The 72,089-nt window shown below is 37.7% G+C and overlaps 1 long non-coding RNA gene across 1 annotated transcript; it reads right to left on the bottom strand.

Annotated features, from left to right (window-relative positions):
• Positions 1-27,312: 27,312 nt before the first annotated feature.
• On the bottom strand, positions 27,313-45,691 carry LOC117064555. The gene is made up of 3 exons (XR_004429528.1): positions 45,658-45,691; positions 28,958-29,079; positions 27,313-27,515 (listed from the first exon to the last, which is right to left on the bottom strand). It is a non-coding gene; the product is annotated as an uncharacterized LOC117064555 (long non-coding RNA).
• Positions 45,692-72,089: the final 26,398 nt, after the last annotated feature.

Here is a 72,089-nt window from a genome sequence, read left to right as displayed (position 1 = left end):
ATGTCCTTCATATCCCTTGTGAATGGGAGTTCACTCATGATTTGGCTCTCTATTATTGGTGTATAGGAATGCTTGTGATTTTTGCACATTGATTTTGTATCCCGAGACTTTGCTGAAGTTGCTTATGAGCTTAAGGATATTTTGGGTTGAGACGATGGGGTTTTCTAAATATACAATCATGTCATCTGCACACAGAGACAATTTGACTTCCTCTTTTCCTAACTGAAAACGCTTTATTTCTTTCTCTTGCCTGATTGCCCTAGACAGAATTTCCAATACTATGTTGAATAGGAGTGCTGAGAGAGGGCAGCCTTGTCTTGTGCCAGTTTTCAAAGGGAATGCTTCCAGTTTTTGCCCATTCAGTATGATATTTGCTGTGGGTTTGTCATAAATAGCTCTTATTATTTTGAGATATGTTTCATGAATACCTAGTTTATTGAGAGTTTTTAGCATGAAGGGCGGTTGAATTTTGTCAAAGGCCTTTTCTGCATCTATTGAGATCATCATGTGGTTTTTGTCATTGGTTCTGTTTATGTGATGGATTACATTTGTTGATTTGTGGATGCTGAACCAGCCTTGCATCACAGGAATGAAGACAACTTGATCATGGTGGATAAGCTTTTTGATGTGCTGCCGGATTCGGTTTGCCAGTTTTTTATTGACGATTTTCACATTGATGTTCATCAGGGATATTGGCCTAAAATTCTCTTTTTGTGTTGTGTCTCTCCCAGGCTTTGGTATCAGGATGATACTAGCCTCATAAAATGAGTTAGGAAGGAATCCCTCTTTTTGTACTGATTGAAATAGTTTCAGAAGGAGTGGTACCAGCTCCTCTTTGTACCCTGGTAGAATTCAGCTATAAATCCATCCAGTCCTGGACTTTTTTTGGTTGGTAGGCTCTTAATTATTGCCTCCGTTTCAGAACTTGTTATTGGTCTATTCAGAGATTCAACTTCTTCCTGATTTAGTCTTGGGAGGGTGTATGCGTCCAGGAATTTATCCATTTCTTCTAGATTTTCTAGTTTATCTGTGTAGAGGTGTTTATAGTATTCTCTGATGGTAGTTTGTATTTCTGTGGGATCAGTGGTGATATCCCCTTTATCATTTGTTATTGCGTCTATTTGATTCTTCTCTCTTTTCTTCTTTATTAGTCTTGCTAGTGGTTTAACTATTTTGTTGATCTTTTCAAAAAACCAGCTCCTGGATTCATTGATTTTTTTTGAAGGGTTTTTTGTGTTTCCATCTCCTTCAGTTCTGCTATAATCATAGTTATTTCTTGCCTTCTGCTGGCTTTTGAATTTGTTTGCTCTTGCTTCTCTAGTTCTTTTAATTGCAATGTTAGGGTGTCAATTTTAGATCTTTTCTGCTTTCTTTTGTGGGCATTTAGTGCTATAAGTTTCCCTCTACATACTGCTTTAAATGTGTCCCAGAGATTCTGGTACATTTTGTCTTTGTTCTCATTGGTTTCAAAGAACATCCTTCCTTCTGACTTCATTTCATTATGTACCCAGTAGTTATTCAGGAGCAGTTTGTTCAGTTTCCATGTAGTTGTGTGGTTTTTGAGTGAGTTTCTTAATCCTGACTTCTAATTTGATTGCACCATGGTCTGAGAGACAGTTTGTTGTGATTTCTGTTCTTTTACATTTGCTGAGGAGTGTTTTGCTACCAATTATGTGGTCAATTTTAAAATAAATGTGATGTGGTGCTGAGAACAACGTATATTCTGTTGATTTGGGGTGGAGAGTTCTGTGGATGTCTATTAGGTCCACTTGGTGCAGAGCTGAGTTCAAGTCCTGGATATCCTTGTTAACTTTCTGTCTCACTGATCCGTCTAATACTGACAGTGGGGTGTTAAAGTCTCCCATTATTATTGTGTGGGAGTCTAAGTCTCTTTGTAGGTCTCTAGAGACTTGCTTTATGAATCTGAGTGCTCCTGTCGTGGGTGCATATATATTTAGGATAGTTAGCTCTTCTTGGTGAACTGATCCCTTTATCATTATGTAGTGGCCTTCTTTGTCTCTTTTGATCTTTGTTGGTCTATAGTCTGTTTTATCAGAGACTAGGATTATAACCCCTGCTTTTTGTCTTCCCATTTGTTTGGTAGATCTTCCTCCATCCCTTTATTTTGAGTCTGTGTGCATCTCTGCATGTGAGATGGATCTCCTGAATACAGCACACTGATGGGTCTTGACTCTTTATCCAATTTGGCAATCTGTGTCTTTTAACTGGGGCATTTAGCTCATTTATGTTTAAGGTTAATATTATGTTTGAATTTGATCCTGTCATTATGATGTTAGCTGGTTATTTTGCCTGTTAATTGATGCTGTTTCCTCATAGCATTGATAGTCTTTACCATTTAGCATGTTTTTGCCGTGGCTGGTACCAGTTGTTCCTTTCCATGTTTAGTGCTTCCTTCAGGAGCTCTGGTAAGGCTGGCCAAATGGTGACAAAATCTCTCAGCATGGCTTGTCTGTAAAGGAATTTATTTCTCATTCACTTATGAAGCTTAGTTTGGCTGGGTATGAGATTCTGGGGTGAAAATTCTTTTCTTTAAGAATGTTGAATATTGGCCCCCACTCTCTTCTGGCTTGTAGGGTTTCTGCCGAGACAGCTGCTGTTATTCAAATGGGCTTCCTTTTGTGAGTAACCCGACCTTTCTCTCTGGCTGCCCTTAACATTTTTTCCTTCATTTCAACCTTGGTGATATTGACAATTATATGTCTTGGGGTTGCTCTTCTCAAGGAGTATCTTTGTGGTGTTCTCTGTATTTCCTGAATGTTGGCCTGCCTTGCTAGGTTAGGGAAGTTCTCCTGGATAATATTCTGAAGAGCGTTTTCTAACTTGGTTCCATTCTCCGTGTCACTCTCTGGTACAGCAATAAGACATATATTTGGTCTTTTCAAATAATCCCATATTTCTTGGAGACTTTGTTCGTTTCTTTTCACTCTTTTTTTTCTCTAATCTTGTCTTTTTGCTTTATTTAATTAATTTGATCTTCAATCACTGATATCCTTTCTTCCACTTGATCGAATTGGCTATTGAAGCTTATGCGTGTGGCACAAAGTTCTCGTACTGTAGTTTTCAGCTCCATCAGGTTATTTAGGGTCTTATCTACACTGTTAATTCTAGTTAGCCATTCATCTAAACTTTTTTCAGGGTTTTTAGCTTCCTTGTGATGGGCTAGAACATGCTCCTTTAGCTTGGAGAAGTTTGATATTACTGACCTTCTGAAGCCTACTTCTGTCAACTTGTCAAACTCATTCTCTGTCCAGTTTTGTTCCCTTGCTGGTGAGGAGCTGCAATCCTTTGGAGGACAAGGGGTGCTCTGGTTTTTGGAATTTTCAGCTTTTCTGCTCTGGTTTCTCCCCATGTTTGTGGTTTTATTTACCTTTGGTCTTTGATGTTGGTGATGTACAGATGGGATTTTGGTGTGGATGTCCCTTTTGTTGATGTTGATGCTATTGCTTTCTGCTAGTTAGTTTTCCTTTAACAGTGAGGCCCCTCAGCTGCACGTTGTTGGAGTTTGCGGGAGGTCCACTCCAGAACCTGTTTACCTGGGTATCACCAGCAGAGGCTGCAGAACAACAAATATTGCTGCCTGATCCTTCCTCTGGAAGCTTTGTCCCAGAGGGGCACCCACCTATTTGAGGTGTCTGTCAGACCCTATTGGGAGGGGCCAATTAGCTGTGCATGGTGGTATGTGCCTGTAATTCCAGCTCTTCAGGAGGCTGAGGCAGGAAAATTGCCTGAACCCGGGAGGCAGAGGTTGCAGTGAGCCAAGATCACGCCACTGCACTCCAGCCTGGTGACATGCACCACCACGCCCAGCTAATTTTTGTAATTTTAGTAGAGACAGGGTTTCACCATGTTGGTCAGGCTTGTCTCGAACTTCTGACCTCATGATTCTCCTGCCTCCCAAAGTGCTGGGATTACAGGCATGAGCCTCCACACCTGGTTTTTTTTTTTTTTTTTTCCTTGCTTTAAAGTTCTTTCCAATGCCTACCATAAATTATATATTTTATGGCATACTCACTATTTATTAAAATACATAAGAAAATTTCAACCATTTAATTTGTACCTCCTAGGCAATAAATAATTTTTTTGTTTCATAATATTCAAAAGCTTAGCTAATAACTATTAGAAGCAAAACAATATCTCAGTCTGTAATACAAAACCTGTATTTCTGTATTGGCATTAACAGCAGGAAGTCTGCCTCACAGTAAATTGACATCAAGCTACAGAAGAAGAAACACTATGTGTTCTATTCTATAAAATCACTGTAGGATCACAACTGAACATGACTTGTGCATCATTTCAAGTCATCTTTGCCTCACCTCTTAGTTCAGTCACTGTTGACAGCCACTGGCCCTTACGATTTGTGTTAGTTTATTTTTCACACTGCTATAAAGATACTACCAAAGACTGGGTAATTTATAAACAAAAAAGGTTTGATTGATTCACAGTTCTGCACCACCAGGGAGGGCTCAGGAAACTTATAATCATGGTAAAGGATGAAGGGAAAGCAGGAACATTTTTCACAAGACGGCAGGAGAGAGAGAGCACACAGGAGAAACTGCTACATTTAAAACATCAGATCTTGTGAGAACTCCCTCATTAACATGAGAACAGCATGGAGGAAACTGCCCCAATGATCTAATCACCTGCTGCCAGGTTCCTCCCCCAAACCCATGGAGATTATAGGGATTACAATTAGAAATGAGATTTGAATGGGGACACAGAACCAAACCATATCATTCCATCCATGGCCCCTCCCAAATCTCCTGTCTTCATATTTTGAAACACAATTCTGCCTTCCCAACAAGGCCCCAAGGTCTTAGCTCATTCCAGCACTAACCCAAAAGTCTAGGTCAAAAGTCTCATCTGAGACAAGGCAAATCCCTTCCACATATGAGCCTGTAAAATAAAAAGCAAGTTAGTTATTATACTTCCAAGATACAATGGGGTACAGGCATTAGGTAAATGCTTCCATTCCAAATGGCAGAGATTGCCCAAACAAAGGGGCTACAAGCCCCATGCAACTCCAAACCCCAACAGGGCATTCATTGAATCTCATAGTTCCAGAATAATCTCCTTTGGCTCCATGTCTCACATTCAAGGCATGCTGATACAAGGGGTAGGCTCCCAAAGCCTTGAGCAGCTCCACCTCTGTGGCTCTGCTGGGTTCAGCACCCAGGCTGATTTCATGGGCTGGCATTCAGTGACTGTGGCTTTTCCAGGCACATGGTGCTAGCTGTAGATGGATCTACCAGTCTGGAGTCTGGAGGATGCCGGCCTTCTTCTGTTAGCTCCACTAGGCAGTGCCCCAGTGGGAACTCTGTTTGTGGCTCCAATTTCACATTCCCCTTTGCATTGCCCTAGCAGAGGTTCTCCATGAGAACTCTGCCCCTGCAGCAGACTTCTGCCTGGACATCCAAGCATTTTCACACATATTCTGAAATCTAGGCAGAGGCTCCTAAAGCTCAACTCTTGTCTTCTGCACATCCACAGGCCCAAAACCACATGAAAGCCACGAAGACCTGGAGCTTGCACCCTCTGAAGCAACAACCTGAGCTGTACATTGGCTCCTTTTAGCCATGGCTGAAGTTGGAATGGCTGGGACACAGGGTGCCATGTACCAAGACTGTACAGAACAACAGGGCCCTGGGACTGCCCCCCAAAACCATTTTTCCACCCTAGGCCTCCAGGACTATGAAGGGAGGGGCTGCCATGAAGATCTCTGAAATGTCCTGGAGACATTTTCCCCATTGCCTTGGCTACTAACATTTGACTTTTCATTATGTATGCAAATGTCTGCAGCCACCTTGAATTTGTCCCCAGAAAATGATTTTTTTTTTTTTTTCTTTTCTACCACATGGTCAGGCTGCAAATTTTTCAAACTTTTGTGCTCTGCTTCCCTTTTAAACATAAGTTCCAATTTCAGACCATCTCTTTGTTAACACATATGACTAAATGCTTTCAGAATCAGCCAGGTCACCTCTTGAATGCTTTATTGCTTAGAAATTTCTTCTGCTAGATACGCTAAATTATCTCTCTCAAGTTCAAAGTTCCTCAGAACTCTAGGGCAGGGAAAAAATATCACCAATCTCTTTGCTAAAGTATAGCACAAGTGACGTTTGTTCTAGTTCCCAATAAGTTTACCATCCCCATCTGAGACTTCCTCAGTCTGAACTTCATTGTCCCTGTCACTATCAGCATTTTGGTCAAAGGCATTTAACAACTCTGTAGGAAATTTAAACTTTCCCAATCTTCTTGTCTTCTGAAACAGCCATCCAAACTGTTCCAAACTCTAACTTTTATCCAGTTTCAATGTCAATTCCACATATTTAAGTCGTCTTTAAAGCAGTGCCCCACTCCCAGTACAAATTCTCTGTATTAGTTCATTTTCCCACTGCTATAAAAATACTAGCTGAGACTGGGTAATTTATAAACAAAAGAAGTTTAATTGACTCACAGTTCCACATGGCTCAGGAGGCAGAATGTGAAGAGGCAGATACCTTATTCACAAGGTTGCAGGGGAGGGAGAGAGCACAGGAAAAACTTCCACTTTAAAACTATCAGATCCCGGCCGGGCGCGGTGGCTCAAGCCTGTAATCCCAGCACTTTGGGAGGCCGAGACGGGCGGATCACGAGGTCAGGAGATCGAGACCATCCTGGCTAATATGGTGAAACCCCGTCTCTACTAAAAAATACAAAAAAACTAGCCGGGCAAGGTGGCGGGCGCCTGTAGTCCCAGCTACTCGGGAGGCTGAGGCAGGAGAATGGCGTAAACCCGGGAGGCGGAGCTTGCAGTGAGCTGAGATCTGGCCACTGCACTCCAGCCTGGGCGACAGAGCCAGACTCCGTCTCAAAAAAAAAAAAAAAAAAAAAACTATCAGATCCCACGAGAACTTCTTATCATGAGAACAATGTGCGGGAAGCTGCCCCCATGGTCCAATCACCTTTCACCAGGTCTCTCCCTCAACATTCTAGAATTACAATTCAAGATGAGATTTGTGTATGGACACACAGCCAAACCATATCACCTCCAGATTGAACTGGGCCCTCTTACTTCCTGTGCAAGCTTCCCTGATGACACTGGTTACAGTGCCTGCAGAAACTGGTTCTTCCCTAGCAGAAACACAATAAAAAGTGCAGGGGACTTAAGACCTCTTGACTGCTGTGCAGAAATCAAAGCTGAATCAGTTCATTTCATAATAATTTCAAAATATTTACACTCACAATTCCTAATCACACTAAGTTGATAGATGGCTACTGGTATTGCCATCCAGATATCACTAGAAAGTGATCAGTCAACAAGCCATTTGACCATTTCTACAGCTGGTGGATTTTTTTTTCTTTTCCTGAATTCATTGGCTAATAAGATTCTCTGAAAGCAATCCATAACCCAGTGACTCAATTTAGCCTCTAATGCCTTAATTTTACTTTTATATTACTTTTTATTGTAATTGAAATATTTATTGTCATATTAACTTTGGAGGCCAAAAAAAGTTCATCTTTGAGAAATTATTACATACAGACTCTTTGTTACATGAGAAACATGTAAGAGACTAATCTTTCTGTAAAGTCCTGTTATGGTTTGGCTCTGCGTCCCCACCCAAATCTCATCATAAATTGTAATCCCAACATGTTAAGGGAGAGATCTGGAGGGAGGTGATTGGATCATGGAGGCAGTTTCCCCCATGCTGTTTCCGTGATGGTGAGTGAGTCCTCACAAGATCTGGTAGTTTAAAAGTATGTGGCAGTTCCCCTTCCCTCTCCTGCCACCATGTAAGATGTGCCTTCCTTCCTCTTCACCTTCTGCCATGATTATAATTTTCCTGAGGCCTCCCCAGCCATGTGGAACTGTGAGTCAGTTAAACCTCTTTTTTCTTTTTTTTGTTTTTTTATAAACTACCCAGTCTCAGGTAGCTGTTTATAGCAGTGTAAAAATTGACGAATACAGAAAGTTGGTACTGAGAATGAGGCACTGCTATGAAGACACCTGAAAATGTGGAAGTGACTTTGGAACTAGGTAATGGGCATAAGTTGGAACAGTTTAGAGGGCTCAGAAGACAGGGAGATAGGGGAAAGTTTGGAACCTCCTAAAGACTTGTTAAATCGTTTTGACCAAAATGCTGATAGGGATATAGACAATGAAGTCCAGGATGAGGAGGTTTTAGATGAAAATGAGGAATTTATTGGGAACTGGGGTAAAGGTCACTCTTAGTAAGCTTTAGCAAAAAGACTGGTGGCATTTTGCCCCTGATTTTGAGATCTGCATAACTTTGAACTTGAGAGAGATGATTTAGGGTATGTAGCAGAAGATATTTCTAGACAGCAAGGCATTCAAGATATGACTTGGGTGCTCTTAACAGCATACAGTCATATGGGTTCACAAAGAGATAATCTGAAATTGAACCTTACATTTAAAAGTGAAGCAGAGCATAAAAGTTTGGAATTTTTGCAGTTTGACCATGCAGTAGAAAAGGAAAAACAAACAACAACTACAAAAATTATATGGGGACAAATTCAAGCTGGCTGCAGAAATTTGCATAAGTAATCAAAAGCCAAATGTTAAATGTTAATAGCCAAGACAATAGGGAAAATGTCTCCACAGTATTTCAGAGATCTTCATGCCAGACTTTCCCATAACAAGACAAGAGGCAAAGGAGGAAAAAAATGGTTTTGTGGGAGCAGACCCAGGGCCCCACTGCTCTGTGCAGCCTCAGGACATGGCACCCTATGTCCTAGCCACTCCAATTTCAGCTGTGACTAAAAGGGGTCAACGTACAGTTCAGGTTGTTGCTTCAGAGGGTGTAAGTTCCAAACCTTGCTGGTTTCCATGTGGTGTTAGGCTGCCTGTGGGTGCATAGAAGACAAGAGCTGAGCTTTGGGAGCCTCTACCTAGGTTTCAGAGGATGTATGAAAATGCTTGGATGTCCAGGCCGAAGTCTGCTGTAGGGGCAGAGTTCTCATGGAGAACCTCTGCTAGGGCAAAGCAGAGGAGTATATGGAGTGGGAGCCACAGAGTTCCCACTGGGGCACTGCCTAGTGGAGCTGTGAGAAGAAGGCCAATGTCCTCCAGATCCCAGAATGGTAGATTCATTAACAGCTTGTACCATGCACCTCAAAAAGCCGCAGGCACTCAATGCCAACCCGTGAAAGCAGCCACGGGGTCTGCACCCTGCAAAGCCACAGAGGTGGAACTGCCCAAGGCTTTTGGAGCCTGCCCCTTGCATCAGCATGCCCTGGATGTGAGACATGGAGTCAAAGCAGATTATTTTGAAGCTATAAGATTCAGTGACTGCCCTGCTTGATTTCGAACCTACATGGGGTCTGTAGCCCCTTTGTTTTGGCAAATATCTGCCATTTGGAATGGAAGAATTTACCCAATGCCTATACCTCCATCATATCTTGGAAGTAGGTAACTTGCTTTTTATTTTGCAGGATCATAGGTGGAAGGGACTTTCTTCGTCTCATATGAGACTATGAACTTGGACTTTTGGGTTAATCCTGGAATGAGTTAAAATTTTGGGGAACTGTTGGGAAGGCATGATTGTGTTTCAAAATGTGAGAAAGACATGAGATTTGGGAGGGACCCTGGGCAGAATAATATTATTTGGCTCTGTGTCCCCACCCAAATCTCATCTTAAATTGTAATCCTCGCATGTTAAGGAAGGGACCTGGTGGGAAGTGATTGGATCATGGCTATGGTTTCCCTCATGCTATTCTTGTGATGGTTTAAGTGTGTGGCAGTCCCCTCACTCCTGCTTCCATGTAAGATGTGCCTTGCTTCCCCTTCTCCTTCTGCCATGATTGTAAGTTGCCTGAGGCCTCCCCAGTCATGCAGAAATATGAGTCAATTAAACATCTTTTGTTTATAAATTATCCAGTCACAGGTAGTTCTTTACAGCACGGTGAAAATGGACTAATACAGATCCTGACAAGTGAAAACAAAAACAGCACCACTATTGTAGTATAATTTGACCCATTAATGGAGACAACATTTTCTCTTTAGTTACCAGGGTATTTTTCTTTCTCTAATGTTGTTGCATAAAAACTCACACATTCATCATTTTTCTGGCTGTAAAACTATTATAAACATGCATCTTGAATTTTTGCTAGATAATTTCAGGCGTTTATAAATTTACTTGCTCATGCTCTTAAGTGTTAGCGTAAGATTTTATATAACTATTCTCAGTAAACCTCCATCTCCACTAGGAATATCATTCTATTTGATACTTGTGAGAAAATAGTATTGTTTGAAACATGGCCAATTTATGTGATCTTTATGACATTATGATTTTTTTTTCAAAGCTAAATAGGGCCTCCTTTCTTATACTTTTATAGGTTCAAACTGTAGAGGTATAATTCACATAAATGAAAGGGTAATATAGAATATGTAGTAACCTGCCATCCCAGAGATCTTACTTTAGACCAGGCTGTGCTGATCAACAGCCAAGGAATATTGTGAAATGACATTTGTCTCTTCTTGCTCTGCTTAGAAAAAAAAAAAGAAAAAACACTCATTTATCGGAAATAGAAAAAAGTATTTGAACCCTATCTGAGAAATATTCATTTATTGTTTACATCCACTATTTAGTTGAAGAATATTAATTGCAACTTTTTATCTTTTTTTCATACAGGGTCTCACTCTGTCACCCAGGCTGGAGTGCAGTGGCACAATCACAGATCATGGTTCACTGCAGTCTCAATCTCCTAAGAGGCTCAGATGATCCTCCTACCTCAGTCTTCCAAATAGCTGAGACTACAGGTCTGCACCACTATGCCACGATTTTTGTGTATTTTATAGAGACAGGGCTTTGCTATGTTGCCCAGGCTGGTCTCAAAATCCTGAACCCAAGTGATCCGCCCACGTTGACCTCCCAAAGTGTTAGGATTACAGGTGTGACCCACCGTGCCCAGCCTAGCATTATCTTATTTATTATCTACTGTATGCCAGTTTGCTAAGTTCTGTTTTTCATTATTTCATACTGTTGAAATAAATAGTTATCTTTTTGAAATGCTTAGGACCAGAAGTGCTTTGAATTTCACATTGTTTTGGATTTTAGAATATTTTATATACACAATTAGATATCTCAGGAATGGCACCCAGGTCTAAATACAAAATTTGTTTATGTTTTGTATACATCTTATTAGTATAGACTGAAAGAATTTTTTTACAAGATTTTAAAAAACTTTTGTTCATGAAACAAAGTTTTGACTGTGTTTTGACTGTGACTTGTCACGTGAAATCAGATATGGAAATTTTTACTTATGGTGTCAGGTCGGTGCTCAAAAAGTTCAATTTAGAATATGCATTAACTACCTACTCTACTATGTAATAGGCTTTTTAATGAATTAAGGAGCTAGTATAGAAAAAAAAGTAAAAATGACATTTCCTTTCCTTCAAAGATTAGCTTATAAACGAATCTATAATTACTTAAAATAACTAAAATATCACATAAATAAACATAATGTAGTAAGTTTTATGAAGAGAAGATAAAGAGTACATTAGGGGTTTTAAAAAGGAGACATCAGGAAAATATTCCCAGAAAAATATTATTTGAGCAGGCCTAGAGGATGAAATTAAGTTAACTAGCAGAACAAAGGATAGGTGGAAGAAGAGAAACGATTTCACACATTTGGAAAAATATGGACAGTTTTGTGTTTGGAGTGGACATGGAAAGTAGACATGGCTGAAGAAACGTCACTGTAAATGAAGTGAAGCAAGCGAGGAAAAGTCCTTAGCATGTGAGGTCCTGTAGACACCATAAGTAAAAAAAGATTGATCTTTGTCCTGAGAACAGAGGAAAATGATGGAAGATTTTTAAGCAAGAGTATGTTTTTGGTGGAAAGTCTTGGGGTTTTGGTCAAAGCTAGTAAGACATTTTGTTGGTCAGACTGTACTTTCATTTTACTAGGATTTTACTTATCAAGAATCTTAATTCCAAGCAATTGCAAGGAGAAATATTTTTCTATTTTACTAGGTGCGCTGAATAGAATAACTCTTAAGTATCAAAGCACTTATATGCACATAGATATCTCAACTTACATGTATCCATACATGATATATTATGCAAGAATAATCTTATCTTTCACCTTTTTTTTTTTTAAAGACAGAGTTTCACTCTTGTTGCCCAGGCTGGAGTGCAGTAGAACGATATTGACTCAGTGTAACCTCTGCCTCCTGGGTTCAAGTGATTCTCGTGCTTCAGCCTCCCAAGTAGCTGGGATTACAGGCATGCACCACCACACCCAGTTAATTTTTTGTATTTGTTGTAGAGACAGGGATTCACCATGTTGGTCAGGCTGGTCTCAAACTCCTGACCTCAGGTGATCCACCTGCCTCAGCCTCCCAAAGCCTTTCACCTTCTAATTCACTTTTTATTATGACAGCATTGTATTCTCTTAAGGTTTTCAAATTTTTACAATATTACCTACTTCACAGTCTTAGTATGATAAACAAATGAAAGAAAGCATGTATTATTTAAGGCCTAAAATTAAAGCCCAACATTAAGTGGTGCCTTGACACTTGGGAGAAACCAGGGAACCTCAACTGGCCTAATTGCAATTGTCCTTCTCCACCTTGCTTCTGCTCATAAGGTTCCCTAGCCACACAGCCTTCCTTTATCCAGGAGACCAGGAACAGTTCCTGCTCATCCCTGAGTAACAGGTTACAGTTTCTTGCCAGCCCCTGGAATTTTTAAAACAAGTCAATCCCATCCTCACCCAGGAACTAGAGGTAACTCCAGCTTCTTGGTACTGCAAAGCCTGCTTCCCACAGCCCCTGGTTGTTTCCTGTCTTCCTCTGTGCAGCTCTTGTGTAGCCCTGCATGGCACAATGTCTACCTTCCTCTGGCTGCGAATATATGTAACCAATAAACCACTGCTGCCAAGTTCATCTGTTCCATGTTGGATGCCATAGGTTCAGTCATCCTCATAATCCTCAGGCAGAATTCCACTATCACAAATGATGTGTGCTATGGCTTGAATGTGTCCTCCAAAAGTTTGTGTGTTGGAAAGCTAATCTCCAAATTCTTATGTAGATTAGAGTTAGGACCTTTGATAGATAATTAGGATTAAATAAGGTTACCTGGGCCAGTGGGGGCAGGGCACCCATGATGGGACTGGTAGCTTTGTAAGAGAAAGAGAACTGAGCTGACATGCATACCCTTACCTTCTCACTATTTGATGCCCTCCCCCAAGTTGTAATACAGCAAGAAGGCCCTCGCCAGATGCCTGTATCATGACCTTGGGCTTCTCAGCCTCCAAAACTGTGAGTTAAATAAATGTATTTTTAAAACAAATTATGCAGTTGTGGTATTTTGTTGTAGCAACACAGAATGAACTAAGACAACATGAATATAAGATGATTAAAATAGTTTGTGGGGGATAAAAGCAGCCTGTGCCTATAAAAGTATTTGAAGATATTAAGTTCTTTACAAATATAAATATAACCTCTAAATTAATCTAGGTCTCCCTTTTTCTCCTGTTAGAATACTCTGTGCTGTTTCATAGATGAGAAAACTGGGGCTAAATAAATAAAATTGTTTTTCTGAGTTTATACAATTACTGAATGCTAAAACCGAAACTGCAAACTTTTAGCTGTCTAAATCCAAAGCTCATACTATTCCTATTATGGCATATTGCAGTCATTTCTCCCACTTAAAATGTGACTAATAAGCAATGATAAAAATTACTTTTTATAAAAGAACATAAATAACAAAGAAATTGTTTTCTTAAAATAATTTTCATGACTCCCACTACACCCACCCTTGATCACTGGCAAACATCTCATAAAAAAGATCTGAGACATCACTCAAAAACCCATCATCATTTTCCTTTGACACACAGGAATGGAAGAAAGCATTTACTGTGTAAGGCCCAATACACACACACATACACATCAGAACACATTACCAGCACCAACGCTTCTATCACACATCTTTGCAAGTAGTGGCAGCATCTCTAAAAAGAAGAGAATATTTAGCTCTGGTAGATCAATACAATCAAAGAGAATATGCAGTCATAACATTTTAACTGCAAAACAACAGAATATGTTACTACTGTTACAATATTTAAATTTCTACATGACATTATTTATTTGGCACCTTCTAACTTGGCCCAATATCACAGAAAGATATTTGAAGGAGCACAGTATAGTCTAGTTCCTCGAAAAAGAATTAATAAACACACATGATCAGTATTTATGCTCGCCTGGGCTCTGAAATGTGCACAATAAACACAGATGGAGTATCTAGAGCATAGTGCTGTACAAACATCTTAGAGGAATAAAAAAGTGGTAAGTGGTATAGTTCAACAAGTTACAAAGATGATGATTTCACAAAATTAACTTTTTTTTTTTTTTGATATGGAGTCTGGCACTGTCATCCAGGCTGGAGTGCAATGGCGTGATCTTGGCTCAATGTAACCTCCACCTTCCAGATTCAAGCAATTCTCCTGCCTCAGTTTCCCAAGTAGCTAGGACTACCAGCATGCGCTACCACGCCGGACTAATTTTTATATTTTTAGAGACAGGGTTTCACCATGTTGGCCAGGCTGGTCTTGAACCCCTGACCTCAAGTGATTCACCCACCTCTACCTCCCAGAGTGCTGGGATTACAGGTGTGAGCCACCATACCTGGCCCACAAAATTAACTTTTAATAATGACTTAAAAATATAGAAATTAATATACGTGCACTTTACAAACTATTAGGATTTAAAAGCAAATCTGATGGTACTTTATGTCACCTTCAAAATGCAATAAATCTTTTACATGTTTAACATTACCAAATACTCATGTTATTAAGCATTTGCATCTATCTTTGTATTCTATTTATTCTTATATCAGATAAATTGTTTCAATATGAAGTTACTTACTTATGATGAGTCAGAAGTAACATCAAAAATTTCAAAACCAAATCAAACCAGAGAAGCCTTTTATTTTCAAAAGTCAACTGCACCTTTTGTCTCTGAGGGGAAACACACACACACACACACAGTTTAATATATAACCTGGGTGTGCTCTATACATTTTATCATCCCAAATTCAATTCACTCTGCTCATGAAAATTTCAGAGAGGAAAAAGACAGCTGTGGGAAAGGAAGTAGGTACTTCATTTTATTTAAGTCAACAAGTATTCATTGAGTATCTATTCTCTGCCAGAAATCTGTTACATTTTGAAGATAAATTGTAAATCAAAAGCACACAGTTCCTCTCATAGAGTTGATGGTCTGGCAAGAAACACAGATTCTCGTACTACACTCTGGTTTTATCCTGTTTGTTTTGCTTGTAGGACTTACTTTTACTTGTAACTATGTATTTGTCTTTTTTACTTTTTTACAGTTTGACTCCTCCATCAGCAAATCTATCCCTTAGAGAAAAGGCTACTTTGTTCATCACTGTATATTCTGTCCCTAGTAGATACTCCGCATGTTAGACCAGTACTGTCAGGGTTCCCATACCACCCTCAGTTTCACTGATTCACTAGAAGTACTCACAGAAGTCGGTAAAGCTGTTATACTCATGGTTATGACTTATTGCAGCAAAAATGATACAGATTAATATCAGCAAAGAAAAAAAGGCACATGTAGGAGAGTTCAAGAGAGATCTGGCACAAGTTTCCAGTTGTCCTCTCCCTGGGGCGTCATACAGAAAAGCACTTAATTCTCCCAGCAATGATGTGTGACAACATATATTAAGTATTGCCATCCAGAGAAGCACGCCTGGATCCTCTTATCAAGGGTTTTGGTTCGGAGTCAATCACATAGGTATGGGACACCCATGTATCTGACCTTGGTTACTCGATTTTTAGCCCCTTTCAAAGTCAAACTCATCTTGCATTGCCCAAGGCCCACCATAAGTCACAGTGTGAGCATAAAGTACCCGCCATAGCCCAAGGCCTCAGGTACACAAAGATACTTTATCAGGCAGTGTATTTCAAGGGACATTTTGATGTGATCCCTCCAAAGCCAATCAAGGGCTAGTCCTTTCTTTGGAATATGCAGTGTTGGAATCTCACAAGCCTGATGAATCAAGATTTTATTGCACATGGACATTTGCTGAATACTGACTGAATGTAATGTGAGAAGTTTTGTGAAAAGCAATGGACAGATTGCTTTAACAGTAGATAGCAAAAGGTTTAGCTTAATTTATAAAACCAGAGAAAGTCTTTCTGAGGGTACAGGTTTGGACTGTGAGCTGAAAGACAAATGGAAATTACCAAATTAAAAGATGGCGTATGTGAAGAGGGAGTAAAAAAGGAGCTGCCACTGGTAGAAATAGTGTACCAAACAAAGTGAATAAGCATCATTGAAAAACCTGAAGACAGACTTATCATTTTAAAAATACTCTTGAACCACCCATTCTCTGTAAAAAGACACATTGATGTTTATAGAGAAGAGAAAACGCTGCATAAATTTCTTTCAGATGCATCATTTACATTTTATAGCAAGAGATAACAATCCCTTCCTTTGGCTACATAGTTTAGATCCACTCTTTCCTTAGTCTTCCTTGGCAGCTCATTCATACAAAAAATATTTATTGAGATTTACTATGTGCTGAATACTCAAGCAAAGTATTGCCAATAAAGCAGTAAACCTCACTTCTTGTATTTAATGAGGCATGTTTATCTAAAAGAAATCATCACAGTTTTACAAATTGTGAGACTGTAAAAGAAAGAAGAAGTTGTAAATGGGAATAATCTGTGGAATCAAACTTACATCATTTAGATTGGGGAGGCAAGGACATCTTCCTGAAGGAATAACCTTTGCACTAAGATCTAAAAGACATGGAGGAATTAGCTAGATAGATCACAAATGGAATGTGGACTAGGGATTCGGCAGCAGTCCTGGATAAGAGCTCCAGCCCATGGGGAGACCCAGAGTGTGCCACAGAGACAAAAGGAAAGCCAATATTTCTCAGATGTTGTATATAGGAGGAAAACTGGTTCAAGACACTGGTGCACTGGAAAAGATGGAAGTCCTTCTGGGCTATAATAAGAACATGGCTTTAATTCCAAATGTAGGGTTAGAGTAGAGTTCTAGAATTATTCACTGTTTGGAAAAAGTTAGCTAAGGATTATTGCCAGCTGTGAGTCCTCCTCCTGGCCTGGACATGCTGTTGCCCATTCTCCAAAACAACATAACAATATACAACACAGGTTTTGTGCCCTTTAGAGAAAGAGCAGGTTAAGCAACATTTATAGCCCGTGCTAGCTTTGGGACAGAGAGAGGTTTTGAGTTTGCACAGTGATCATTCTTTAAGCCATATTCCCTGGACCAATAGGATCAGATCACCAACAATGCTAAATGTATAGCTTCATTTAAGATGAAGAGTTCTCATGCTGCATTTTCTAACTCCTAGTCCTGCCTCCCTTGTTGTGCTGAGCTATCCAAATTAGGCCCTGAAAAAAAATATTTAATGGGGCCTCAATACCTATCTATGTCTTCGAGAAATATAAAAAATGTAAAAGAAACATTTCCTGTAATAAGTGGCTTGGAACATTATAGGGAAGATAAGATATAGACAGAAGTTATCTCAAGTTTAGCCCCGGAATACAGCAAAAGTCACAGGATGGGATAGGCATCCTTCAGAGGAGGTAAGAACAGAATGAGATCAGACATTGCTTCTTGGAAAAAAAAATAGAGTCAACTCAAATTTAATAGCTTCCACAAGAGTGTGAAGTAGGTAAATGAGGAAAATTAACAGAAGCTCTTAGAAGATATAGATGGCAACGTAGATGGATTGGTTGACTTTAGCCTCTACTAGTGAAGGCTAAACTGCTTCTCTTCACATTTGCTAAGAATAGTTTAAAAGTTCCCCCTTTCTGTCATGGCACACCATCTACAAAATACCTTTTGTCATTAGAGTAGTTTGAGCAATAGCTTTAAAGTAAAGCCAGCCAAGGAAACTAAAACTGTATCGAAAAACCTAAATTATATGCTGCCATAAACAATGGAAATGTTTTACATTAGCAAAGCATTTCAACTATGATTTCAAGAAGTCCAAAGGATAAAAGATGCATGAACCTCATTGCAAGAGGGAAAAAGGCTGACTGAAAGTCCTTTGAAAGAAAAAGTAACCAAAGGTGGTGACTGTAAGGTTCAAACTGCCCACAGGGTAAGTCTCTCTCTGGTGCTGTTTATATTGTGCTATTAAATTTTTCCTAAACAAAACAGGAGACAAGACTTGAGTTCCTTGTACTCAAAATGCAAATTCTTTCAAAATGACACTGTGATGGGTTAAATTCCTTATTCTGTATTTAAATAATTATTACGAGGCCCCTAATAGAGGTGGCAACACTGAAGAAACATTAAAAGTTCAGTTCCTCTCATTTTCATTTGCAGCAAGAGAATTTCTTTGCATCTCCCAGACGTTTTTGTTTCATATCTCCCCACGTTCTCACCCCTCACTAAGTATTTGGTTAAAAAAACAGAGCAGAGGGGCACACATACATTTAACAAATATCTCTTGAGGACTTACTAAGACCGGGGAATTCCATAATGAGCTAACAAGGTCCTGCTCACATGGCACACGTATTTTTCATGGTTCTCACATCCTAGATACTTCATCAAAGTTATCTTGTGAAAAACTTTTTATCACCCCAGTAAAAGTTTGTTTGCCACTAACATTTCACCCTAAAGCACATCAAGAACCTAAACTGCTTTCCCGAAACACACAAGGCTTCTCAGTGCAGGAGGTGCCTGTCCAGTATGGAATAACAGGACTTTCAAAAAGGTAGAAGAGGACAAAATGATGAGGAATTGAAGAAAAGGGAGAACAATCAAAGAAAGAAGGGAATTCTCTGGTGCCTATCCAAGACGGATTCTGAATGAACAAATTACTGAATGGGAAAAATAAAGAATTGGTGTTACTATATGTGGGGAAGATATTGAATTGTATCAACACCACACCACACATGATAAAAATAACCACAGGGTTTATATTTAAGGGACTTTTTTTTTTCCTTCCTCCTGACCCTTTCATGGAGGAATGCCTTTACTCGGGAAGAATAAAGGAGTGTTCAGTATTCAAAGAGAAATTCTGTTGTCCATATAGATGCTCCAACCCAAAGAATCTAAATCCTTCTCAAGTGGTATGCAACATCCTGACTCTTCAGAATAGAGGGTTGTCTCACAGAAAGAACAAAGGAAGAAAGGATGTGAGGGAGCAGAACCCTGCTGCTAAGTAAGCATCATTCTGTTCACTGTGAAGTAGGTATTGCTTAGGGCACTCACAGAGATTCAAACTCAGGCCTTGTCACAGAAGGCTGCCACCTTGAGGGGATGTGGCATATACCATTAGCCTGGTCTACAGGAGAGAGCCATAAGAGAGACACAAGTTATAAAAGAAGATGTTACTTCTGTTCTGCCCTGGGAGACAGCAGGCTTCATGCAAGCAGACTTACATACTTCATGTAAGTTTCATGTAAGCTGGTGTTATCTGAGGTGATAACACCAGCACAAACAAAGGTACAGAAGTGGATGATCTCAGCCTAGACTAAAGAGGGCCCTCCAGCCTCCCTAGGTTACATGATATTGCAGCAGCCTTACCAATGACCATAGTGTTTGAGTTCTGTTTTCCAAAGTAGGACCTGGAGTTCTTTGTCTCACCACCAAGAAAACTAAGGAGTGTGTCCACGAGGGTGAGGTTGGAGCAAAAGTTTAATAAGCAAAAGGAGAAAGCTCTCAGCAATGGAGAGAGGGCCTGAAAGAGGGTTGCCATTCTAAAGTTGAATAATAGTGATTTTATAAACAGGCTAGTAGGCTGGGATATTTCATTTACATAAGGTACAAAGAATTGGTTAGGACTAGGTATTTCATTTGCATAAGGCATGAATTCCCGACAGCTCCTCCCTATCCTTTCAGTGCACATGTGGACTCACCCTAAGTTACTCCATGTTGTTTAATTTCTCTTACTGCATATGTGTAAGGGGGTGGGATTCCCTGTTGCAGATGTTCTGGGTTCTATGCTATTCCTCTTAGACATGCTTCAAATAAGCCCCCCTTCCCCCTCCCCTGCACAAACACCCATATCTGAGTATGTCCAGAAAAAGAAAGGAATGTGCTCACTGAAGCCTACCATGTATATGTGACCCTTACTAGTTAACTTACATAGAAAGCATCTTTATGGTGGACCTTGCCTCCTTATCTATGCTTGCAGCCTGATCTTTCAGGCTGTTCCTTTGTTTGAAAAAAAGGAATTCTACCAAGGACTTGTCCTAGCTATCTGCCTAACTAATTGCTTTCTCTCTCTTCTCTCAATATCAGTAGAATTTTCTGGAAGTGAGGACTAACGATATAACTGGGTTTCAATGTTTGGAAGAGAGTGTAAGAAAAGTAAGCATCTTGAATGCTCAGAGAAGGAGCTGAAACTCATTGCAGCAGGAAATGTGAAATCACCCAATGTTTGTCATTAGAACAATGAGGGCAAGATCAATAATTTCCCCAGAAAGGAGAATTTACTTTTTCTAAACTCATTTATGGTAGGATAGGAAGACTTTAATTAGATAGCCTGTGAAAAACATAACTTTATATGGGTTATCACAGAAAGGGGAAGTTAACATTCATGGCTCAATTACTTCCGTTAGGACTAAATTGGAATATGAGGGAAAATGCTACTGTGATGAGAAGAAAAAGCCTTACAGCAAGTCATTTGTGTTTAATAAGAATCTAATGCTATTTATCTAGAATAAAACATTTTCCAAATTAGATAATATAAAATATAGCAGATCTTTAGCTCCACCATTATTAGATAATTCCAAATGGCATAAGGAATCCCTAATTCTAATCCCAGCAGGGCTCTGAACGTCCCCCTTGAAACTACGTATAAAGCTCACTAAGAACAGTCTTTGGAGTAGGACACCTCTACAGCTGTGTTACTGTAGGCAAACTACTTAATCTCTGAATGCCATGCAGTTAGAAAGTCAGGTTAATTATCACCTTTGGATCGGGCATCAGGCAAGCACTGAAGAATAACAGGGAAACAGGCAGATAAAATCCCTGACTTCACATTGTTTACATTATAGTGGAGATTTTTTTTTTAAAGGGAGTGAACAAACAATGCCAGTTTTATAAAAATGCTGATTTTACAAATTCTATGTTGTGCATACATTATAGGTTGTTGTGAAGATGACATAAAATCATGTAGATAATCCCTTTACCTGCATAGTTACATATGTTGTGTATCTTAATTATCACTCATATTATTAGTGAAAATGTGAGCATCAGAAAGGTATTTTTATAGAAGCCATATGGAAATATAACTTTTGTTCAAGTCTAAAAAAGCCAAGGAAAAAATAATTTCAAAGTAAAAGGAATTATAGTTTCTAACAAAGATGCCATAAGCACAATGGAACTGTCACAGTGTAAAGAAAAATGTATTTTATTATTTTTAAATGACACCTACATGGAAGACATTATTCCTTTTACCTAAGAAAGTGCTTTTGCCATTTAATCACAAAATCAAGATCTAGTTTAATGGTAACTAGCTACTTTGGACAAAAGATAAGACAAGAGGCAGGTTAATTACATTTCATGGGGATTGGAACAGTAAAACAACCTAAGGAGCAATTTACCCTCTGGACAAAGATTTAGGGGATAATAACCATTTCACTAAATAATAAAGACATCCATGGGAATGAGGCCGTGTTAAAGAAAATACTGCAGTTCACAAAGACTCCTTCTTTGAAAGTTTGGAATGTAAAGAAGACAATATTAAGGAAAATAAAGTGGGCAAATTAAAACAAACAAAAAAACCTGTGAGCTTTATAACAATCGAAAAAGTAGGCTGGAAAGATTTAAAAATCAAAGCCTTTACTAAATCGTGGCCTCCTCTAGTCCTCTAGGACTTCTAAGTCAAGAACTAGAATTTTCTCTGTATTCCCTGGTTCATTCTGCACACAGTGGGCCTTCAGGAAACACTTAATTGGGTAAACTGAACTTTCTGGCATTTGCAAACTCTACTATATATGTTAATAATTCAATAGCATAAACTGAAAAGACTGCTTAGTCATTCATTATGTAAAGGCCTTACATGATACACCACAGTTTTATGAATAAGCCAAGCATTTCAGCTTTAATTTCATCTGACATGAAACTGGAATAAATTTGTGCTGTTTCCTCATACTTTTTCCTGTTCCCTTCTAACAGTTTTCCATTTTCAGCTGTTAAGAAGTGACCCACCACAGAACTCAGTCTGAGCCTCCACTGCAGCTCACTATATTTCATCTTCAAATAATATTTTAAATAATTTGGTTTGATTTACTGATGTTGTTAGTATCACGTGTGGAGTTGGGGGCAGTGGTGCTGTCTGAAAGAGGAAGACTACAGAATGAATAGTCAGTTTGCTGAGGCATGGGCTAAACAGTGTTGTCCCCAAAGGAATTCAACATGTAATTAATTGCTAGAAGTTTCCATAGAACTCAATATAATAGTTATTTTCTATATTTCATGTATTTTCTTTTTAGAGACATGATCACACTCTATCTCTCTGGCTGGAGTCAACAGAATAGTTCTTAACACATTTTCACACCATTCAATCACAACATTTTTACACCAAATGTCCAGCACAGTACCGGCAACATAATCCAAGCCACTATCCACACTAACTTGGACCACTGCAACAGTCTTTTATATGATTTTCCTGTTTCTGTTACTATGTCTCTACAATTTATTTGCCACTGAATGGCCAGAATGATCACTGAAAAACATAAATCATATCACACTGCTCTGCTGTGTAAAATGTTGCAGTTGTCTTTAAACCACATTTGGAATCAATCCATATTCTAAACTGTGATTTTCAAGGCCCTGTAGGATCTGTCTCCTGCTGACTTCTCTAACTCCAAGTTATACCAAGTACTAGAGTTTACTATACTCCAATTGCACTGTCCTTCCTTTTATTGGCTCTATTTCTATTGGATGCACCAAGTGCTTCTCTTCCTTAGAGGCTTTGCATCTGTTTTTTCATTTGCCAGAAATGACCTGCAGTAAGATCTTTCTAACGAATGCCTTCTTATTCATCTCATTTCTCTGCTGCTTGTTCAAAGAGAAGTTCCTTCAGCAACCAGTCTAACAGAGCTGCTACTTCCAGAGGTCATGGTCACATCTCCCTGACTTATTACGTTCATACATTTATCACTGTCTACAATGATTGTCTTCAGGTATTTGTTTATCTATTGATTAAACACCTCTCTAATAAACCTTCTCCTAAGATTTTAAGGCCCACTGATGTATGCTTAAATATTTAGAAGTTTAGAAATCAAGTGATAAAATTGCTAAGTAAAATATCTTCTACCTTCCTGCCTTGACACAAATGGGTTGGTAATGAAAGGCCAAGTTCAAATGTAGAATTTTTGACTGCTTGGTGTTCTATGCCAGAATATAACAGCATGGGAGAAGGAGACCAATACTTACCCACAGCCCAACCCCTTTTTCTTCCCACCCTTGACATTGTCTTATATAAGAATGGGCCTCATGTTTGTATGTAAGACACACCAGTGCATATAACCATGCTCCATCTACAGTGTCCATCTCATACCCCAGGGAAACTATAATGCCTCTGGCCACTCCTCAGACATAGAAAGGGGTACAACAGTGGCATACTTTGTCTTGTGCATATGGACCCAGGAAATAGGCCTCCTATGCACTCCCTAAAAGTATGGGCTTGAAGTTGTTTGGGCAGGGAATTCAAGCGCCAGTTGCCTAGATCATGATCTCCAGAGAAGATCAAGTGGCCATTCAGACTCCTTGGTCAGTAGCGAGAGATGTGCCAGATCAGGCCAGAGCGCATTCCTCTTATATGTGAGGGCCAAGGTATGGGCCAGCTGGGGAATTTTAGGAAGATATTGCACTCTCAACTCCACCCCATCCCATCGTAATCAGAGTACAAATACCAAAAGAGCAGATATATTTTGTTTTCATATGTGTTTCCTTTAGTAAGCAGTTTCAGGCACTTAATATATGCTTAATAAATATCTGTAGAATAAATAAATATTTGGCATGCAAATATTTATACAAATAAATGTAATGTTTTAACCTCAGAACATTCTTGAGTATGTAGATACTCTATCCCCACCTTCCTAGTACAACAACTTGAATACAGTCAGGAAAAAGAAGGGAGTTCAAGTTCATACACTGTCAGAACTGCAAATGAGGATTAAAGGGAGTCAGGTATCCAAGAATAGAGACTTAGTCATTGCTATGCACCAGATTGTCAATTCTGTACAACACATTTTTTTTTGCCCTTCAAGTAACATAGGACAAAATGAAACATTTTAAATCTATACCTCATCACCAAAAAAAAAAAAATGGGGAACCAGGATCTAAAACATGGCAAGTTTAGGAGAACAGATGGTTAAGCTGGCCATGGGTCTTCTCAGCAGAGGTGCACCATTCCTGTGGGAAATCCCAGAATCCACAAGGAGACTAAAGAGCTCAGTGCAACTTAAGATCTGCTATTGGATCTCTCAGAATCCACTAGAGGGTCTCAGCTTACTGGATGAAGATTTTCCCTTAAAGATGATGATTATCAAAGAAAAAATATCTGAAAAAGGGGGTTTCACAATGGCATCAAATTTTTCTAAGTGTATTAATTCATTCTCACACTGCTATAAAGAATGACCTGAGACTGGGTAATTTATAAGAAAAGGAGATTTAATTGACTTACGGTTCCATAGGCTTAACAGGAAGCATGGCTAGGAAGCCTCAGGAAACACAATTATGGCAGAAGGCAAAAGGGAAGCAAGCACATCTCACATGGCGGCAGGGAAGAGAGAGAGTGAAGGGAAAGTGCCACACTTTTAAACCATCAGATCTCATGTCATTATCACAAGAACAGCACGGGGAAAGTCTTCCCCCATGATCCAGTCACCTCCCACCACGTCCCTCCCTCAACACACGGGGATTACAATTTGAGATGGGATTTGGGTGGAGACACAGTGTCAAACCATATCACTAAGCATGGAAAAGCAATTGGTTCTATGTCAATGGTCTGATCACATGGCATAAGAACCACAGCAATAACAATAATTATACCTAATACATATATATTGATTCTACCTTCTCAATGCTATTAACTTCTTCCCCTCCTCTCTACTGTCTCCCTAACCCAAGGTGCCCTCAGCCCTCAGCTAGCCTATTGCAAGATCCATCCCATCCACCCATCTTCTTTACATTGTAACCAGAGTTCAAAATACAACATACTTATGTCACCATCACCAACACTTCAGTCTTCTTAAAATTATTCAGTGGGTTCTCAAAAATATTAATTAAAAAAAAAAAAAAAACAGGAATCCATAATATGGTCTAAAAGGCCCTACATGTTCAAACTCCTGCTAGCATCTCCAGTTGTACTACACATTGCTCTTCTCTCTCATTCCTGAGGCATCGACCACCCTGGCCTTCACTACATTTCTCTGACACTCTGTTGATACAGGGCTTTTGCCTAGATTACTCTTCCCTTTCTCTCCCACCATCCCTTAGTGTCTCAGCTTGTTTGGACTGCTGTAACAAAACAGTCCCTGTGGGTAGCTTGCTCAGTTTTGGAAGCAAGAAAATTCACAATCAAGATCCCAGCAAATTCAATGTCTGGTGAAGGCCCACTTTCTCATTCATAGAGGATGTCTTCATGCTGTGTCCTTGCATGGCAGAAGGGGTAAGGCAGCTCCCCAAGGCCTCTTTCCCAGAGCACTAATCCCAACCATGAGAGCACCTTATAATCTAATCATTTCTCAAATTCCCCCCCTACCAATACCATCCCCATGGTGAACAGATTTTAACATATGAATTTCAAGGGGACACAAATATTCAGACCATTGTACTTAGTTAACTTCTATTCATCTTTGGAATTTAGCTCCATTGTCACTTTCTCAAGGAAGTTTCCTGTTGTCTCAGACTCTGAATATAATTCAGAGTTATAACACTGCATTGCTTTATTTGATAGCAGTTATCACCTTTAAAATTTCACATGTTTATATGATTACTTAATTCATAGCTGCCTTTCTAACCAAGCTCACAACTCACAGGCTCCATGAAGGCAGCAGAATGGGCTTGTTTTGGCACACTCTTTGGTTTCCAGAGCTTAAAACCATTCCTGGGACACAGCTGCTGCTCAATGAATGCTTCTTGAATAAGAAAATGTATAGACTGAGCATGTTTGTGTGAAGCAAACTGTCTTCTGCATTTTCTGTGTTACAGATGAGGAAACTAAAGCTTAAGATGAATTGTCCTAATGTCATAGATTTAGTACACAGACCATGAAGCTAGTAATCAAGCCCACACTGTCTAATTCAGAGTTTCCAGACCTCAAAAATTCTGTGTAATAATATATCTGCCAAAATGCACTTCCCCTTGTCTCCCATATCATGTCCCTTCTTTCTTCCATAGCATAATCTTATATGACGACATGATCTTATATAAAGATGGTTTCCTGGAACGCAGACTAAGAACATATAACAAACTGTTAAGGGTGTCACATGAGTTTGCAATTGCACTCAGCTGCTAAAGCAGAGACCTGCAATAACAATTGCTTGAGCAAGGTCAAGTTTTATTTATTTTTTTTAATTAAGGAAATCCAGAAGAGCTAGGCAGACCAAATGAAAAATATTCCTAAATTATCTCAATATATATTTTCAAATAGTGAAGTGTGACCATTCTTTCAAAAATATTTTCACTTCTTCTGAGATGGAAATGACACCCGGAAACATATTTCTTGATCAACAGGTAAACTGAAAAATAATGCCAGGTACCCATGGTGTTACACTACATCATTCCCTTTCCTTTCCTAAGGCAAATGCTCTAATCAGCCTCATGCCACATAAGTCTAACACCACTCTGCCCCATGGTATTGAATTAACCTTTACCTGACATTTCTAGGTAATCATTTTGGGAGCCATCCAATAAATCATTTAATAAAATGAAAGTGAAATAGCCTTCCAGAAAGTACATGTGTTCATTTTAAGTAATTCTAAATGGAGGCAATTGCAGTCAACAACAAAAATAGCTCTTTATACCACCAAACACAAATGAGTGTGCCTCTACAAAGGCAACAAGGAAGCATCTGGCCATGAACCAGAATGGACTTCTTAATGACATCCTCGAACAAGGACAACTATGCCTGTGGGGTTTTCTTCCCTGTCCTCACCTCCGTCTGTGGCCACTTAACTTTGGCAATTCATCAGAAAAACAGATTGCATTTGCAAGGAGATTACATCACTGTCTGGTAGAATAACTGATAGCAAAAATTCCTCACCATTTAGCTTAGGAGATAAGTTGTCTTTTGGAAAGAGAAGTTGGCACCTACTTTATAATACAGAAATGGATGGAGAGTCACCTTGAAGATAATTTTGCTTCTATAACAGGTTATTCGGATGCCTTGTTTAGTTATGACAACGTAAAGAAGTGGGCACCAGTTGTTATGTTTTTGAGTACCTCAGCCAATCTGTTTCACTCCTTGATATTCCAAGTTGATTTCTCAGAATAAGTGAACTGATAGGCCTATGAAGGTGAGAGTCTGTGAGAGAAAAAGGAGTTATGCCTGAAATCCTGATCTTTGAGACCTGAAGTTAGAAAACCTGGAGGAGTGGTACAGAATAGCTTCAACCAAGGCCCAATGGAAAGACAAAGAAATAAGATAATGAACCTTTTGAATAATGAGGCTTTTAAGCTGGCATCACTGCCTCAACACAGTGTCTGTGAGACTGTAGGGAAGGGCAGATTTATCAGGAAAAAAAAATAGTTTGTGGCTGCTTCTTCCTTTTGAATAGTAGTTTTTGATTTACTGAGTTATCAGATGACAAGACTTGCCATTTTACTACGGATATGACCTTTGAACACTCACACAGGCCTTGAAAACATTTTATATGATAATAATTGGCTTGAGAGAGCAGTGTAGTTAATGGTTCTAAAAGAAAGCACAGAACAGCGGTCACTTAGGAATTTCCCTCCAACCACAACAAAATGAATATACTCATTATTCAGAAAAAGGCTAGACATTTGTTTGCACTCCATAAAATAAGGAAAAAGTTTGGGTTTCTGGGAAGCGTATACATCTAGATTAGCAGTTTTCAACTGGGAACTATGTTGCCTCACTTCCTTCAGACATTGGCAACACCTGGAGATATTGTTTGTCATAACGGGAAGCTGAGATTGGCATCTAACGGGCAGAGGCCAGGGATCCCGTGAATCATCATACAATGCACAGGTCAGCCCTCCTCATATCAAATTATTATGTGTTCAAAATGTTAATAGTGCTGAGGTTGAGAAACCCTGAAATAGATTAAAAAGGATCATCTCAATTATACTGAAAGTCATCCTCAGATCTCATTACAAACTGTGAGAAAGTCAATGAATTCAAGAACTGGTAAAACTTTGTTGTCTTTTTATTTCTCAGACAGCTGGCTAATTTCTTCATCTCAGGAACACATTCATCAAGCCCACTGCAGAGAAACTCTTCAGTTGCATTTTCCTATGTAATTCCAAACACACATGGGTAATCTGGGGGAATCCAGGGGAGGCTTTGAGAATTTTATCTATGTTTAAAGTGACAAGCAATATTATTCTAGCACATTATGGGAAATTTTGTATACTTGGCACTTTAGCAAAATAGAATAAACAACCAGACAATATTCCCATAAAAATCCAGTATTGTTATGTAATATCTTGGTGAAACTCTGGGCCACATAAACTGGTCTGTTCTCTGATCTGCAATTTAATATGAAGAGTGTGGAGTCTGGTCAGAAGTAAAAAGTTTTGGACCCCAGTCCCATTCAAATTAACTGTTCTACTGTGGAATAAAGGTTCATATATCTCACCTATGATTAATTATTGGATTATTGTATTGATCTATGGGACTTGTTGTGAAAGTTAAATTAATTGTGCATATCAAAATATTTAGGAAATTAACAGCTTAACGATAAATGTAAATAATAGTGACTTAGCTTCAAAATAACTTACAAAAGTATCACAAGATGGAACTTGATTGAGAGAGGCATTTTTGAGAATTTTCTGTATTCAAAGTGTCTCTTCTTGTGGAAATTTTGTCTTTCAATATGACATCAATTTAAACCATTAAGTTACTGAAAGATAGGGGAAAACTATATGTATAACTTCATGCTAATTCTGAATCAAGGCATTTTGTTAATATCAATTTTAAGAAAAAGCAGTGTCATAAAGAATAGTCACAGTTATCCAGGATTTCCATGCTTTTACTACTATAGGATTTTAACTGTTGGATGGCCAATTATTTCAGCATTTTGAAATCTCACTTATAGAAATAAATATAAACATAAAAAATAATGAAGATATGAAAAGCAACATAATTTTTCTGGAAATCACAAATTTATGGATCTAAAACAAAACACAATAAAACAAATATATGTGTATATATATATAAATATATATAAGCCATACATAATTTAAAGGTAAATAACTGAGTGAGTCCTAAACTTCTTAATGAATATTTTTAGGGAATATATGTACCTAATCTAATAGGAAACATACATAGCTACTCAGTAATCTCACAGTACCTATCCATGCTATAGCATTAATCACATTGACTCCTAGCTTGAAGCCAACAATACACTCTGTTCAGTTATAGACCAATGGCTTACAGACATACATAACTTATTACTCTAAGTGGGTAACTAAAACCTTTATAGCCTTCAAACTACATTTTCCCATCTTTACACATGGCAAAGATCATGCTAGCCACCGTACAGGACATAGTTTGGAGGGAAAAAAATACATATGAGTTAGTGTGTGAACTCCATTTCTGAGGTTATATTGACATCCAGGCAAGAAATAAAGGCATGTCTTCTTATAAGTGTTTCCTGGTCAATATCAAATCTGATCAAGTGTTCGTCCCCAACCCCTACGTACTCTAATGATGCCTTGTACATTTCCTTCTTCATAGGTATCACAACCATATAGTTTTTGTCTTATAAAGGTTTTTTTAATGCCTGCTTTCCCACTAGACTCGCACATGAGTGCAGGAATTTTATCAGTTATATTTACCTCTTTTAACCCCCATACACAGAAGAGTACTCAGTACAGAGGTGATACCAAATAAATATTTGTGGAATGAATGAATGAATGATCAAATGAACAAGAATGGACACTAACTGTTATTGGCCTTAGAAACACAGTTTTATTTAAAATGTTAATTCTGTATATATGAGAAATAGAGGTAAAAATTAATATGTGGCTGAAAATTCATTTATAGCAATATCTTATACATCCATATGAAAAGTCTTTCCCCCAAGTGCTGTCAGTAAAGTGAATTTTTTTTAACTTTTCATTTACTAAACATTATACAAACCTTTTTTATTTATTATTATTATTATTATTTTTGATACAGAGTCTCACTCTGTCATCCAGGCAAGAATGCAGTGATGCGATCTCGGCTCACTGCAACCTCTGCTGCCTGGGTTCAAGCAATTCTCCTGCCTCAGCCTCCAGAGTAGCTGGGATTACAGATGCCTGTCACCACACCTGGCTAATTTTTTTTTTTTTTTTGTAGTTTTTAGTAGAGATGGGGTTTTCACAATCTTGGCCATGTTGGTCTTGAACTCCCGACCTTGTGATCCACCCGCCTCGGCCTCCCAAAATGCTGGCATTACAGGTGTGAGCCACCGCACCCAGCCCACAAACATTTTACCAAACAGAAAATTAGTAGAAGTTGCTGTAGAGTGAAAAAGAGTTGGATAAGATATAGGGCAGGTCCTTTGACTACTAAGTAAAAATGTTTCCTACAAACCAAGTCTCTATCGGTGTAAGATCCTAAAGCAAGCTACAATATCATCTACCTAATAATCTGATAGGTTTTCCTACATTTTAGCTCATCCTTCAGTAAACTGGCTGGATAATAAAGAAATGTTATTCTTTGAAAAATAACTACAGCCCTAATTGAGTTTTTGGTCCCTTTCTGCCACCAGTCAGGAGACTACTGCTGTTCATGGTGCTGAAACTTCAAAGACGGATGACTAAACTTTCTGAAGGCATAAACACAATCTTGGCTTTTCTTTCTGATGCATGACCACAGGCCAGTAAGTTTGTTTCTGGATCATAATGAGCCTCTCCCACTGGCTTAGTGAGATAAGGTAGATTTTAATTACTTAGTTTCAGGTTCTGAAATCACATTGAGCACAAACCAGCACAGAATCAAATCACGTTGTGACTGACTAATCTGTCAAGCCATACTGAGTCATAATTTAGAAAAGGTTATATTTTGCATGCACTATTTAGATTTTCCATAATATGCCATTAATAAGAAATTTTATATGATTTGAAAATCTGCTTAAAGTAAAATACCTCATCTTTGCATTAAGAAAGCATACGCTATATTTCTCCTGTGATTTTTTTAAAAACACATTTGATTCTATATAAAATCAATGTGATGAATTCTTTTCATATTTGTTTCTTAGATTATATGTTTTGGTTTATATAAAATCTGAAAGCACAGTTGCAACAACAGCTGACAAATAAGATGGACAGATTGTAAATGCATTGTGGGAAAGGTACATGAGGCCAAAATTGCTGAGCACATTATTTCTATGCTCCCTACCTAGCTTCAAAGAGGAGCCAGTTTCTGGAGTTGAAGTCATTTTCATTTATTTTCAATGGTTAACATGACTATTATTCACTAACATAGAAAAGCATTTCATCCTTTTTTATTTAGTTATAACTAAGCGGCTTTTCTTATTATAGAGCTCTAAATTCAGTTAGCAAATGTCCTTTTGAGCTCTGGATGGAAATTACTTAGGCTGAATTTCTCGTATCATGAAGACAAATAAGCATTTAAGTGGGTATGACACATGCTTTTAAGTAAATGTCCTGTGAAAAATTATTTTCTTGTGATTAATTATCTTCCCCAGAAGAGAAAACAAAATAATTTTTATTTGAATAAAGCTGAGGACATTGTTTATGTGGATTATGGCTCAGTTTCAAAAACAAATATATGTCACATTAAGATCCCATTTCTATATGAAAAGAAAAGAGTAAAAGTTATCTGATAGTTAAATGAATTCTTTACAACAACCTAGACAATATTTGGAAACAGATGTTGAAATTCTATGAAGAAAATTTAATACCCTGACACCTTATCATATTCCGTTCTTGTTCATGCTCTATGACCACTTGATGGGGAAATTCATTAGTTTAAATAACATCTATGAGTACTTTAGAAACTCAGTGAATCCTTTGGAATACAATAAATTCTTTTTTATTTTCATTAAGCCTTGAGAAATTCTATGCTTATTCATCAATATCTGAGCTCTTTTCCTGCAGTGTGTTGAGGCGTCCACAAAATAACAACAAAAAGAAGCACCTTATATCTCTAGGGCTCTTTAGACCTTGTGAAGGGATCTCACTACATTTCACTTAACACACATGATAAAAAGTAAGGTAGCTCACTGGAAAACTGAGATTCAGGAGAGACTGCTATTTGCCCAAGTTCAGAAAGATAGTGTCAGAATTGGGACTTGAACCTGGAATTTCTGACAATAGGCCAGTGTGTTTTCCTACAGGTGTTGTCTAACATGACACTTGACCTAAAGAGTATACTACTAACTGAAAAGGATATGTAAACATACATGGAAAAGTTAAATTAGAAATTAAGCACCATGTTATAGCGGCAAAATAAATGATCTGAACTAAATCACTGACCTATACTAAATAATGACTGATATAAACTGAATGAGGAAAGAAGACTGGACTCTGAGGTGGCTTTATTAGAAAAAAAAAAAACCCTAATAATTAGAGAATTCTAAATACTTTTTAAAATTTCAATTTTGAACTTGGAAAATTTCCTTGCAGCTTTCATAAAGGAAAGTCAAGGAATCTTTATTTGACCAAAGAAACTAACTAAAGGCAACGTATATTAGATAAGGCAAAAATGTAATCCTCCAAAAGCTGTAGACATCTAAAATGCTATTCTCTATATTTCCCAGTAGATTCCAATTCTATAGAAATACTGCATGTGCTGTTGTTTTGTTCCTGATAATTCTTTGTAATAGTATAGGATGAACTAATATTTGCTGCCATACACATTGAAGTGGAAGATGGAAATTAAATTTCTGAAACATTTCCAAAGTGTGTCCACATTTTGAGAGCAGTTCAACCACTATTTGTCTATACTCTTAATTTTCTTCCTAATGATAACGTTTAATAGTAGAATCATTCCCAAATTGCTTGGGTCAGAAGAAATTATGTTGCATTTGATAATTCAATTAATTTGTTTACTTAATGACTTGGCTTATAGATATAATAAGGAAATGAAACCACTGGCTAATTTACCATCAAACATATGGTAGATACATTCCTATTTTTGACCCATAATCTGCTAAAACTATAAAGAATTATATGAACTGGGTTGACTCTATAGAAAGTTGCAAATTGAATAATACTGGTTCTTGCTGAGAAGGAAAGAAAAAAACACAGGTTTGAATTAAAAGAGAAAAAGGAAAGCACCTAGTGTGAATAAACCTAGAATTTACATGGCAATTTTTTTAGCAACTCAAATCCGAGCAAAAGAGAAATTGTCTACAAAGTGTACAAAGTGAGTGGACTGTATGAGATAGACCCACTATAAAATTTATTTCTGCTCTTAAAAAACTATGGTCAAAAATAATGTAACTGTACATTTAAAAATAACTGAAAGAGTATTACTGGGCTGTTTGTAACAAAGGATAAGTGCAGGAAGTGATGGATACTCCATTTACTTGATGTAATTATAAAACACTGCATGCTTATATCAAAATATTTTATGTAACCTATAAATATAGACACCTAGTACATACCCACAAAATTAATAATTTTTAATGTAGACATTACTTTTTAAAAGTTTTTTTAATCATAAGACTATTCTGATTGCAAGAAGCAAAGTACATTTTGAATTAGCTTACACTAAATAAATAAATAAGTTTATAAGGGCTGAGCCTAATTCAAAACTGAAGAATGAATGAGAGAAAAGTAAATCAAGAGAAGGTCACTACAATAATCCGCAAGAGAGACAATGATGTTCTCAAGTGGCATATTAGTGGAGGAAATGGCTAGAAATGAAAAGGCAAAGAGATACTTTTGATGCAGAAATGACAGATTTTCTTAATTATTGGTTGTTGAGATATGTACAATGAGGTAAGTGACCAGGAAAATTTATTTTTGTTCTTGTTATTTTGTTTTGTGTGTTTTCTTCTAAGGCTTTTACAATTTTACTGTCACATTTAAATCTCTAAGTCACAGAGCATATAAGTTGAAGGGAAACACACATAACACAGTTTTTAAAAAGAAAAAAGAGTCTCCCCCAGAGCAGGGGTAATTGTGTATCATTAATTGAGGAGTATTATCATCTCAGTTCTGAACATCTGAGGGCTTAAAAATAAAGTACAATAAGACAAAAAGTTTTCAATAGAGAAATTAATAAGTAACTATAATAAACACTCTGTATTTACATTCATGCAGTTAAGTCATATCTCAGATAGTTACACCCTGCAGTTGAAAAAGGCCATAGAGATTACCTACTAGTGCCATCTCTATTTTGAATAAAGACAGTGACTGTCAAAGAAGTCAGTTAGTAATAGCTAATACAACACAACATGATGTTAGCAGAGCTGAGACAGCCTTGTTTTCCCAGTGATCCAATCAGTGTTTCTTATACTCTTCCATGTTATTTATTCATTCATTGTTATTCTGGCATATACTGTGTACAAGAGAAGGCATATGTTAGATGTTATAGAGAAGGCCAAAAGTATGTCCTTGTGGCCAAGACTCTACAGTTATGTTCAGAACACCATAATAAGTATATAAAAGTATAATACAAGAAAACATCGAAGGTCCAAACAAGTGTTTGGATATAGCTTTTAAGTTCAAATGAGAAAAAACATAAAGCCATGGTTAATAATTCTTGCCAAGCACATTAGTAAATGCTTTACAGATCTTTTCTCACATAATCTTCACAATGCAACTCACAAAACAGTTATTATTAAACTCCATTTACAGATAAAGACATACTGAGAATAACTTAGTAATGTACAAAAGATAGTATAGCAGCTAAATGTTCAAACCATGGCAGTGACTCTAATCATCATATTGTACTGCTCACCTACAGCAGTAGGAAGGATGAAAAAATTTTGGAGAGAACAAGAGACGCATAGGACAAAAAGTATGCATAGAAATATGAGAAAAAGGAGGAATATCACGGATAGAAAAAACATATTGCAAGTATTCACAGAGATGGCAAAGTGCATGTGTGTTTGTAGAACAGTATTAGAAAATTATGATGGAAAGGTAGGAAGGGCCAAAGAGTCAAAAGGATTGAGTACCAAGGTAAATTGTTGGGTTTTATATTGTGAGCAGTGGGAGATATCGAACCTTTCTGAGCACAGGAGACACATATTCCAAACAGATTTTTACGAACATTAATAGTAGTGCTTTTTTTCTTTCAAAATGGCAAGAATATGCCATTTTAAATGGCATACATTTAAATGGCAGACTCTTGCCATTTTGAAAGAAAAAAAGCAAAAAGACCCAAGAAAGCATTGAAATATTTTGAAAACCAGGACAGCAACCAGACTAGAAATAATAACTAGCCAGATTTGTTTAAAAAGTCCTCATCACCAATTATAACACAGCAGATTTGCTTTTTTACCAGCTGAGAAAAAAAATGCCCTCACTTCCACTATTTGTTTTTACTCATTGGAACCATTTTCAATCATAATTACATTCAATAATATTTTGAATAATTGAAATGTTGATTCTTAGTTACACAAAACTCTTGGTTTTTGTTATAGTATGAAATTATTGAGGATTGACTCTACTTACCAAAGGAATCCCTAAATAAAAACATATAGCTGGAATATCTATCCAAAATCCAACTTGAATTATACATGTTCCATATACTTCCCATTGCAAAGGACCCTCTGCATGCATAAGTTGCTGAGAACTCAGCACATGTTTTATAATAAAAGATAATGTAATCAAGTGACCGGCAGCCCATTTAAATACCAAAATATTATAAGAATACTTTGTGTGAAGAATCTGTATGACTTATTTTTAACAAGGGAAAAAAAGAATACAAAGTAAAAAGAAATTTTCTATAATGTGAGTGGATTGGGCAAAATAGACCTTTCTAAAGAGTCTCCTTCCTCCCTCCAAAAAAAAGAAAAAATAGAACACCTATTCTGAGCATTTCTTCAATCCTACACTCAGTCAAATCATAATGACTCTACTGGTAGCTTGAAATTGGCCATTTGGGAAGAACATACAGCACAGAAATCAGTAAAGGCAACAAATCTGGGCAGTTTTTTATCCCAGAGTCAATTTTCCAATACATAACTAATTATAAACGTTCCAAATGTTTTCTTGATTCGGGAACCTTGATTCTTGTGAAAATATTTGAGAATTTGACGACTGAAATAGAAATCTTATAGAGGACATTTGAAATATAAAAATCAGTTATGTTTTATTTTTTAAAGAACAGAAGTCTTCTAAGATTTATCATTTTCCCTTTATCACAGAAAGGCTCCCAAAATGTTTTGCCATACACTACATAATTTTGAGGCTATTAATGAGAATTCTCCTTAAATCTAATAGTCTACTTCACTTGTTCTCAAATACTAAAATGCTGATGCTTGTTAAAACACAAACTCCTGAGTTGCACACACTCTGAGAATTTCTGATTCTATAGGTTTGGGTTGGGGGTCAAGAATGTGCATTTTTAACAAGTTTCTGGATGATGTATATGTTCCCGGCTTAGGCCCCATACTTTGAAAACCATTGGATACTTAATCATATTTTATTAGCAACTAGAAAATTTGCCCTAAATAATATTAAATGTATTAACTTTCTGATGAAAATCCTTTTAAAAGGTAAGGGTTAGGCTGGGCACAGTGGCTCACACCTTTATTCCCAGCACTTTGGGAGGTGAGGCAGGCAGTATTGCTGGAGTGCAGGAGTCCAGCCTGGGCAACATAGCAAAACCTCATCTCTACCAAAAATACGAAAATTAGCCAGGCATGGTGGTGCATGCCTGTAGTCCCAGCTACTCAGGAGCTGACATGGGAGGATCACCTGAGCTCCAGAGGCTGAGGCTGCAATGAACCGAGATCACACCACTGCACTCCAGCCTGGGCAACAGGCTTATTTCCCTGTCTCAAGAAAATAAATTAATTTTTAAAAGGTGAGGGGCCAGGCACGGTGGCTCACAACTGTAATCCTAGCGCTTTGGGAGGCTGAGGCAGGCAGATCACTTGAGGTTAGGAGTTCTAGACCACCCTGGCCAACATGGTGAAACCCTCTCTCTACTAAAAATACAAAAATTAGCCTAACATGGAAGTGCATGCCTATGGTCCCAGCTACTGGAGAGGTTGAGGCAGGAGAATCACTTGAACTCAGGAGGCGGAGGTTGCAGTATGTTGAGACTGCGCCACTGCCCTCCAGCCTAAAAGACAGAGTGAGACTCTGTCAAAAAAAAAAAAAAATAGTAATGGTCTACATTCTTCAGAATTACTTACCAGACATAATTTAGTATTCCTTAAATAAGGCATCTCTCCCTGGGCCATTAAGTCATCATTTAAATATCATTTCTCATTTTTCATCAGTATTTGAAAATCTAGCCTTGGACTTTGTCTCTGTTTCTCTCTCTCTCTCTCTCTCTCACACACACACACACACACACGTGCACACACGCGTACACAAAAAACACCACTTCCAAATCTGTTTTGTATTTATTATTGTCCCTTTAAGTTGAAGCAAAGCCACTTCACTTTTCAACTTAAATTTTTGCCCCAAAAGTAGAAATATCCATTTTTCTCTCTTAGGGTTTTTGTGTGAACCAAGTACATAATGCCGGTATATGTTGAGCAATACAATTGACAATGCTCAAGTATTCAAAGATATACTATAATAGTGAATCTGATTTTTATTTGAAAACTGAATTACTTTGCAAAACAAATAGGAAAGATAAAATAGCTATAAAAAATGTCAGAGGACCTTATTTAAACATCTTGAATCTTACTTTAAATACAGCATTATACATACCTCAAAGAATGCCCATCTATGAGTTTATTTACTTATATATCATTAAACTAATATTTATTGAGACCCTACTATGTATCAGTTACTGTGTACTGGGAATATAGCACTGAAAAAAAAAAAAAAAAAAGACAGGAAGACCAGTGTCATGACTTGTAGAGTCTACTAGGGCATACAGATATTAATCAAATAATCATGTTAGTGAACTTTTCATTTAAGGGTGAATAATTTACCCAAAGTAAATTAGATAAATTTAGTGCTACTGTGAGTGCATATTATAAAAAATAACTGACCTACATTTGAGAAACAAAGAAATAGTCCATAAGGAAATGATAATCCCATGCTGAAATCTGGAGAATTAACAGGAGTTAACTAGGCAAAAAGAAAAGAGTGTTCCACAAGGAGGAAGCAGCCCACAGAGCCCTGGGGTGAATGAGAGGATGCTGGAGTGTTAAAAGCTATGAAAAGGCCGGGCGCGGTGGCTCAAGCCTGTAATCCCAGCACTTTGGGAGGCCGAGACGGGCGGATCACGAGGTCAGGAGATCGAGACCATCCTGGCTAACACGGTGAAACCCCGTCTCTACTAAAAATACAAAAACTAGCCGGTCGAGGTGGCGGGCGCCTGTAGTCCCAGCTACTCGGGAGGCTGAGGCAGGAGAATGGCGTAAACCCAGGAGGCGGAGCTTGCAGTGAGCTGCGATCCGGCCACTGCACTCCAGTCTGGGCGACAGAGCGAGACTCCGCCTCAAAAAATAAAAAATAAAATAATAATAATAATTAAAAAAAGCTATGAAAGACAGTATAATAGCCCTGGTAATAGGAAGGGAGTGGAGAGAAAGATTGAGAAAAAGTGAGCAGGTAAGGCTGGATAGACCATAAGAATTTTACCATGGTAAGAATTTTAATTGCCTTAACAACAGAAAGGCAAGGGTAGGTTACAAGAAGTAGAGAGAGATATATAAACAGATTTGTTTAAAATATCACTAGCTTGGTTGCTTTAGATACATTGAATTGAATAAAATACATGACTAAATTAATTTCACTATTTTTTCCTCTCCTAATGTGCCTCCTAGAAAACTTAAAATTTTATGTGTGGCTCTCACATTTTATATGGAAAGTCTTAAATAAACTTTATTTTTCTCTATTGCTTTGGGCAAGGCATATGAGAAAAAGTCAACAAACAATTGTTTGTTCTTTTTAGGTAAGATTCTTTTTAGGTAAGATTTTTTAAAATTTCTAAGTACTACTAAACATCCAGAAATTTATAAACTATGTATGAATCATATCATAGGAACTTATACACATAATTCAGACCCCAGGCTTAGACATTTAGCCTAAAGCAGTAGAAAAACATTCTAGGATAGTATTGTCCATCAGAAATATAATGAGAGCCATGTGTAAAAGTTTAAGTTTTCTAGTGGTCAGATAAGAAAACTAAAAAGTGAAATTAATTTAATATTTTATTTAACCCCATAAATCGAAAATCTTATTTCAACATTCAATCAATATATAATTATTGAGATATTTTCCATTTCTTTTCTAGTATTATGTTTGGAATCCAGTGTTTTTTTGACTCTCACAGTGTATCTCATCTCAGAGTATTCACATTTTAAATGTTCAATACCTTCATGACTAGTGGCTGCTGTATCACACATCACAGCTCTAGGTGGTTCTGGTATCTTATTCTTCCCCTAACACTAACCAATTTGGTGACCTTAAAGTCACTTAATCTTTAGCTTTTCTTCTGTCATCTATGACATAGGCATAATATTCATTTAATCTGCCTCAAAAAGCTACAATAATAAAATAATGAATTTAAAAACAATTCCATATATTTGAATATTCAACTCAATAGCTCATATTAAGAATGATTTCTATCTTACTTTACTTTCAAGATTTTTATCCCTTGAAAATTAATAATAGCCGGGCGCGGTGGCTCAAGCCTGTAATCCCAGCACTTTGGGAGGCCGAGACGGGCGGATCACGAGGTCAGGAGATCGAGACCATCCTGATCCTGGCTAATACGGTGAAACCCCGTCTCTACTAAAAAAAAAAATACAAAAAACTAGCCGGGCGAGTTGGCGGGCGCCTGTAGTCCCAGCTACTTGGGAGGCTGAGGCAGGAGAATGGCGGGAACCCGGGAGGCGGAGCTTGCAGTGAGCTGAGATCCGGCCACTGCACTCCAGTCTGGGCGACAGAGCGAGACTCCGTCTCAAAAAAAAAAAAAAAAAGGAAAATTAATAATAAAAACAAACACCAAAAAGGATTACTAATACTAAAACAAATATCAGTACTATTTGTGCTGCGATAGCTTTAAAAATATACTAAATGTTGTTAGGTTTTCTATGAATTAAATTAGAACTCACACAAATTTCCCTTATGAATGGAGTTATTAGCCAATTATTCAAAAGGAACATACATGGGCATTTTAATAAATTATAAATATCTAATGATGCTCTTGTGTAAATACTGGGCAGATGCCTTGGCTATGAGAACCACCAGCATTTTCACTACTCAGGAAATTGATAATAGCCTAGATTAAGAAGGAAATTATGAAAAACAGTCCAGAATTTTAATAACATTTAAATACTCTAAGCTGAAATCACAATGACATAACAAATAATGCAGCAACTCCAGATTTATATAACTTTATAGAACTGCTGAAAAGTAAGTGAATTTATTAAATAAGGTGTTTAGTACCTTCTTTTCCCACATCTCTTCTTTTTTATTATTATTATTTTAAAAAAAAGAAACAGTGTATCATGCTCTGTCACCACATCTGGAGTGCAGTGGTACAATCATAGCTCACTACAGCCTCAAACTCCTGCCTCAGCCTCCCAAATGGCTGGGACTAGAGATGTGTACCACTGCACGTGGCAAATTTTTTAAGAAAATTTTTATAGAGATGGGGTCTCACTATGTTGCTCAAGCTGGTGTTGAACTTCTGGCCTCAAGTAATACTCTGGCCTCAGCCTCCCAAAGTGCTGGAATTACAGAAGTGAGCCACTGTGCCCAGCCCCAGATATCTTAATGATATCCATTTGATACAAATGATTTTAATTATTTAGTTATTATATGCATCATGTGATATGCATCATAAGAAAACCTAAACAGGGTTTGAATTATTCCCTACAACTCAAATGTGTCACTGCAACTAGTAATTTGTGTGCTAAGAGGGTTGGGTGTTCTGTCACCGGTATTCTTGAATTCTGGATCAAAACTTAAACCCCTATTGCATTTAGAGTTCAATGCTAAGACTGGTATAATACCCCTCTATAATGTTTTAAATCTGTTATAAATATCAGGCCACTTGGAATAAAATTAATACTGTAATGATTCTAGTGCTTTGCTAAAAGTGCTACCACCTTTAAAGATTCCCATTGTGGTAGATACTGCCTGAATGTCTCTAATTCTTCGCCATTCTGTGCACCCATTTTGCTACATGGCTTTCACTGATAATTACTGATGAGGTTCAGTCTATACCCTTGCTCTTTTTGTGTATTTTTTTCTTGTAGCAAAATATACATAACATAAAATTCATTATTTTAGCCATTTTTGAGTGTACAATTCTGTGGCACGAAGTACATTCACATCATGCAATTATTACTACCATCCATCTTCAGAACTCTCTTGTCTTCCCCAACTGAAACCCTGTCTCTATTAAATATTAATTACCAATTCCCGTCCCTGGAGCAACTCTAGTTCCTGGCAATCACCACTCTACTTGCTATGAATTTGACTACTCTAGGAACCTAGTAGAAGTGGAATCATACAATATTTGTCCTTTTGTGACTGGCATAATTCATAACGTAATGTTTTCAAGTTTCAACCATGCTCTAGCATGCATCAAAATTTCCTTAAGACTGGATAATAGTTCATTGTACATATGGACCACATTTTGTTTATCCTTTCATCTGTTGATGGACACCTGGGACACTTCTACTTCTGGCTTTTATGAATAATGCTGCTACTGAACAAGGGTGTGAAAATATCTGTTTGAACCCAAGCTTTTGATTATTTGAAAATTAAATTCTTTTAATTCTTTGGGTATGTACTTAGAGAGGGAATCTCCGGATCACATTGTAATTCTATGTTAAAATTTTTGAACAATCACCATACCATTTTCTATAGCAGTTCCATCATTTGATATTCTCACCAACAATGCAGAAGTGTTCCAAATTCTCTATATCCTTTCCAACACTTGTTAATTTCAGGTTTCATTTCATTTTGTTTTATTTTTCCAGATTAATGGGTATAAAGTGATATCTCTTCATGATTTTGATTTGCCTTTATACTCTTACTCATGAACCTGGCTGGTTTTGTGACTAATTTTAGTCAATGAAATACTAGCAAAGTGACTCATGAATAAGATTGAAAATGTGCTTGGACATGTCTCTTGCCCTCTGCTAGTAATGGATGGTCCCTGAGTTACAATGGTTCAACTTAACAATTTTAAACTTTAAACTTTATGATGGCTTTAGCAATGTATCAAATGCATTTTTGACTTAAAATATATTTCACTTACAATAGGTTTATTGGAATGTAACCTCATCATAAGTCAAGGAGCATCTACACAATGGGAAGAACATACTCAGGCTTGCCTTTTGAAGAAAGGGATATGAGGAACGAACCAAACTACTCAAGTCAGCCCAGATGAGGACATCCTAGGTAAGGCAACCAGTAGCTGACCCTCAACCAAACATGTGAGTGAGCTCGCCAAGATGAGCAGCACCTCCAAGCTAATTCTTGTTGGCTGCAGAGGCCTATGCAAGCCCAGCTGAGACCACCTAAGCATAACCATGTCAGTCCATCCCAGTTCCAATCAGCAAAACCCTATAGTCTCAAAGCTAAATAAATTGTCATTTTGTTTGTTTATTTTGTAGTATTACTACGAACACTGGATAAGTCATACACAATCTGTGGTAGGAAACTAAAAATTAAATAATTACATGAAAGCCTGCTGCTAAATAATAAATTAAGGTGCAAATATGGTGGTAAGAATGTGACAAAAGGAAAGATCAAATTGGTTAATATTGCTGCAGAACAGTGGACAGACCAGAAGAATGAGGATGGAAAAGCAATCTTGCTCTTTTGAGAAAGTATGTTTTCCTGTCTCCATTCACTCTGTCAAACCATGGACAGTGTGTTTGGCTCCAGAAACCCTTTTCTAAAAATCTATTAGCTGAGAAAGCAAAGAAACAAGGACATTGGTTTGTATCCACGTAAGATCAGGAAGGTCACAAGTCCAGGCATAACAGTCTTTCTAACAGGCAGACTACAAAATTCTTACTGGCTACACAGCTATTATTTTCACCTACACTCCAATCCTTGTGACCCTGGTCATCTCCAAACTTTGTTCTATTTCATACCTGGCCTACTATAAGTCTCTATATTTCCTACATGATCTTTGTCAACATTTGAGTCAGAACTTTTGGTATGAAATTATAACTTCCACTGGTTTTCTCTCATTGTCTTTCTCAGAAATGCAACTTTTCAGAAAATACAAACCAAACACAACTGGGATGTTGTGGATGACACACCTAGCTTGCTATTAAAAATTGTTTTCTTTCACTATGAAAACGCAAGTTTCAAGAGTTTTAAACACAATGCTAGAAACAATTATAATCTCCACTCCCAACCTTTGCTTTCTTTCACTGTGATACTTTGCACAGTATTCTTATAGTTGTCATTAGCATCAGTATTTTCATTGGTCGTGAAATGAGCTGTAGAGCACACTCACAATGAAGCCAAGGGAACATAATGCTAATTTTTGTTCTGTGATCAATTTGAAATGGCTTGCCGTCTGGGTCCTGACTGAGACAGATCAACAACATCTTACCACAAAATGCTATTGATCAATCTACTGTTTAAAAACAATTACCATGGAAATGTGTTATTTCTGATACCTCATCTCCCTTTATTTACCTTTATAGTCTAACATTATTTTCATAAATAGACACCCTTTTCCAGCAATGTCAAAGCACACAATACCACAGGGACTTTATTAAAATGCATTTAACGGTGGTAAACATGCCAACAGAACACTTAGTTTCATAAAGAAAAAAACCTGAAAAGAAAAAAAGAATAAAATCCGGACCTAATTTCCATACACAAATATCATCTCAAAGATAGTTTTTTTCAGTTTTTATAGATTATGTCATGAGAAATATATCAAAACTATTATTTGACATGTAAAAAAGAAATCTGGTTGTATCTTATTCACCTTAATCTATATAGCAAGAATTTTTAACATGGGAAGCTTGAGCCACCCAGGAGACCATCTACGAAATTCAGAAGGTCCAGAAACTTGAGTGAATACAATTAGATCCCCTTTTCCCGCTAACCTGTAAGTGGTTTAGCCTTTCCTTAAGCTATGAATGTAGGCAACAGACCATAGTACTGTTAAAATCTGTGGTTCTCATCAGGAGAAATCAGAATTTTCATATTATTAATACATTAAAGTTGTGCAAGTACTTCAATATATTATTTATGTCCACCACTATGTCAAAATTATAGTAATAATTAGGTAATCATAGATTCAATTACTAAATGTGTTGAAGAAGTATATATATTACCAGGTCACAAGTTTGTTTTGCTATATCTTGTGAAATGTTTTTAAATACAGGTTTTCTTTAATCTTAGGTGTTTTGTGCCCTCAATAACTTAATTTAGAAAGAGGGTCTACAGGTTTCACCAGGTGTCAAAGGGGTCCATGGTACAAGTATTCTTAATAACCTCTGCTCACTGGAAATACATTTACTAGCAGAAAATCCTTGTTGAACATCTTAAGATAGAAAAAATTTAGCATCACATCTAGCAGAATGAAATTTGATGAGTCACTGACTGAAAACTTTGTGTGGGCAGCCTTAAGGAAAACTAAAATAAGCAATATCCAAGGCCGCTCTCTTTCTCCTCCCTCTGAGCTAAATACCCTTATTCTGCCTTGTGCTGAAGTTATCCAGTGTGTTCTCGGAAAGCAAGTGGTTTCCTCTCCTTTTCTGGCAGTTCTCAAATGTTGAGAGTTTTGTCTATACTCTATTAAACAAGGTCTGTGCTAAAAGGAACTGGTAAGTGGGTTAATTATCAATGCCTCATTGTAAAGTGTGAGAAAAAATAGAGAAGACACTATCTATAATCTTGAGTCTAGAAACTCAAGTATCTCTACTTACCCGATTTTCAAAAATTCTAGAAAGGGTCAAGTTCACAAATTTCTCCAATTGGGCTACATTTTAGAGCCTAATTTTCAGGTTTCAGGATCTAATAACCCTTCAGGGGTTTCATCAGACACCGACAAAATTACCTTCCACCTCTACCATACAACCAAAGATATTTTAGGTTTAATTTTTCTCCTTCTCCTTCTAATAGATCACCCAGATCAAAAGGAGCAGGTATCAAGCATGCACGAATGACGCTCAAAACACTTTGCTCAACCACATTCCTATGGGAAACAACAGTGATAAATTTTTAGTAATAAGTGAAAGTTTGACTAAGCCATACTAGTATTTAGGGTTGGTTAATTTCATGCCAGCCACCGCGGTCATACGGTTAACCCAGCATTGAAGTAAACTTAGATTTTGTACATAATCTAGGCCATTATGTTACAAAAGAAAAAGGTTTAATTCACTCACGGTTCAGCATGACTCAGGAGGTCTCAGGAAACTTAATCGTGGCAGAGGGGGAAGCAAACACATCCTTCTTCCCTTGGCAGCAGCAAGAACCCAGCAAAAGGACGAAAAACCGCTTATAAAACCATCAGATCTCATGAAAACTAACTATCACAAGAACAGGATGGGGGAAACTGCCCCCCACCATGATCCATTTATTTCCACCTGGCCCCTCCCACAACACGTGGGGATTATGGGAACTACAATTCAAGATGAGATTTGGGTGGGGACACAGCCAAACCATATTAAGTTGGATTAGGTGCCTTAGTTGATTCCTGCTGTTACAGTAAAATACCATAGGCTGGGTAATTTATAAATGGTAGAAATTTATTTTTCATCGTTCTAGAGGCTGAGAAGTCTAAGACTGTGGCACCAGCAAATTCACTGGCCGGTGAGGGCTGTGTGGTGCCTTCTCTGTGTCCTCACATGGCACAAGGGCAAAAGGGACAAATTTGCTCCCTCCAGTCCTTTTTTAAGGGCACTAATCCCATCCACTCTTATGGCTTAATCACCTCCTATGGACCCCACCTTTTAATACTATCACCTTGGGGGTTAAGGTTGCACATATAAATGCAAACACACATTCAAACTACAGCACGAGGGAAATGAATTCATCTCCTTTGCTCAATTTGAACATAATAAAAATCACAAGAAATGTTTCTTCTTACCTATGAAAGACTCTCTGAAAGACGTGTGGACCAGTATTCCAAAGTTCAGATGTTTTCCAAAGCTTAATGTATCTGTATATGTCTTCAATATAATTTAGTTAATTCCATTTCATGTTCCTTTCCATAGATTTGGATATGCGAATTGACATATATTCACTCCTGGTGAGGCTAGCAGCATATGATATAAAATATCACAAAATAGCAAATGGTTAAGCCAAGTTCTTTTTTCTTTCTCCATTCCTCTATAATCTAGGGCACCCAGTTGATGGGGCAAAAGGAAAATTTTAAGATGAAGTTTTAAGTTGAAATTGGATAGGTTAAAAAAAATGTATTCACATTTTTCTGCCTACCTCAAGGGAAATGTACTAACTGAGGATCACATTGAAATGGAGGTGTGTTCAGACACTTCCTGAGTTTTTATATTTAACTTCCTTTAGACTCAGAGCAAGAACACAGGGAGCCCACCTCCATTTCACATCCTGTTAGCACATTTCATAGGGAAGGGAAGAGATGATTGAATAGTTAGAATCTGTACAATTCTAATTATGTGGGATGCTGAAATAAGATTAGCAAGAATTGAAATGCTGAAAAGCAAACAATATCCACAGAAATGGGGTTAAGGAGAGTCTTGGCATTATTTAAGAGTATACATCTCTTTCTAACTAGCATATTATAATAAGAATATTTAAGCTTAGTACATACTACAGAGCAAACAGAGGCTGTCTCTCTTTTGTTAAGATATAGATCTTTAACCTTTTTTGAACTGAAGAACTTCAAGCATGAAAAACAAGCTCCCCTGAAGTGTGAGGGTTCACACATGTTCTAGTATAATGAGCAATTAGTAACTGCAATGTCATCTATAGGAGAAACATGTCACTATTCCATTTAGACATGTTCAGGGCCCCTCTGCTTGCAGATCACCTCACTTTGAAGTATTAAATACATCCAGTATTAACATATGATAAAGGAAAACATGGATTAGATAAACCCAAATATTTTAACAGATATATAAATACCGATGTGAACAGTATCATCTTTGAACAATACAATTAATATGACTGACTTCTATAAAAAATTTATTCACTTGGCTCTTTGACACAGTACCTGCTTTTACCCTCCCCAAATATTATTGAACTGCCAAGTTGTATTTGGCTAAAAGCTTTGGGCTATTTAAATGAAATTACACTTAAAAGTACTTACAAGGTCAGAGGACATCTCAGATTTTGGCAAGATCTTTGCCATTTGTTCAATTAAGTCACTGATGATCTGAAAGTAATTCTTGTGTTGGGGAGAGAAAGTTACATAATGTCCATCTATGTGACAAGCATCTGAATGGGTATTCACTGTGTCTGAGAATCTAGAAAGTCAAAGTTGTGATGAATGCAGGGCTTACCTGGTGAGATGGGGGTGGTGGCTTAAGAATTCAACAACTTTAGGTTAGCTGAATCCACAGGTAGATCAGATATTAAAATAACACAGTACTCTCAGCTTTCACAAGAGCAGAGTCAGGACTGGACTCGGTGGCTCATGCCTGTAATTCCAGAAATTTGGGAGGCCAAGGTGGGTAAATCACTTCAGGCCTCTACTTTGAGACCAATCTGGCCAACATAGGGAAAGCCCGTTTCTAGTAAAAATACAAGAATTTAGTCGGGTGGGGTGGAACAGACCTGTGATCCTAGTTACCTGGGAGGCTGAGGCAGGAGAATCACTTGAACCCGGGAGGTAGAGGTTGCAGTGAGCCAAGACTGCACTATTGTACTCCAGCCTGGGTGACACAATGGGACTCTGTTTCAAGAAAAAGAAAAAAAGAAAGTCGAATTGAGTCTGAGAGTTGATGCCTTCTTATATTTTGCACATTGGTTGCTTGCTCGCTGTACTCAGCCCTGCAGGAATTTTAAGCGTTTTGATACTTTCAGTCACATTTGATGTTAGGGTGGATATGATACAGGAAGGCAGTATTTTCCTAAGTGTAGCTTAAGGTCCACTGAAATCAGAAGTATCTGAAAAACCTGGAAAAACTGGGATTTCTATACTCTCTCTTTTAATCAGAGAATGAGGCTTGACAATCTGCATTTATACCATGTATTTTGGGTGATTCTGATGCATTTTAGAGTAGATCTTCCAGTATTTTCTGCATAATTGGATGATCGATTGAGTGAATCAACACAATGTAAGTGGAGACTTAGGCAGTTGTTTGAAAATGATCTTGTACTGGCCGGGCGCGGTGGCTCACACCTGTAATCCCAGCACTTTGGGAGGCCGAGGTGGGCAGATCACAAGGTCAGGAGATCAAGACCATCCTGGCTAACATGGTGAAACCCTGTCTCTACTAAAAATACAAAAAATTAGCTGGGCATGGTGGCAGGCACCTGTGGTCCCAGCTACTTGGGAGGCTGAGGCAGGAGGATGGCGTGAACCCAGAAGATGGAGCTTGCAGTAAACCAAGATCGCGCCACTGTACTCCAGCCTAGGCAACAGAGAGAGACTCCGTCACACACACACACAAAATAAAATAAAATAAAAATAAAAATAAATAAATAAATAAATTATCTTGTACTCCACATTTTTCTTGAACTAAAAAGAAATTAACTGGAGAGAAGAATATCTGCATATGAATTTACTCATTCATGTAACTTACCATGTTGCTTTTTCTAATAGAATATATTCTAATAACTTCAAATGATTTTATATAGAAATATTGAATTTATTCTGAAGTATTTAATGGTAGGTAACTGCAAATACTATTTTCATAGGCAGGTAAAAACAAATAATTGAGTTTCTTAAACTTTTCTGAATTTACATTTCTTAATTTTTGGTCCCTAATATTTTACCAACCCATTCATCCAGAATGATACTAAATTAGCACAATATATACTCTTAAAACAGAATATCTTTAAAGATATCCCCTAAAACAGGAGCAAAAATAAAATACAAGTTTTATACTATTCCACAGAAAACATGGGATTCTGATATTCCCTTGAGGGAAAGGTTATCTTTTCAAAGGTTATCTTTTGAATCAACCTAAACAGAAGACATACTTCTATTTAAGAAGCTGGAAGAATGATAAGAACTGCCATTAGACTTCTAATTGTAGAAACACCTAAATTTGCAGTTTACAGGTTGTCCTGTTTCTGCTATGAAAGGATGTTTTATGCTTTTCAGTCTTGAATTCATGTTTGTTTCTTATGTAATATACAACTCTCTTGGGTCCAGCAAAGCCTTACTTGATAGATACTCTGTTATCCCATTTATTGCAGCAATGATTATGATATGAAGACGTATTTTGGTGCTAACAAAATCATATTGTAGGCTCAATAGCTAAAGAGGCAGAACGGAATGGCCCACCACAGTACAGTTTTTGAGAAAATATTGCAGTAGAATCATCAACGAGGGAAAAAGTGATTGTTTATGTGTTAGTTGAACATCGATTATAGTACTTTGGGGGATTATTGAATGGTGTTTTGGAATTTGAGAGTTTTATGAACATGGCAAAAGCTTTTTTGCCTCTTCTAGGAACAAAAAACCTACTTTCAGTTTTTTTAGGTTCAGATTCTAAGGGTACAGATTCTAGGGTACAGATTCTAAGAAAGGATGAATATTCTGTCTTTCATACCCAATTACGAGCACCAGGTCTCAGTCTCACAATATTTGACTCTTTCCCTACAAGTAAAATGAGAAGACAAATGAGGTTATCAATACCTAGACTGATGTGATCAAGAAAGTAGAGATTGCGGACCGGGCACAGTGGCTCACACCTGTAATCCCAGCACTTTGGGAGGCCAAGGCGGGTAGATCACGAGGTCAGGAGATCGAGACCATCCTGGCTAACACGGTGAAACTCCATCTCTAGTACAAAATACAAAAAAACTAGCTGGGCATGGTGGTGGGCGCCTGTAGTCCCAGCTACTCAGGAGGCTGAGGCAGGAGCATTGCTTGAACCTGGGAAGCGGAGGTTGCAGTGAGTCGAGATTATGCCATTGCACTCCAGCCTAGGCGACAGAGCAAGACTCGGTCTCAAAAAAAAAAAAAAAAAAAGTAGAGAACGCAAACACGATAAACCACAAACAATGGAAATATGAGTTTAATGTACATAAGAAATAAGGAAATATTATGGGGAACATTAATAAAATATGCTTCTGATTCTTTTAGGGTATTCCTCTAGCTAGCCTCTTTAGTTAGGTTAAAATATGAAACAATGTTTTCCAAAGTGATGCCTTGGACAATTTGTACAAAAATCAGTTAGAGAACTTGTTTAAAGTAATTTCATCAGAGATACATTCCTCTCTATCTCTCAACTCTGCTTTATTATGTTGGCATCATCTTCAGGCAGGTTCTCTTTTGAGATATTTATAGGCAGCTCCAAGTTTCCAGGCTCCTCACAGCTAACAAAACATGAGCTCTTCTGTTCCAGACTTTACAAAGATTATATCCTACTGGTTTGTGTCACATTGCTGATTCCTGAACCAGTCATTATGGAAACATGAAATAGGCTGTTTGACCAGTCCTGGGTCATTTGCCCAACTATGTTGACAAAACATCTGGTGAGTCCCATTTAAACCTTAGGAACTAAGAATATAGGCCGGGTGGTTGCCCTTTGAAATCAAGCTATAGCTACCAACAAATGAAATAAAAGGTACCAGCCTGACAAAAACTAAGCCTTCTATGGGATACTTTATATATGCTCATGTATTTATTGTATAAATGAAAGTAAAGCTCCCAGGAAGGACTCTTAAAATTCTTCATGGCTCTCATCATTTTTGTCCTTGGTCTTTCTTTATCTCATATATTTCTACACCAGACTGACTCTCATTCTTTTCCCTACGTAGCTTAGTCTTCCTGCCATCTTCCCATAGAATAACGATGGTTTCCTAGAAAGCAGACTATGAACATACAACAAACTGTTAAGGGTGTCATGTGAGTTTGCAATTGAATTCAGCTACTAAAGCAGACACCTGCAATAACAATTGCTTGAGCAAGGTAAAGTTTTACTTTTTTTTTTAATTAAGGAAATCCAAAAGAGCTAGGCAGACCAAAGCTGGCATAGAAAATTCACAATATTCTCACCCCAGGCCCCTTCCATCTTCCTATCCCACCATCATTAACATATGATTTTCATTTTCAAGTTTGAATTCCTAAACTCAACCAAAGAAAAGCAGATGCAGCTCCAGCTATCATGTCACCATCAAGGAAGAAACAGAAGAGCGGGAGGATAAATAGGAAGCATCTCTGTGCCAAGGTGATTCCTTTATAAAATTTTCCTGGAGTCCTTACCAAATGACTTCTGCTTACATTGCATTCGTGACTTTTATTTGCAGAAGAGGCTGGGACTTGCCATTTTGTTTTGTGTATATCATGCTACTTCCCTACCCCATTTCCACAATTCAAGCAACTGTTACTAAGGAAAAAATTGAGAACAACAACTGTTACTAAGGAAGAAATGGAGAAATGAACAACTTTTTTTTTTTACCACAGTGGTGATATTAGTGATTTTAGTGATGGAATTCTGGAAGACCTCTCCCATATTATATATTTCTGCAATGTTTGAATTTTCACAGTATTTTGATAAACATGAAGACAAAGACAGGGAATCTGTGGAATACAATGTAGGTTACATCTACAATAGGGGTGTCACAATATTGGAATACAGACTTATATCATCACATATTGACCATATATTGACTATTCTTCCATTATTCCCTTTTTATCTATTCTTATTGCCTTCTCTCATACCCACTAAAAAATATATTTAAGCTCAATTCTTTCATTATTCGTTATTGTGACCAGTATATAACAAACATCTGACTGTCATTATTTAGAGGTGATCCATGAAGGTTAAAAAATGGTGTGTAGGCAAAAAGCACAAGTTTTCAAATCAGTAAACACATTAATATCGATTAACATACTGTGCTACTCTAGCAGGTCACTTTACCATTCTGCTCCTCAGACACATCCCTTCTAAAAACAAAGGAGGTATTCTGTATTACCGATTAGACAGTGTTTTTTTCAATTTAGATCTATCACAGTCCCCAAGGAAAGCTAGTAATATGTGGATTCTAGAGCCTCATCATCAAAAACTTTCATCCAGTAGTCTGCAGTGAGCTAATGCATCTGCATTTTTGCCAAGCACCGGCAGGTGATTTTTGAGAAAGGTATCAGAGGATTATATCTTGAAAACACCACTAAGATATCTTTAAATTCTTTCAACTTAATGAGACACACAGAATTTGTCTTTTTGTTTGTTTGTTTTGTTTTTTTTGCAACAAGGTCTCACTCTGCTGCCCAGGCTGAAGTGCAGGGGCATGATCACGGCTCACAGAAGCCTTGACCTCCCCATTCAATCAATCCTCACACCTCAGCCTCCCAAGTAGCTGGAACTACAGGCACACAACACCACGCCTGGCTAATTTTTGTGTTTTTCACAGAGATGGGGTCTCACTATGTTCCCGAGGCCAGCCTTGAATTCCTGAACTCCAGTGATCCAACCGCCTTGGCCTCCCAAAGTGATGGGATTACAGACAGGAGTCAGTGCACCTGGTCAAGAATTTAATTTCTGCTTATAAAATACTTTTATTTTTAAAGCCAGTGGTTGAAGCAAAACTTTCATACCTATAGCTAAATTGGACATGAAGATATCTTCTCTCAATAAGTCCAATGAAATCAATCAAGTTTTCTTCTAACATTGGAATTTTCCTCTTTCTCTCTTTTCTTCCCTTTCTCATTCTCTTGCTACAGCTGAATCTGCGAAAGCTAAATGTCTACCTGATGAGAGTCACCTGTCTTGTCCATGCGCTCTAAAGATTCTGCAATGTTAAAACTCAAACTATAGAACAATTAATTATTTTTTAAAGAAACTTTCCAGGAAAAATGTTGATAAGGCCTTCCACAAGTTAAAATGAAAATGAATTTGGTTTTAATCTCATCTAGTTTTGATTGGACAATAAATATTCGGGAGTAATTTAATGAATAAAAGTGCTCATATTTTAGAAGATAATGGTACCATAAAATAGAGCCACTAAATTGCAAATAGACAACATGCATTGCCAATTTCTCCAAGGGGAAAGGTTTATTAACCCACATTCCAGACAGAGTTGTAACACTGTCTTGTTATTGGAAGCTCTGCCATTTAGGTCTTTGCCATCAGATAACCTGAAGAAGCCACTCTTGTATAACACGAGCACCTTAGTTCCCTAACTAGCTATTAATTTCACTTCATTGGATCTTAAAGCACATTTTTTACCTGAGTCCACTAAATTAGTCGTGTGGGGTTTTCTGCTCAGTGGAGGCAAAAGAAATTCTTATTAATTTGAGGGACTAGTGGAACATAATAAAATATGGTTAAACAGCCATTCTCTTGACATAAACATCCATTTAATGAAGAACAAAATGTATACTCATTCATTTAGTTCTAACAATCCCTGTAGTCCCGATTGCTATATTCAGTAATGCTTTCCAGACTGTTCAAAGTTCTTCTACTTTTGCCTTTTTTTTCAACTTATTTTAATTGGAAAGTTGCTAACATCACCCACCTTTAATATGGCAAATTGGATATCCACAGAAATGATGTTATTTTAAAAGCAAGAGAGGCACAGGAAAGCATACTCTTCCTGAGACTTCTACTGGGCAGTACATCCTTGCAATAACAGTGCCGTGGCAAGAAAATATTTTAAATTTTTGTTTATTTGTAGTTAGTAGTTTGTTTTTTACTGCTATTCTAGCATTGATTCCTTCTGTTTTTAGTTAAAAGTCCCTGATTCTTCCTTCTATATAAATATAGTGGGACAATCAGTTAAGGTCCCCCACAACTTCCGGCCAAGGGTGGGCAGGAGGCCAGATGTTCTCTTCCTGGAACTCTAGTCTTAAGCAGAAGGACTCACAGATAAAAAGACACTTGGACTCACTCATCCACCAGTAGTGCCCTATTAAAAGTCATCCATTTTTATAATCATTCCACTACAAAGACACATGCACACGTATGTTTATTGCAGCACTATTTACAATAGAAAAGACTTGGAGCCAACCCAAATGCCCATCAAGGATAGACTGGATTAAAAAAATGTGGCACATATATACCATGGAATACTATGCAGCTATAAAAAAGAATGAGTTCATGTCCTTTGCAGGGACATGGATGAAGCTGGAGGCCATCATTTTCAGCAAATTAATACAGGAACAGAAATCCAAACACGACATGTTATCACTCATAAGTGGGAGTTCATGGACACAAGGAGGGGAATGTCACACCCCAGGGCCTGTCAGTGGGTAGGGGCCAAGGGGAGGGAGAACATTAGGACAAATACGTAATGCATGCAGGGCTTAAAACCTAGATGGTGGGTTGATAGGTGCAGCAAATTCCCATGGCACATGGATACCTATGTAACTGACCTGCACATTCTGCACATGTATCCCAGAACTTAAAGTAAAATTTTTTTTAAAGTTCATTTCTTAACTGAATTTTCAGAGTGACTGTGGTCATTTCTAAACTTTACATCGTTATATTTCTGGTCAATTCTCTGAACTATTCCATATCCTTCCAACAAATCCCTGCTTTGCTTAGGCTTATCAGAGTCAGTTTGTTTTGTTTTTCTTGCAACTAAAGAACCATACTGATATGAAAAGCAAGAGCAAAATGTTATACTAGCAAAAGTCCCCAAAGTCCTTTTACCTCCCTTAGTGCTTCTAAAGCAAATGATGGAAAGATAATCCTCCTTGATTCTTGACAGACAAACATAGGTTGTCTCTGCAGAAAAAGTATACGTATCTCTAAACACTTAAAACTCAGAGCTTCTGTGCTGCAGGTTTGTCTCTTGCCACACAGATATTTTTAATGAATTGGTTTTAGAAGATATCTTAGGCATATAAGGAAAATTAAACTTTGAACAAATCTACTGCTGTTTCTGAACTAGAATTTCTCATTTTTGCATAAGGGAATTTTCATGCTGAAAAGAATTAGGTAACCTGACCTCAGAATCACAATGAGAAGTAAGAGAAGAAAAAATTCTCAGTGGAAATAACTTCCCTCTAACCCAGGTAGCTTCGATCTTTACCACTCTTTATTATCACTTTTGGCACTTTGCGAAGAGACAGGAACATAAGCCTTTTCCCTAAATGGTTCTTGTCTTTGCTCTTCTGCCTCTATCAGGTCGAGATAATAATTATTGGGAAATTAAAAGTGGCATTGGTTGAAGGTTACATCCTTTGAGAAAGTGGAGTCAGAAATTCTTTCTTGCTTAGTGTATCGAAATGTTTGGGTAGTACTACCAAAGAATAAGAAGGAGCCATCCACGAAAAGCAGTGGATAGTATTTAGAGAAAAAAAATAGAATGTTATCCACATAAATTTATATGGTTTCCCTTTACTACACATTTTCTCCCAACCTTCAATTTCACGCACTTACAAAAAAAATAATTTCCAGTTTATCTCTACAGAAAGAAATTAATTGAAAGCTCAAAATAGTCTATAAAGTTTGTCATTTATCAATGGTCTGAAGGGCTTTTAAAGCGTCTAATAACAAAAGTGGTTTCTTTGGTAAATAAAGAGGTCTGTAATGGTATTTGACAGTAATGACTTACATTTTACTTACTTAGCTGCGCATTTGATTACCCATATCCAAACATGAAATTGGTATTATTTCTTTCACCATATCTTAAAGACTTGAAATAGGATATAAAGTGAGAAATGTCAAGGGGCAAAATATAAATAAATGAGCAATAAACTGCTTTCCTGCAAAAGGACCTTAGGTATGCTCTATGGAGGAAATAAAGAAATGGAATCAATTTGCATTTTTATGCACAGGTGAGAAAATAATGGTTGCTTTCTTTTGCATTTTGGAAGCGTAGCATCATGAAGTAGTCAAGAACTTCTTGTTTTATTTTTAAATGATGAACTACTTTCACATAGGAAATAGCATATTTAAAGTTTAAATGTGTTAAGTGTGTAGCTTAAAGAATGACAAAACAATAACCTAGCACCTGGAAACCAGCTTAAGGAATAGATCCTTACAGATACCTTTTGAAGGCCTCTTCATGCTTCTACCTGACCATAACGCCTCCCTGCTCCTGAGGGGTAACTGCTATACTAAATTCCTTTAATCATCATTTGCTTTTCCTTAGTCTTGTCTACAAATCGATGTGCCCCTAGTCGACAGCCTGCCCAGGCATGTTTTTAAGGTTTAGATAAATGGGCAAATCCTCAGGTCATTTTTTTCTTCAGTACTATGTTTTTGAGATCTCTCTCTGTTTCATCACTAAATAGGAAAGCATTGCATGCGTAAACCAAAATTTATTTTTTCCATTTTCTGATTGATTGACATTTGGGTTGTTTCTTTTTTGGGCTGTTTCCTCTATTGAGAGAAATGCTGCTACATATATATATATATATATATATATATATATATATGCATATTTATCACTTAGACACGTGGAAGACTTTCTCTAGGATATATGTTTGGGTCTAGAATTTTGGATTCTTAAGGTACATGCATCTACCTTTTTGATTAGATAATATCACTTTGTTTTCTCAAGTGATTATATACTTTTACCATACGAGTATGAGTTCCTGTTGTTCCACATCCTTGCCAACAACTTTACCACTGTGATAACTGTAAAATTATGTCATATTTTGGTTATAGTTCACATCCTTCTGCTTTCTATCGATATTGGGCTTTAGAAATATGTTTCTTGGACATTTATATTTCCTTTTTTGTGAAATGCTTGTTATAATTTGATTATTTATTTGTCCTCGTATTGATTTGTATGACTCTTTTATATGGTCTGGATACTATTCCTATGTCAGTAATAAATGTTATAGGCCGGGCGCGGTGGCTCACGCCTGTATCCCAGCACTTTGGAGGCCGAGGCGGGCGGATCACGAGGTCAGAGATCGAGACCATCCTGGCTAACACAGTGAAACCCGGTCTCTACTAAAAAAATATACAAAAATTAGCCGGGCGTGGTGGCGGGCGCCTGTAGTCCCAGCTACTGGGGAGGCTGAGGCAGGAGAATGGCGTGAACCCGGGAGGCGGAGCTTGTAGTGAGCCGAGCTGGCGCCATTGCACTCCAGTCTGGGCGACATAGCGAGACTCCATCTCAAAAAAAAAAAAAAAATTAAATGTTATAAATATCTCTTGGGTTTTGGTTTGCATATTTGTGGTATCTTTTGAAAAATGTAAATTCTTGTAATCACAGCATTTTGGGAGGCTGAGGCAGGTAGATCACGAGGTCAGGAGTTCGAGACCAGCCTGGCCAACATGGTGAAACCCAGTCTCTACTAAAGATACAAAACATTAGCCAAGCATGGTAGTGCATGCCTGTAATCCCAGCTACTCAGAGGCTGAGACAGGAGAATTGCTTGAACCCAGGAGGCAGAGGTTGTGGTGAGCCAAGATCGCGCCATTGCACTCCAGTCTGGGCGACAGGGCGAGAGTCCATCTCAACCACTACTGGGTATATACCCAAAGGATTATAAATTATTCTACTACAAAGACACATGCACACGTATGTTTATTGCGGCACTATTCACAATAGCAAAGACTTGGAATCAACCCAAATGTCCATCTGTGACAGACTGGATTAAGAAAATGTGGCACATATACACCATGGAATACTATGCAGCCATCAAAAAGGATGAGTTTGCGTCCTTTGTAGGGACATGGATGCAGCTGGAAACCATCATTCTTAGCAAACTATCACAAGAAGAGAAAACCAAACACCGCATGTTCTCACTCATAGGTGGAAACTGAACAATGAGATCACTTGGACTCGGGAAGGGGAACATCACACACTGGGGCCTATCATGGGGAGGGGGGAGGGGGGAGGGATTACATTGGGGAGTTATACATGATATAAATGATGAATTGATGGGTGCTGACGAGTTGATGGGTGCAGCACACCAACATGGCACAAGTATACATATGTAACAAACCTGCACGTTATGCACATGTACCCTAGAACTTAAAGTATAATAAAAATAAATAAATAAATAGAATAAAAAAAGAAAAAAAAGTAAATTTCTTACTTTTAATATGAAGTTATTTTCTCCTTTATGATTTCCGATTTTGTGCCTTGTTTGAGAATATAATAGAGATATTTTCCTCTTAAAACATAAAATTATATTTTTCATAGTATCACTGAGAGCTAATATTTATGTGTGTATAAGTGTGGAGGTGAAGCAGGATTCAATTTTACATCTTTTCGTGTTAACAAGCATGTATCTAAGAATCTTTTATTCCTAAGCTCACCTTTTCTTCAGTTACCTGTACAGCACCTTTATAATATGTTGTTTTCATATATATGTATGTGTATAAAATATTTGGCTATATGATAAATTTCTAGGATTTCTAGAGGCTATAGCTAAATTTTTAGGATTCCTAACATTCCATGGATTGAATTTTTTGTGTGTGTCTGCTGTTGCCTCTACCTGGAAGGTCTTTGCTTGACTCACTTCTCCCTCATTTTGGGTCTTTGCTCAAAGAGGACTTTATGACAATTTTAACCTAAAGTATTTCCCAGTCTCTCACTGCTTGTTTTTTAATACCTTACCACATTTTATTTTTTTATATCCTTCACCACTTCTTTATGTTTATATTCACTTCTTTGTTTACTGACTCTATCTTCCACTAGAATGTAGAACCATGAGATCTGAAACCTTGTATTTTTCATTTCTGCATCTTCAGTGTCTTTGGAATAATACTTCAGTGAAAGTTTAACCAAGGAATAAATAAAGAAATGGATATAAAATTTGCTGTGTCATTTATGAGATTAAGAATCTTATGAAAGTTACCAAATCTTTCTGAATTGTACTTTTTAAATATTCAGGTAAAGCTTAGAGATAATGAATCTACTATGCCCACCATAGTGACTGGCACACAGAAGGTTCCTTGTAAATGATAGAGATTATTATATATAGTCTCCACATGAGAAGAAGCAAGATGCAATTTGTCATCAAGAGCACCCCAAAACATAAACACGTGAAATATAAAATGAGAGTTTTAGACTTTTACTTGATTTTTAAAAATGAAAGAAAGAATAAAAGAAAACCAAAAAGAAAAAAAAGAAGAAGAAGGAAGGAAGGAAGGAAGGAAGGAAGGAAGGAAGGAAGGAAGGAAAAAGAAAAGAAAAGAAAAGAAAAGAAAGAAAGAAAGAAATGGAACGGAAAGGAAAGGAAAGAGGGAGGGAGGGAGGGAGCGAAGGAGGAAGGAAGGAGGGAGGGAGAAAGCAAAGAAGGAAGGAAGGAGGGAGGAAGGGAGGGAGGAAAGGAGGGAAAGGAGGGAGGGACGAAGGAAGGAGAGAGAGAAGGAAGGAAGGAAGGAAGGAAGGAGGAAGGAAGAAGGAGAGAGAAAGAGAGAAAGAAAAAGAGAGAGAAAGAAGAAAAAGAAAGAAAGAGAAAGAAAAGAAAGAAGGAAGAAGGAAGAGAAAAAGAAGAAGGAAGGAAGGAAGAAAGAAAAGAAAGAAAGAAAGAAAGAAGGAAGGGAGGGAGGGAGGGAGGGAGAGAGAAAGAGAGAAAGAAAAAGAGAGAGAAAGAAAGAAAAGAAAGAGAAAGAAAAGAAGAAGGAAGAGAAAAAAGAAAGAAAGAAAGAAGAAAGAGAAAGAAAGAAAGAAAGAAAGAAAGAAAGAAGAAAGAAGAAAGAAAGAAGGAAGGAAGGAAGGAAGGAGGGATGGAAGGAAGGGAAAGAAAGAAAGAAAGAGAGAGAGAGAGAAAAAGAAAGAAAGAGAAAGAAAGAGAAGAAAAGAAAAGAAAGAAAAGAAAAGAAAAAGAAAGAGGGAAAGAGCCTTCTGAAACTATTTCAAAATAAGGAGAAAATCCACTGGAAAATTATAGTGGTATCTTATAGAACCCAAGACTGAAAATAGGGAACTCAGAAATCCCTCCTCTCCCCTTCTCATTTCTGCTTTTCTCTGCAGTGAATTTAGTGGATTTACTTCTTCTCCCTCATTGCAAACAGCATTCAGCTAATGTGGCAGCCAATGGCTACAAAGGCTATAGGTTACCTATTCAGCCAATCAGAAATATGCTGATTTTTTTTATTCCCTACCCCAAATTCTCATGAAAATAATTTATTTGACTGAATTGATTTATACACATATTTTTCAACAAATCAATTGTGGCCAGAGAGCTAGGATTATATTGAAGAAACATAAAAGTTCCTTCTGATGCATGTATCTGTGGGGAGAGCAATTACCTACATAAACAAGGAAGTAGTCTCCAATAAGTCAAGGGGGACTGCAAAGATCATAAATAGTCTATTCCAATTGTATTTTAAAAAGGAAACCTTAACTAGTGTCTGATCTTGGAGCATTAGCTTGAAAAATAACCACAGTAGGAGGGTATAGTATAATGAAAAGATCATTGCTCTGAAAGCTAAAATATCTTGTTTCCAGTGTCTAGTTAACCAGCAGGAAAAATTCAGAGAAGTCATTAAAGACAATAGAACCATTACATTAAATACTATCATTTTTGGCTGCCTTAAAGTGCTATTATTCAATCCTTTCAATGATGGGTTAAATTTCAGAATATTTTAATGAACATAAATAATTTTTGTCTTGACTTCTTACAATAATCCATGCGGGGTTTTCTAGACCTCTTATCTAACGCTGTAACTTTGTGCTTCTACAGTGGATGACTAGGTTCAAACAATAATCACTTGTTTAAACAGACACTAAGAAAGAAAATCTATTTTTTCTCCAAAGTTAAAGATATATATTGATCCTGACTTTCACATCACAGAACTCGTATTATACCTGATAAACTGCATGGCTCCAAAAAGACAATACTCTGAGAAGGACATACTTTTCTTCCCTCATTTGACTTAACATTCCTTGGGAGGGGTCAATCCCACGGTGACAGTTACTGGCAAACTTTAACAGTATCATCACCAATTAAAGTACCTCTTCCTCCTGACAGTCAGTATCCACTTCATTCTACATGTGCAATTTGGCCTCTTTCTGTCATAAATCTCCTCTCCTGGATGACATTTTGAGAAAACAGACACTTGCTTGATTTCTCTCATAACATGGGAAGTTTCAGCCCACTGGGATGTCACCCAGATAGTACTAATTACTTTTCCCTTTGTGGTCCTCAAATTAGAAAGGCATTGTCCAGAAGCCAATGATGCACAAGATTAAATAGACAATATTTTGCCAATGATACAGACAGCAAATCTATTAATGTAAAAACGATGTGTTCATGTTCGCAATTTAGTATAGCAATATAGGCCAGATTCATCACACACACACAAACACATACACACACACACACACACTATATATATATATATATATATAAAACGAGGAAGGGAGCTAAGACTTCTCTTTCTAAACAACTACTAGATTTCAAGTGTTTGGCCGGGTTGTTTACCTTATTTAACCATGCAACAAAATCTTCATTTTTTTTTAACTTTTTTTTTTATATTATACTTTAAGTTCTAGGGTACATGTACACAACGTGCAGGTTTGTTACATATGTATACATGTGCCATGTTGGTGTGCTGCACCCGTTAACTCATCATTTACATTAAGTATATCTCTTAAAACTATCCCTCCCCACTACCCCCCACCCCACAACAGGTCCCAGTGTGTGATGTTCCACACCCTGTGTCCAAGTGTTCTCATTGTTCAATTTCCATCTATGAGTGAGGACATGCAGTGTTTGGTTTTCTGTTCTTGCGACAGTTTGCTCAGAATGATGGTTTCTAGCTTCATCCATGATTTTTAAAATAAGGAAAAAGAGCTTTGGTGAATTGAAAAAGTTTTCTCAAAATTTCACACACAAAAAAGTATAATTTAATGGAATATTTGCAAACCTTGGTGCTCACAGAAGCCAAGCAGGTAAAATAAATGAATAAATTAGGTGTGACACTTGTAGATTAAACTAAAAGAAATGTTCTTTGCTTCTTCAAGTAAGAGTGCACTCTCTCTCGTTACTTGAAAAGTTTCACCCTCTAGATTAATCATTCATTTTCAAAACTACAAATAATTATATCTCTATCATAAGAAAAGCAACAATGTGAAATAAGTGACCATTACTTACTAACACAACTTTGGAGTCAGGGCAACACTATAGAAGTCTGGAAATTACAGAAAACTGTAGAAGGCATGTCATGGTTAATGGCACAGCCATTGTACCTCTCCGCCTGATAATTCCCATGGGAACACAGACCTAGGATGGCCAGACCTCATTTTTTAAGTGAAGATGCAAGTTCAGATTTTTACATGAAATTAGCCAATGTTTATATGCTGGCTCAACATTTCAAAAGCACAATGCATGGGCCAAATAAAATACACGTGGATCAGCACTTTTCAAAGATGTAAGGGAGTCAAAGTGAAAACATGCTATGATGTACACATAGGATTGCAAACTACTGTGCACCATACTAACTTGTACACTTTGAACTTGTTTCTCTATTCTTAGTCTCCTCATTGTAAAATAATAGACTCATTAAGAGGACTACATGAGATAATGGTCTTAAATTGCTTGGCACATGGTAAATGATCAACAAATATTTGCAAATATTTATGTCAAGTGAATGAGTCATAATTTAAACTGATGTCTGCCTCACCTCAAATCCATGCTTTTTCTACTCTATTACCATTCCCTTTAACAAGCTGAGGATTCTTCACAGTATTTGACAGATCTCTTCTGGTTTTTCCTGTCATATATTTGCTTTGACAATCCTAAAATTGTGATTAGCCCCATTAATTTCCCTCAGCTAGCACACTCAGGACGTGAGGATTGGTTTTGGTTACCAATAAAAGAAAACCTAACTCAAATTGGCTTAAAATATAAGGAGATTTTATTAACTCACACAAAGCTCAGGCTTTAATTGTGTCATAAAATTTGTGCAGGTATGTGTATCTGTATGTGTGCGTGCTTCTCACATCTCACTCTGCCTTCTAAGATATTTACATCTTCCTAAAATTGATTTACTTTAGCATCTCAAATGACTGCTAATACCTAGGGCTCCCTGTTTCCTCATTCATACTTAGCAGGAAAAGAGGTCATTTTTGCTCCAGAATTCCCAGCAAACTGAATTTCACTCTGAATGAGTGTAGGTGCCATGGGAATGGGATAGCAAGTCCTGAACCAAAGTGTGTGACCAGGAAAATGAAACGCTCTGATTGGCTTGGCCTAGGTATTCCAGCCCCACTCCAGCACTAGATGCCTAAGCAGAAACTGGTGACCATTTGGAAAAGGAGCAGAGGAGAGGGTTGGAAAAGAAGATATCAACAAATGTCCATCCACACTGATGTTTTAATGAGGGTTCTCCAGAGAGATAGAACTGACAGGATAGGTAGAGAGAAATGCTACAAGGGATTTATCAGGGGAATTGGCTGGTTTGATTATGGAGGCTGAGAATTTCCATGATAGGCCACCTGCAAACTGGAGAACCAAGAAAGCTGGTAATGCAGCTCAGTCCATGTCCAAAAGCCTCAGAACCAAGGAAGCTGATGGTATAACTCTCATTCTGAGGCTGAGGCTCAAGAGCCCAGTGGGATTGCTGGGGGGAGTCTTGGAATCCAAAGGCCAGAGAATCTAATGTTCTGATGACCAAGGTCAGGAGAAGGACACCTCAGCTCCAAAAGAGAGAGGGAAAGAATTAACCCTTCCTTTGCCTTTTTGTTCCATGAGGGACCCCAGCTGATTAGATGGTGCCCCACACATTGAGGGTGGATCTTCCACATTCAGTCCACTGATTCACAGGCCAGTCTCCTCTGGAAACACTCTCACAGACACAACTGGGGCAGCCCTGTCATTGAAATCCAAAGCAGAACCACCTGGGCTTCCTTTCCAGGAGAAAAGGGATGAGCCCAGGCCGACCAAAGCACTGAGAATAAATAATACTTTATCTGCTATCTGGATACCCCTTAATCCAGTCAGGTTGACACCCCAAATCAGCCACCACAAGGCTATTCCTTGTCAACTTGACAACCCATATTCATGTCTTTAAATCATACTTAGTCTCCACATAAATGAAATAACAAGGTTGTAGTTCCACTTAACATGATGTAACTATTCTGTGGACAACCAAAAATGTATTAATCCTTTCCCTAGAAGAGGAGGTTAAGTCCTTGAGTGATGCTTACTCTTTTCCTCCTATCCCATAACTTAAAAATTATGATGTAAAAATGAATAATCGCTAATTAATGATATAAATTCAATTTTGAAATTTTGTTTGTTTGGAGGGCTGAAGGGTAATACAATCAGTATTGTATTACCAGATGCTATTGAAATAGCCATGGACCTTACATTAAATAACAATTCTCTTTTGTTGTTGTTGTTGTCGTTGTTGCTGTTTTTTTGAGATGTAGTTTCAATCTTGTTGCCCAGGTTGGAGTGCAATGGCGCAATCTCAGTTCACAGCAACCTCCACCTCCCAAATTCAAGCAATTCTCCTGCCTCAGCCTCCCCAGTAGCTGGGATTACAGGCATGCGCCACCACACCCAGCTAATTTTGTATTTCTAGTAGAGACAGTGTTTCTCCATGTTGGTTAAGGGTGGTCTCGAACTCCCAGCCTCAGGTGATCTGCCTGCCTCGGCCTTCCAAAATGCTGGGATTACAGGCATGAGCCACCGTGCCTGGCCAATGACACTCTTTAATCCAAGAGCTAGTGCATAAACCCTTAAATCTTAAGAACTATAAGACAGCTTAGAAATCTGTAAATATAGGGTTGGGTGCGGTGGCTCACACCTGTAATCCCAGCACTTTGGGAGGCCGAGACAGGGGGATCATGAGGTCAAGAGATCCAGACCATCTTGGCCAACACGGTGAAACCCTGTCTCTATTAAAAATACAAAAAAAAAAAAAAAAGAAATCAGTAGACACAGCCTATTTATTTTGATAGATTAATAAAATGGTTCCAGAATAGCATAAATGGCATGTTTAATATCAAATTTAAAAGTTATTTGTAAACGGAATCCGTATTTCTCTGCTTTTATTTCCATTCTTGGAGAAGCAGCCTAGGACAAATGTACAACACAAACCTCAAATCTCTTTTCAATGACAATTTAGACTGATAAAATATGAAGTCATTTTTTTCAGACTTTATTTCTTAGAGCAGATTTAAGTTCACAGCAAAATTAAGAGAAAGGTACAGGCCGAGCATTGTGGCTCATGCCTGTAATCCCAACACTTTGGGAGGCTGAAGGGGGCGGATTACGAGGTCAGGAGATGGAGACCATCTTGGCTAACATGGTGAAATCCCGTCTCTACTAAAAATACAAAAAATTAGCCAGGCATGGTGTTGGGTGCCTGTAGTCCCAGCTACTCTGGATACTGAGGCAGGAGAATGGTGTGAACCTGGGAGGCGGAGGTTGCAGTGAGCCGAGATCTCACCAGTGCACTCCAGCCTGGGTGACAGAGTGAGACTCTGTCTCAAAAAAAAAAAAAAAAAATGAGAACGGTAAAGAGATTTCCAATAGTCTCTCTCATTACCAACGTTGCTCACCAGGGGTACATTTGTTACAATTGGTGAACCTACATTAACACATCATCACCCAAAATCCATAGTTCACATTAGGGTTTATTCCTGGTGTTGAGTTCACTCACATTCTATGAGCTTGGACAAATGTATAATGATATGTATTTGTTATTATAACATCAAACAGTGTTTTCACTGCCCTAAAAATCTATGTTCCACCTATTCAGTTCTCCTCATCCCCACCTCCTGTGAACCACTGATCTTTTCACTGTGTCCATAGTTTTGCCCTGTCTTGAAAGTAATATAGTTGAAATTATTACATATATAGCCTTCTCGAATATGCCCTTTCACTTTCGTATATTCATTTAAGTTTCCTCTGTGTCTCTTCAGGGCTTGATAGCTCTTTTTTCAGTGCTGAACAATATTCCATTATCTGGATGTACCACGGTTTACTTATTCATTCACCTACTTAAGGACATATTGGTTGCTTTCAAGTTTTAACAATTATGAATAAAGCTGCTATAAACACCTGCATGCAGGATTTTGTGTGAAAATATGTTTCCAATTCCTTTGGGTAAATAATAAGAATAACTGTTGAGCCAAATAGTATGTTTAGTGTGATGAGAAATCACCAAGCTGTCTTTCAAAGTGACTGTACTATTTTTCATTCCCACCAGCCCTGATCATATGTTCCTGTTGCTTTATATTTTTGTCAGCATTTGGTGGTGTTAGTATTCCAGATTTTGACCATCCTAATAGGTATATACTGGTGTTCTGTTGTTTTAACTTGCAGTTCCCAATGGCATATGATTATGTGCATATTTTCATATGCTTATTTGCCATCTGTGTATTTTATTTGATGAGGTGTCTGCTAAGGTCTTTGGTCAATTTTTAAATCCGGTTGTTTTCTTATTTTAAAAGTCCTTATTTTTAAAGTTATTTCAAGGTTTTAAAAGTTCATTGTATATTTTGGATAACAGTCCTTTATCATATATGTCTTTTGAAGATATTTTCTCCCAGTCAGTGACTTATCATTCTCTTGACATTGCCTTTCCCAGAGCAGAAGTTTTTATTCTTAATGAAGTCTATCTTATCAATTATTTCTTTCAGATACTCTGGTTTTGGTGTTGTATCTAAAAAGCATCACCATACCCAATGTCATCTAGATTTTCTTCTATGTTATCCTCTAGGAGTTTCACAGTTTCTCATTTTACATCTAGGTATACAATTTATTTTGAGTTAATTTTGGGGAAGGATGTGAAGTCTGTTTCCAGACTTCTTTTTGCATGTTGATGTCCAGCTGCTCCAACACTACTCATTGAAAAGACTATCTTTGCTCCGTTATATTGTATTTGCTCCTTTATCAAAGATCAGTTGACTACATTCACATGGGTCCACTAGAGTCATTTTAAAATTAGCCCTACACCCTCTAAGTACTTCTAGTAGAAGAAAATTGATGGATTCTTGTCTGGGCAAAGAAATACATCTGTCTGAATACATGCCATGATCCTACATAGCTATTTCATATTGAATGGTTTTTAAGTTCTCCAACCTATAATAGATGAGATGGAGAGAAAAAGAAGAAACAACAAAAAAGAGGAAAGAAAAGGAAAGGAAAGGTAAAGGAAAAAAGAAAGATAAATAATTACTTGGACACTGTGCTTTGTCAAAGACAACTCTTTTTCAAGGTTTTTACATTGAAAAGAAACATTTTTATATTATTGTCTAATTTTCTGTCTGCCAACTTCAATAGCAGAGTATTGCCAACAGAATTGGTAAGTAATGCAATACCAAAAGATATGCTTGTATTAGTCTGTTCTCACACTGCTAATAAAGACACATTTAAGATTGGGTTATTTATAATGGAAAGAGGTTTAATTGACTCACAGTTCCACATGGCTGGGGAGGCCTCACAATCATGGCGGAAGGTGAAGGAGGAGAAAGGCACATCTTACATGGTGGTAGGCAAGAGAGAGATCATGTACAGGAAAAATTCCCTTTATAAAACCATCAGATCTTGTGAGACTTCTTCACTACTATGACAATAGCACAGGAGAAACCCACACCCATGATTCTATTACCTCCCACTGGGTCCCTCCCACGACATGTGGGGATTATTGCAATTCAAGGTGCGATATGGGTGGGGACCGAGAGCCAAACAATATCAATGCTTCCCTTGATAGGAAAAACCAAATTCATTAGTATCCACATATCTAAAACTCCTTTGTGTGTTTGTTTAGAGGTAACAACAGTTAAATGATAAACCTGCCCTAACTTCTAACTTTAAAGTTAAAACATTGTGTTTTCAAAACTTTCAAAGAGATTCACATATTTCTGCCCTCTAAAAGTTAAAATCTGTGTAAATACAAATCAAGTAAGAGAAAAAGAAAAAGAATAGCAAATATTTTCTAATGAGTTTTCCCAAAACAGAGATTTCTCAGTCTTACCATTCTCCCTGCTATTTCCTTACATAAAAAGTTATTATTTATACCCTAGCCTTTTTATGGCATAATTTTTCTAATGTCAACATTATCTATGGTGTGGATGGAACTGCTGTGTCAGACAACAGAAAAAAAGGTTGAAAAAAGACAAATTTTGTGTTTAAATTAAAAATGGAAGATTTTTAAAAAATCATTTATCTAGGCCGGGCGCGGTGGCTCAAGCCTGTAATCCCAGCACTTTGGGAGGCCGAGACGGGTGGATCACGAGGTCAGGAGATCGAGACCATCCTGGCTAACACGGTGAAACCCCGTCTCTACTAAAAAATACAAAAAAAAAAACTAGCCGGGCGAGGTGGCGGGCACCTGTAGTCCCAGCTACTCGGGAGGCTGAGGCAGGAGAATGGCGTAAACCTGGGAGGTGGAGCTTACAGTGAGCTGAGATCTGGCCACTGTACTCCAGCCTGGGCCACAGAGCGAAACTCCGTCTCAAAAAAAAAAAAAAAAAAAAAATCATTTATCTAAAAATAATAGCCTCTTTGGACTCTTGTGATATTATAAAAAAAAATTGGTTCTTCATCCTGGTTTCATACCATCTAAAATCTGTAGAATCGCCAAAGTCATGTCTTTTTATGTGCTAATGCGTTGGCTGACGGTTGGCAGCCCCTAGCTAACTTCAGAATGGGGCAGGACATCAGAAAGACCAAAGCATGATTAGAAAGTTGGGACTTTCAGCCCCACCCACAACCTCTGGGGATGGATTAGGGGTGGGTGGGGGGTTAAGTGAACCAAAGCAGCCAATGCTTTAATCAATCATGCCTAAGTAATAAAGCTTCCAGCAAAACTAAAAGGACTAGATCTCAATGAGCTTTCAGATAGCCAAATGCATGGAAGTGCCTGGAGAGCGTCACACCCAAGAGGGCATGGGACCTCCACATCCCTTCCTACATGCCTTGATCTGTGCATCTCTTTGTCTATATTCTTTGTAATATTCTTTATAAGAAACTGGTAAATGTGTTTTCCTGAGCTCTGTTGAGTTCCTCTAGCAAATTAATCAAAATTAAAAAGGTAGTCACCACAGGAACCTCAATTTACAGCTAGTCAGTCAGAAGCGCAGGAAAAACAAACTGAGGCTTGCTACTGGCATCTGAAGTTGGGGCAGTCTTGTAGGGACTGAGCTCTCAATCTGTGCAATCTATACAACCTCCAGGTAGATAGTGTCAGAACTGAATTTAATTAAAGGACACTGAGCAAATTAAAGGACACTGAGCTGGTATCCACTGCAGAATTAATTGCTTGCTGCTGGGGAGAAATCCACACACATCTGGTGTCAGAAGTGTTTTGTGAGAGTGTAGTGGAAGAAACTGAGTTTGTTTTCCTTTTCAACTATATAACTGCCCTCGGATGTTCCTAATTCACTGGTAATTAAACATTTGCAGAATGTGTATATGGTTGCACCGCAAATAATCTTTGCACTATCTTTAAGTCTAGTTCAACCAGTTTTCTGAATGTTATTCATCAATGTATCATAGCACCTATCACTTCAGGGAAATAATACTTGATATAGTGTAAAAATTAGTTCTTTAACAGATAGTATCAGACTTATTTTTATAGAGGAAAACAAATTTTTAGGAAAACACCTTGATAAGAAAGTGAGTTAGGAGAAAATGCATGTGGTTATAAGTTGGCAAAAGTCAAGACAGTAGAAGAAATAGCTAAAATGTTCTGCACTAAAAATAAATAGAACTCCGATGGTGGGGAAAGTGAGAGAACAAAGAAGAGAGGATGAAGGGCATGGTGGCCAAGAAACACAACCAGGGAGTCTGGAGCTCAATTTACAGAAATAGCTACAGGAGTTCCACAAACAGGAATTTCTTACAGTGAATTTTAAATTGTATGTGTTACTTCACTGCAAAATTCTCCATATTGTCAAAAATTCAGGAAAACCTTGACACAAAATGTTTTAAAATAAGTGATTTGGTGAAAGTAATGGGAAAAGCCAATTTCTTCATCTGGGTCCATGTGGTGTAAAACAGAGACAGAGACAGAATGGCCAGATGGTCCCAAAACTGACCTAATTTGCCAGAAAGTCTCGCTTAATCATATGGAAAACCTAAAACAGTGGCTGGTGCATAGTAGCTGCTCAATACATATTTGATCAGAATTAATGAATGAATTCATTAGGCATCAGTGATTTTGAGATGCCCCTTGAGAACCATGAACACCTTCTCTCAGGTAGCCATATAGTTACTAGGGTATTAAAATGAGGTTTCAAGCAATCTAAATGAAATTATATACATCAATAAAACCTTTGTTAATATCTAGCTTATATTTACATTAATATCTAAGACTTTTGAATATTAAAGTTTTAAGAGTAAATACTACTATGTGGGTATTTTTTCAAACCTTAAGGTATCCTATTTTGCTCTCTTTTAATTACTTGTTGTACAGAGAATCAAGAGGCTTTTAAAATCACTTTCAAAAATAAAATTCCAAGGAATAATTTACAAATATGGGAAGAAAAACAGCTGTATAGACACTCAAGTTAAACCAAAATCTTCTTTATCCATGCCGATTTCAAAATATTAAAGTGTTGAACATGACAAATTGCCTCAAAATGTAGTGCCTTAAAACAATAAATATGTATTATGCTATGACTTGAATATTTGTCCCCTCCAAAGCTCATAGAAATTTAATCCCCAGTATGGAAGTATTGAGCAGTAGAGCCTTGAAGAGGTGATTGCATCTTGAGGGCCCTGCCCTCATGAATGGATTGATCTATTCATGGATTAATAGGTTAATGAATTAATGGGTTATCATGGGAAGGGACTGCTGGCTTTATAAGAAGTAGAGTCCTGAGCTACCACCCTCAGTCGCCTCTCCATGTGTGGCCCTGTGCTGCCTCAGGACTCTGCAGACTTCCTACTAGAAAGAAGGCCCTCACCCAATATGGACTTCTCAGCATCTATAACTCTTAGTTTTCTGTATAAATTACCATGTTTCAGGAGTTTTACTGTAAGCAACAGATAAATGGACTAAGACATTACTTCACATTTTCTGTGGATGGGATGTGGAGCTACTTAGCCCAATGATTCTGGCTCAGGATTTCACATGAGGCTGCTGTCATGACATCAACTGAAGATACACTTTTATGAAAGTTTGAATGGCGCTGGAGAATCTGCTTAAGATGGTTCATTCACATAGGTGAGAAGTTGGTACTATCTCTTGACAGAAGGACAAGTTTCTTGATGCACAGATCTCTCCACAGCACTACTTGAGTGTCCTCATGACAAAGGGGCCAACTTTCACCAGAAGAAGTGAATAATCAAAAGAGATGAAGGTAGATCTCCCATGTCTTCATGAACACCCTTGGAAGTGACACAACATTACTTCTATCACATTTTATTCATTAGAGGCAAATCACAAAGTCCAGCCCATACTCAAGAGAAAGGAAGTTAAGCTTTGACATGGTTTGCTTTGGTGTCCCCACCCAAATCTCATCTTGAATTGTAATGCCATCATCTGCACTTGTCTCCTGGGAGGCACCCAGTGGGAGGTAAGTGAATCATGGTGGCAGTTTCCCCAAGGCTTTTCTTGTGATAGCGAGTGAGTTCTCAGGAAATCTGATGGTATTATAAGTGTCTGGTATTTCCCCTGCTGGCATGCATTCTCTCTCCTGCTGCCCTGTGAAGAGGTGATAATTATAAGTTTCCTGAGGCCTCCCAGCCATGCAGAACTGTGAGTCAATTAAACCTTTTCTTTACAAATTACCCAGTCTCAGGTATTTCTTCATAGCAGCATGAGAATGAACCAATAAAGCAAATTGGGACTAAGGGAGTGGGGTGCTGCTATAAGGATACCCAAAAATGTGTAAGTGA

The sequence above is a fragment of the Trachypithecus francoisi genome, unplaced genomic scaffold (assembly GCF_009764315.1).
Source record: "Trachypithecus francoisi isolate TF-2019V2 unplaced genomic scaffold, Tfra_2.0 Lachesis_group2, whole genome shotgun sequence".
In the NCBI taxonomy this organism is placed as follows: Eukaryota; Metazoa; Chordata; class Mammalia; order Primates; family Cercopithecidae; genus Trachypithecus; species Trachypithecus francoisi.
This window is presented reverse-complemented; position numbering and strand designations above follow the sequence as displayed.